Genomic DNA, 72089 nt, shown 5'->3' on the forward strand with positions numbered 1-72089 from the left:
ATTATCCCCAGATTATGCTTTTTCCCTTGACCCCCCTGAACCCCTTCCCCAATATTTAATTATAGACCCCCCTTGTGATGCCCAGCCCTCCCTTTTTTTTTAGTATCCCTCCCCCCTCCCTCCACGTCCCTTCCCTTATTCTCCTTTTCCTTTTCCCTTTTCCTCTCCCCCCCTTTTAATGAGGTGAGAGAGAATTATCTGAAAAACAAATATGACAATTATTTACTCTTTGAGCCTCTTCTGATGAGAGTAAGATTTACACAATAATTCTCCCCCTCTCTAAATTCCCTCATATATGGTGCATTTTCTATGCCTCTTCCTGGGATGTAGTTTCCCTCTTTTTATCACTCCCTTCCCCTTTTTCTGATACTACCCCCTTCCCTTTACAATAGCCCCACCTTTTTTTCTTTTATATCAGTAAAATCAAATTATCCATGTGTACTTTCTATATGCCCACCACAGAGATATAGTTCTCAAGGGTTCTGTGTACCTTTTTTCTGCTTCTCTTCAGTCTTGTGGATGTAGATCAAATTTTTTGTTTAAGTCTGGTTTTTTTTCTTAGAAACATATGGAATTCCTCTATTTCATTGAATGACTATCTTCTTCCATGGAAAAAGATGCTAAACTTAGCTGGGTAGTTTATTCTTGGTTGCAATCCTTGATCTTTTGCCTTTTGGAATATCAGGTTCCAGGCCCTTCTATCTTTTAATGTGGAGGCAGCCAGATCTTGTGTGACCCTTATTGTGGCACCTTGGTATTTAAATTGTTTTTTTCTAGCTGCTTGCAGGATTTTCTCCTTTGTGTGGTAATTCTGCAGCTTAGCCACAATATTCCGTGGTGTTCTTTTTTAGGGTCTATTTCAGAAGGAGTTTGATGAATTCTTTCCAAATCTACTTTTTCTTCTGTTTCTATTATCTCTGGACAGTTCTCTTTGATAATTTCCTGTAAAATAGAATCTAGGCTCTTTTTTTGGTCATAGTTTTCGGGAAGTCCAATGATCCGCAGATTATCTCTCCTAGATCTATTTTCCAGGTCTATAGATTTTCCCAGTAAGTATTTGACGTTGTTCTCCAACTTGTTTTGTTTGACTGATTCTTGGGTTCTCTGTGAATCATTCATTTCTATTTGTTCCATCCTGACTTTTAAGGAGTTATTTTCTTCTTTCACAGTTTTTAGTTCTTTTTGTAAATGCCCAATTTCATTTTTAAATAATTATTTTGCTCTATTGAATTTTTTTCCATTTCCCTAATTTTTTTTTTGAGAATTATTTTCTTTTTCCAATTCAGAAATCCTATTTTCTTGGGACTTTTTTATCTTCTCCAATTCAGAAATCCTACTTTCTTGTGATTTTTTTACCTTTTCTAATTCACTAATTTTGTTTCCCTGCATCTCCTGTGAATTCCTTATTTTTTCCAACTCCAATTTCAGGACGTTGTTATTCTCTATCATAGCTACCCTTTCCTTTCCCCATTTTTCTTCAAACTCTCTTAACTTTTTAATAGTCTCTTCATGGAGAGAGTTATGTGATGGGGGGCAGGAATCGTTCCCCTTTAGTTTGTTATCTGCTGACTCTCTGCTGTTAACTTCCTCGGGGTTGGATACCCACTCTTTCTCTGTGTAGAAGGAATCTCTGGTTTTTTTGGGCTTCTTGCTCATACTTAAAAAATCTTTTGGGGTCTGTCCCTGGGGTAGGAAATTATTTATTTATTTCTTTACCAACTTCCTCCCAGACCGGATGGATGCAGTGGCCCCTGCGCCTGAGCTAAGAGAGAGCTCTGGGAGAGAGTTCCCCACCCCCTCCTTGGAAGTGCCCCAGAGGTGACCAGCACTGCTGTGCCCTGAGGGTGCTGTGATTTAGTGGCTTCCCTGAGGTTGAGACTGAACAGTAAAGGCGGCTCAAAGCCTAGCCTATGCATCCCGGTGGGGCGTGGATGTCTGCAGCAGGTGACTTGAAAAGCCCCTGCACTCAAACTGGAAGTGTCTGCCAGAAACCGCGGTCCCTAGTTCAAAGGTTCCGCTTCTCTGGGACTTCCTTTCCACCTCCTCCAGCTGAGCCAGGCACTATGAGTTACCGCCCTGCCCACTCTTCAATCTCTTAACTACCCCGAGGTAAAAGCCTGGATTGCCTATGTCGGCCACACCCCTGGTGCCGAGATCTGCTGAGTCACCCCTGGGATCCGTGAAGATCCAATCTAGTTTTAAATTTTATAGTGGCTTATATTTCTCTTCTGAACTGCTGTTTTATAAGCAGAGAAGAGCTAACAGCCTGTGCCCGATTCTTTTATCTCGGTGGATTCTCTGATCCCAGAGCCCTCCCCAGCGCGACCGGCGCAGTGTGCCCCTACCCCACTGTCTGCGCTGGCCTCTCTTCTTCCTCCCCTGGGAGCTGACCTTTCCTGCTGAAACTCCAGATTCTCTTAAGCTGGTAAGTCGTGCTTCAAGTCCTTGTGGATTCTATCAGTCCAACGCTATTTCTGAGGCTGATTAAATCTAGTTGGTTGTGAGGGAAGAAAGAAGATACACAGTGGTGTGTATCTTCTCTGCCATCTTGGCTCCGTCCCTCTCTGGGATGTTAAATTTTGAAAAAAAAAATGTGATGAGTGCTTGTGGAGGAACTGAATCCATAAAACATTCAATAAATGACACAATTAACCAAGATAATATGAAGAATATTTATAGTTGGAACTTGAAGGTCAACACAAACGGAATGCATGTGAAGTGAAACAAATCTGTAAGCAATTTTATAGCAAGTTTTTTTTTTTTTTTTAAATCAATGATGACAAGGAAACCACTACAGATACACAATATATCTGAGATCATGAAGAACAAAATATATTATAAAAGTGTAGAAACATAAAAAAGAAGGATCAACTGAGAGGGAAAATGAAATTTCTAAGTTCACAGAATTGAAAGTACTTTGAAAAATTGTACAGTCCTTTTATATTCTTGAAAATGAGTATTAAAACCAATTTGTCAAACACTGCATTTAAACATGGGCATCTTGTGTGTATTGTGATAAGTTTGATTCCCTTATTGTTCTTTGGAAATAAATAGGAGACAATTGGAAGATTAGCCACTTAGTTTGCATATGCATATTGCCATGATAAAAAGTGTTCTCCTTTAATTGATAGCTATATTTGGAAATGATGGTATAGGAATTAAAGTACTACTCTTGTGTACCAGAGTATACCAATAAGTTCAGAGATCTGACAGAATTTAAAAATATAGAAATGAATGATCCACAAATCTCTGTTCATATCACAGTTTATCATCTTTATCTTTATAATCATAAGGGAAGATCTCCAAATTTAAGGTATATTTTCACTCTTGATTGTCCAAGGATGTAGTTTTCTCCTTAAAAAGCTCTTCTTGTGATTGAAAGCAATTTAATTTTCCTGTGACCACTTATTTATAATGCAACCATTTGTAATTCCTTGAACCTCTTTCAAGGCATTACATTTTACATTTACATTTACATTTTAGTCATTTTCTGTCTATTCTGGCTGAAATTTTCTTCATCATCATCAGAAGGATACATTTTTATGTACTTACAGAATTCACATAAAATCATCCTCACCAGAAGAAATATAATACCAAATTTGCTGTATTATATTGCCTTTTTTTTATCAAAGGAAAGAAAAAAAATTGTGCATGGAAGCATTGCGTAGTAGAAAGAGGGAAGATAGGAGATAGGAAAAACAGATTCAAAAGCAGCATCTAAGACATATGAACTGTATGTGTTCAAGAATCTTTCTGACAATATTTTATTAAATTACAAAGTAAGTTTATATGTGTATAAGTATTTTCATGTATATTGGTGTGCATATCAGTACATATATTTATATCGACTCCAACTCACTAATTATGTCATCTTTGGTATAAGATTACTGTTTTTAGTCTCAAAATTGTCATCTGTAAAATAAGTGGTTGAACTGCATGACATCTCCATTATTTTCTTTTTCAATAATATTAATTATTTTTAAAAGGTACTTAAGGAAATAGCTCTAGAAGTCATATTTGCATACATATTTCTGCATGTATTTGTCACAAAATTACAAAAAATCTGATAGATATATTTCATTTTCCATTTATTGTCATTTGCATTTTACCTAGAAATGTTCTTGGGATAGATACTTGGGATAAACTTATACTTTTTCCTGTGTACTCCTTTTTTCTTCTTTCACTGTTGCTCACCATTTTGTTAAGCAATGTTACTTATAATGATTATCATCTATCATTTTTTACAGCCATACATATACTTATGTATGAGTATATACAAATAACTATATAGGGTTTCTGAAGTATCTTAGTAAAGTTTAAAGTTATTAAAACTTAAAGTTGCACTATAACATCTGGAGTATTCTGTATATGTATATATATATATATATGCAATATACTAATACAACTACCTTAAATATATACTTAAATATACAGATAAAATTTATATGTGCTATGTTGTGAATTTGCCTTATAAAATATAATATGGAGAAAAAATTGGCACATGCTATATCATGCATTTAGCATCATTACATTCATGTAATATTTGGTAATTTAATGAAATAGTTCTTTACAGTGATAGAATGCATGTTTTATATTGCTAGTTTTAATGCCATATAGATGACAGTGTAGAATAATTACTCCAGAAATATGGAGTATGAATGTTTTTCATAATGTATATTATGTTTATCTACTTATACCCATGTAGCTTAAATAATATTGCATTGACTGAAAAATATTTCAAAGTCAGGATGAATGTGTCCTGCACTTTGTACTTCACTGTCTCTTTCTGTCTCTGTTCCTATTTCTCTCAAAAAAACCCCAAAAAAAAAAAACAAACAAAAAAAATAATAAAATAAAGTTTAGTAGGAACAGCTTCTGAGAAAACAGGGACTGAGGTACCTACAGAAGCTGTTGCCAGATTATGTCTCCACAAGAGTTACTTTCCCAGATAATGGCTGTAGAAATTAGGCTGAAAATAGATGTTGTCTAGACAGTGCAGTTACTCCTTAAGTTCTTGTCATTAGTTGTCCCACAGTGAAATTGGTCAGTAGTTGTGAATGTCAAGATGTTAAGGTGTCAAGAAAAGTGAGCCACTTCTCCAGAGCAATTTGTCACCTCCAGGATGAAAGCATGGTTAGTTTTCATTGTGTAGACTGTTATTTCCAAAGCTTTTGCATTCAGGGAGCTGGGTTATTTCCATAGGAATAGTTCAAGGGGTGGTCATACTGGTCTGGTCCGGTAATCTCTTTTCAGTGTTCCTTGCTGCTTTAGTTAAACTGGCTGGTCAGTTCTATAGGTTCATGGAGGGTGAGGGTTGAGCTGGGATGAGTTAATCATTTGGAGAGTTAGGAAGACTTTGGGGCTTACCTGCCTGATAGTGGAAGATGATCAATAGTTGGTGTTGGGCATGGTATTCCATTGGGCTTGGGCATTCCCTTAGCAAAGCACTGATTACTGAAAGTTTGTTAAATGAATAATTGCTATATATTTATGGCTAAAAGCCTAATGGGGACATTCTTCATCTATCATGAAAATCAATTTGTTGAGAGAAGAGAAATCTAACAATAGAAATATAGAAGACACTGAAACCGTGCTATCTCAAAGATTATTGATTTTCTTGAAATAGGCTTTTGATGAATGATAAATATATCATCTATTCAGAAATAATGACTAAAATTCCTGACACTGTGTGGAAATAATGTAGTATAATTCCGACTAACAATCATTGTCAACCTGTCAATTAACATTCCACCTTATTCTTTAAACTGAATGCATTAGGTTAAACTATTTAAAAGTGGGAGATAAAGCTTTTAAATGCTTATATGATCTTTGGCAAGCCAATTAATTTCTCCAGGCCTCAGTTACTTTTTTCTGAAATAAATGATTCCTAAAGTAGCTTTTAGCTATTTAGATATTTCTGTATCCTTGATCCTGCATGATAGCAAGATAATTTATTTCTTCCTCTGTTAAATAGAAATAGCTCTTATAGTCAGCTTAGCATAGTGGATAGAGTTTTAGAATTGGGGTCAGAATGACCTACGTTTAAATAACACTTCAGACACTTCAACTTGCTATGTGACCCTGCTAATTATGGAACCTCTCAGTGATTTTGCTATTTCAATGCTAAAATAAAGTGTTTAGATAAGATGTACTCTATGGTTCTGTGATCTCCCTATCTCCTCTAATATAGGGCACTTCCATGCTGCAAATAAGATCTGAAATTTTTGAGAAACAGAGCAATAGATCTGAATTCTTCTCTGAACTGGTTTTAACCCATTCTCCTAATTTTCATTTTTTTCTGAACAGTTCCCAGAGGTGTAAAGAATTCCCATTATAGCCAAGAATCAGTTTGCATACTTGACTGGGATTTAGGAAGATATGAATTCAAATCCTGCATTTAACATTTATTATCAGTGTGACACTGGGTAAGTTATCTAAACATTCGGCTTTTCTAAAATCCTAAAAAAAATCCTTTAAAATGGGACAATATTTAAACTGTTTACCTCATAGTATTAATTTGACAAGAGCATTTTGCAAACTTTAGTTACATATACATATGAATGACTACTATAGGACTGTGGCTATGAATTCTGTTTTGCAAAAGAACTACTTTTTTTTCTAAATTAATGGGTTCCATGAAATCTGACAGATTCTTGAATATTTTTAAACTCTTTGCACTCTGAGAGAAAACCTTTTTTAAAGAAAACCAATGGAATTTCTTTTCTTTTTTTTTTCTTCCTAAGCTTCCATTTCTGTCCAAGGACTTACATTTAAACTTTAGCTGCACACTCAGCTCAGTAATAATAATAAAAAGTAATTACTTTAAAATGTCATCCTTTGGCAGGACAATAGCCTTCCTAATGCTTTGTTGCCAGGATACTCTCCATCTGTGGTAATTGACTTAGGTGGCCAATGGAGATTTTTATAAAATGGTTGAGTCAGTAAACTCCAGATACTATTTAAAAATATTTTATCAATGCTTTTTGTCTTTCACATTATAATAATGTATTAATATATTTCAAAATCCCCTGCCTAGATTTGAATCCTCCTTTTATTCACAAAGAAAAATAATTAAGTAAAAACAAAAGCTATAGTGACCCTATCTAACAATGTACACAACATTCAGCTTCAGTAATTCCTCTCTTTTTTATGGAGGATAGTTATTTCATCATCTGTTTTTCAAGAACAAGACTATTTCAGTTTCTCAGAAATAAGTTTTTTTAAAGTATTCTTTTCATTAATTGTTAAAGTTATTGTTTATATTTTGCGAGTTCTATTTATTTCACTATGTTTCAGTTAATACAAAGAGTAGATTCTCAGAATTTTACATTTTGTGATTTATTATTTTGTGGTAATATTATATTTCATATAGAATAGTTTTCATGCTCATTACTCACCCCTCCCTTATGGATTACCTATAGTATTTTTAGATTTTCTATTATTAGTTTGTAATTCTAAAGAAAAATGAGTTTCTTCAAAATAACATTTGATAAAATCAGTATAGAAACTTGTAATATGACATTATATTTCCTGTTTCATTTGATTATTGTATTATACATAAATTAGTTAGCTGATTTACCCTGAACCTGAGAGATGATAGATGGCTTGCTTATGGTCTATGATTACATAAATGTCAATGACAAGACATGATCCCAGGTCTTTGAATTTTATATCTACTGCTCTTTCCATGACATCACAATGTGTTTCTAGGATATTTAAGGTAGCATTCTCCGAGTAATGCTTTGTATCATTTTCTAACAAATTGGGTTATAGTTTTTTTTTTCCTTCTTCTTTAAACATGACTTTCCATCAAGTTAAAAGAGACTGCCTACCACCTATCTTGATTCAGTAATTGGAAAATACATAGTGTGTCAAATTTTTTAATCAGATTAGAAAACATTACAGTCATGGGGCAGCAAGGCGGTGCACTTCAAAGAACACCAGCCCTGAAGACAGGAAGACCTGAGTTCAAATTTGGCCTCAGACACTTAACATTTCCTAGCTGTGTGACCTTAGTCAAGTTACTTAACTCCAATTGCCTCAAAAAAAATATTATATCTAATGAAACTATTTAGACTGACAAAACAGATCAACTACTATAGACATTACTCAGTCTGACCAATAATTCACAATTTGATTAACATGTTGTTTAAGGAAGTAAATGTTTCCCATCAAACAAGTCACACTAATTGGCATGTAGACAGAAACTCTATTGCATTGGAAGATACTTTCTTGGAAAGTATTTTTTTTCTTTTCTTCTCACCAAGATGTTAAAACTTTTATGGAATTCTACCTGCTGTGACTTTTTGTGTCCCACAATTAGATTCCCCAAGAGAAACTTAAAGCATCTGGTACTGAGACAGGAAATAAAGTGTTACCTTCCTAGCAAGTGTCTTCTTGATAATGAACAGTAATCTACAAGGCATTTCAAAAGCTTATATCTGGCATCACAAACACACATATAAGTGAAGTTCTGTAACATTTTGCAAGTATCTTGCTTGTTTAAACATACCATTGGGAAAAACAATCTGTTTTTCTAATGTCTTAAGCTCTTAAGAGAGTAACTTCTGGGCTTTGTATGCATGGTTTGTCTTATATTTTATTTCACTGGTGGGAAAGAGGGAATCTGTTCCTGTATTTTGTTATAAATGTAGTTTTAGAAGAACTGACAGATGACCTACTTTTTTACTAACTAAAAAAAAATTAAACTACTTTCAAGCTAAATGAGACAGATGTTGTTAAAGAGTAAGATTGTTAAAATTATGTTGTTTCTTTAAATGAATGAGAATACTTATTTTTGTGTTGTTTCTCTTTCCTTCGATTTATCTCTCTCTTTTTACAGTTGTTAAATAATAACCATTCATTTTTTTCTTTCCATTTATACAGCTAGTTTCTGAATGATTATGTGAGTCTAAAATTGGCAATCATTTCTTACACTTGATCACAGAAGTAAAGGGCAAACAATTCTGCCTCTATTTTTGGTGATTTCTTTCCTTTCCTAATATTAATAAATTGAGCAAGTTTCGTTTGAATTTTACTTCAAATTAATTTAGCTAGCATTAATTAATATTTCTATGTCTGGCACCATTCAGCATAATAAGGATAGAAATTAAAAAAAAAGAATCCCTGATTCAAGGAAATAAAAATATATAATATTTTATGATAATAGGATGTTTTCAGGATACTTATCCCTAAAATGTAAGCCTTAAGAAATGGTAAAATCAAGTAAAATTCATCAATCACCAACTAAGTGCATTTATTGGATAATATGCAATAAGTACTAAACAGAACACAAATACAAATATAGAACAGATCACGTCTTCAAGGAGCTTTCTGTCTAATACACTAAAGCTACTGACCAAAAACAAAACAGAACCCAATCAAAGCAAAATCTCCAAACTCACGTAACAAAATTCAAAAATCATTAATAATTAATGTAACAATTTTCCATTTAATTTGAGTTATATATGCACCAGATGTACATTCAAAATTATCCGATTTTAAAACATGGTAGAGACTGTGTTGTTTATCTAGGTAATCATATATATTTTTTAAAAGCTTCTAAATCTCTAAGATAGAATTAGATGGCTGAAAGTTCAAGATCAGGGACTCTGATTAATTGTGGCATGTGGACATGAGGAAAATGACCAAAAACTTTGTGGTTCATTTTGTTCCCTATATTTGGCAATAAAACAATAAATGTATATGGAAGAGGTGTGAATGGGGAAGTTCTCTTCATTTTTATTCTATGAATAAGAATGGTTTCAGTGGCAAAAAGAGCAACAATAATTTTCTTCCTTCCCTCTTTATTATAGATATATCTTTTAAACTTTGACATAATGTTTCATTATCATATTCTATATAGCATTTGTTCTATAGAGATGTTAGTAATATAAGGGTGATATTAGTGTCCTCTTGAATCTCACCAGAAAATTCCTGGAATTGCCTCTGGGAATTGTGAGATTTAGCTAAACCAGATTTTCATGAAGTTTGATTATGCCATGATGGCTATGAGTGAACCAGTAACATGATGTAAAACAATTTGTTGACTAATGAATTAGATAACCCAACCTGACATTTAATTCTAGCCTCTCAGAGAACATATGATCCTTACTACCTAAAAGTGTTCTTCCAAGATGCCAGCAGAGAGTTGATGCCCCTTTTACCACCCTGTGAAAACTTTTTTTTTCATTTCTTTTTTCCTCCTCATTGCCTTCATGGTTGTTTAGGTAAATCAAAGTCATCTAATGCATTTCTTCATTAGCTCAGTTCCCTTCTTTTGTTCAATCAACTTCAAAGTCTACTGAGATTCAGATTTCTGGAAAACCTTTTTAAATATCTGTTACCTAATTCTTTGTATTCCCTTCATGTACTCTGTGATTTAGCTATGCTTGTTATACTTATTCTTTCTCACATATGAAATTCAATTCCCTGTCCCTCTACCTTTTTATTAACTTAGCCTTATGTCTAAATGTTCACTGCCTCATCATCCCTGGATTACGTTCTTCAGTGGTCTTTCCCACTCTCCCCTAGCCTGGGAGTCTTCTCCTTCAGTGTTACATACATTATATTGACTCTTTCTCTGTGTCTTTGTATCTCCCTCTCTCCTCCTTCTCCTCTTCCTTCCCTTTCTCCCTCCCTCCCCCCTCCCTCTCTCTCACTTCTATCTTACTATTCTCTTTCATTCTCTCTCTCTCTCTCCCTCTCTCTCTCTCTCTCTCTCTCTCTCTCTCTCTCTCTCTCTCTCTCTCTCTCTCTCTCTCTCTCTCTTCCTCTGTCTTTATCCTCATATTTAAGAAATGGATATGTAATCTCTTGTATATATGTAAAGACAAACCATATCCATTCATCTTTCCAAATATCTGTCTATCTCTGCATGTTATGTGACCTACTTGAGGTCAGTAACTGTTTTTGTCTCTGTGTCATTAGTGTTTAGCAACTGCCTGGCACATAATAAGCACTTAATAAATGCTTGCTGACACACTGTATGACTGAATTTCTGTGACATTTCTAGATTCTATAATATATTTTGTAATCAATTTCTGTGTCAGATTGTATTTATATATGTATGATGTGTCAGATCATAAAATCATCAAGGACAGTATGCAACACTTTTTTCTTTCAACCAGATATTCAAGAAACATTTATTAAATACTTTGTTTAAGGCATCATGCCAGACACTCTTTGAACTCACGTTACCTGGTCTGGGACTTGGATTTTCCCAAGAGTAAACCAGTCCCCAAATACTCACAAAATCAATGTATATCTCATTTAGCATTTTGAGTCTGATTTCTTTCTGTTGAGAGGGAAATTGTTCCCCTGGAATCATGATTGGTCATTACATTGTTTAGAGTTCATAAGTCTTCCAAATATTCTTGTCTTTACAGCCATTATCTTGTCTTCTGCTCACTTCTCTCTAAGCATGGAGGCAGAAAAAAGACAAAATGCATATTTATTGATTGAAGAAATAAAATGTTTGAAAGCAATAGGTTTTAAATGGTTAAATTTTAACTCACACTTGAGAACGCATAAGAAACATTTGGGAATAACTATGGTATATCCAGAGGAGCAGAGATGATCAATTACATAACAGAGAGGACATTACAACCTTGGGTAACATAAATTTAAAGGCAGAAATGTCCTAATACATCTAGTCAAACTCTTTTATTTTATAGCTGAAGGTTCTGGAATTTCAGGTGACTTGCTGGACATAACCTGAGTAGTAAGGGGCAAAGTTAGAATTTGAACTCATTTCATATGACTCCAACTATGTACATTGTACTATAGTCCTTCAGACTATGGCAGGAACGGGATGGTTTGCTCCTATGAGAAATTTCCTTAACAAATTGCCATATTCAATTATTCTGACTTCTCATTATTTCTCCTAAGAGCAATTAAGTCTAGATCATGGTAGCTCAGTTCTACAGATGAAGATCCATGGTGTTAATAGTGGCCTTCTGGAAATCTGGTTTCTTATCTTTGCTATCATAGGTGTAGAAACATCAGACTCATGATGGAATCTATTACTGATCATCAAGGCAAAGAAATTTCCAGCATTAGATGGGGATTAGAATAAAATGGGTAGGAGAAAACGATGTGTCTAGTGAGACAAAAGCCTGTTGATAAAAAAGTGAGAAACCTTAAGACACAACACCTATTACAGTACATAGTGCATATTTATAAATACCTTATTTTTTTGCTTTGGAATATTCCATAAAGGACTAAAATATGCAATATAATTATAACCTAACAATGATTTATTTTTTTTTAGTTTTGTAAACAGAACTAATGAAGACATATTCCTTTTGACTTTTTAAATTGACATTATACACTTTGTTATTCACTTAATGTTAATAACCTAACATATTAATGCAACAATATACCAATATTTATGTTAATTAATATATATTATTAATGATTATTAATAATATTAATATAATATAATATATTTTAATGTATTATATTAACCTAATCCATGTTCTGAAAATAATATGGAACCCACACTTAAATCTCTGCAGAAAGTTAAAGAGTCTTCTGGGATTTGTGGGCATCTTCTCTGCTAGATTTTTAGTTAGAGTTTTAATTTTATCCTTAGTACTCTCTTCTTTAAAATGGGGGAAATATGAATATTTTACTCAGAAAATTGTTGTGGGATCATATAACTTACCATATAATTTTACAAACTTTAGAATGCTATGTGAATGTTACATATCCCTTCCTAAATAAGGGTCACTTGGTTGGTGACTGATTCCTTACCTGTACATCATCAGACATTTCAACAGCAACAACAACAAAAATCTCAGCTACATTGCTCACCTCCTTTCCAAGATACTCTTTAGTCTATTCTCCCTACACATTGGATGCTTTGTTTCTTTGTCATTCTCCTCCCACATTCTTTTTCTACCTCCACTTCTATGTTGTTTGCTACCCCCAAAGTTACTCATGGTCTCTTAGTTGTCAAATCTAAAGGATTTTTCTCAGGCCTCATTTTCCTTGATTTCACCGTAGATTTTTAACACCATTGTCCACTCTCTCCTTCTTCATACACATTTCTCTCTAGGATTTCAAGGTACCACTCACTACTAGTTTTCATCCTAGTTATCTGACTTTCTCTCTTTCTCTTACTGTTTTCTTGAATATTTCTGCAAGTCATGCCTTGTAATGATAAATGTTCTTTAGGATTTTGTCCTGGGTGATCTTCTTCCTTTATACTACTTTTCTTGGTGATATCATAAGTTACAATGCATTCAAATAGGGGCTATATCCTGATATTTCTCAAATATATTTTTCTATGCCAGTCTCTCTATTGACCTTCAAGTATGAATCTCTAACACATCTTAAACTCATAGATCCCAAGTAGCACTCATTATTTTCTCCCCTAAATCTTCTTTCTATTAACATAGAGGGTATTCATATCTGTGAATAAGGAAGGAATTTATGGCTTAAAAAGAACTAGAATAAATTATGAAAATATACAAACAAAATCAATGCAGACAAGATTAGAAGAGAAGCAGAAAATGGGGTTGGGGTGCTTTATATCCAAGAGTTCTGACAAAGGATTTATTTCTAAATACAAAGAGAACTGACTCAAATTCACAAGAGAAAACATAATGATAATTTTAAAAAATTTTTATTTTCCTGAGGCTGGGGTTAAGTGACTTGCCCAGGGTCACACAGCTAGGAAGTGTTAAGTGTCTGAGACCACATTTGAACTTGGGTCCTCCTGAATTCAAGGCTGGTGCTCTATCTACTGTGCCACCTAGCTACCCACATAATGATAAATTTTGGAGGGGATTTGGGAAAATTGTAATGCTAATGCATTGCTAGTAGAATTGTGAACTCATCCAACCATTCTGGAGAGCAATATGGAACTATGCCCAAAGGGCTTTCAAACTGTGCATACTCTTGAATTCAGCAGTATCTTTACTGAGCCTGTATCCCAAAGAGATCATAAAAAAGGAAAAAAGGACCTAGTTGTTCAAAAATATTTGTAAAAGCTCTTTTTGTAGTGGGAAAGAATTGGAAACTGAGTGGATACTCATCATTTCAGAAATGGCTGAATGTTGTGGTATATGAATGTTATGGAATATTATTTTTCTATAACAAAGAATCTGTAGGATAGTTTCAGAAAGTCCTAGAGAGATTTAAATGAACTGATGTTAAGTAAAGTGATTAGAACTTTTTGTTGAACATTGTACATAACAAGAGCAAGATTATGCAATTATCAATTCTGATTAACAAGGCTCTTTTAAATAATGAGATGATTCTGGCCAATTCCAATCGATTTTGGATGGAAAGAGCCATCTGCATCCAGAAAGAGGACTGTGGGACTGAGTATGAAAAACAACATAGTATTTTCACCATTTTTGTCATTTGCTTGCTTTTTTGTTTTCTTAGTTTTCCTCCTTTTTGATCTGATTTTTTCTTGTGCAGTATGATTTCCTTCATTTCTTCCTTACTCCCCTCCTTCACCTTCTCCTAAAACTAAGAATTTTGAGGACATATAAACTACTGAATAACAACATGAATAGAAACCATAAGGCCAATGTATAAATTAGCAACATTACTATAAAGACAAATGACTTTGAAAACAAATAAAATTTTTAATCAATAAAGTAACCAATCATGATTCCAGAGAATGTTCTTCGCCTCCTGCCAGAGAGATGATAGATTCAGGCAACGAATGAGATTCTTTTTGGACAAAATGGCAAAATTTATTTTTGTTTTTAAATACATATTTATTACAAGAACTTGTTTTCTTTTTCCTCCCATAATAAAGTGAGGGATAGGCAGGAAAGAAAATATTTTCTATGTTAAAAATAAAATTTCATTTAAAAAAAACATCTAAGGAAGAAAGATAATGCACATTTTAAAATCATGGATCTTGACAAGTACTCAAGTGATTTTTGCATAGAATTAATATTGAACATCCAGACATCTCAGTAGGAGGAAAATACAAGGTGCCTTCTGTTAGTTGTTAACATTGTTGTTTTATAAGCAGACTAGCAGAAGTTACACAATCACATTTATTTGATAATACCAGAGGGAAGAAATGCTTTAATAGGCCCAGGAAACATGGTATTGACTTTGAAAAACTCCATCCTACAAAATCCCCCCACCCATTTCTCCACCAAAACCTGGTTCTCTTTAACTAATCATCCATAGTAGAACATTTTTCGATTGTTTTACTATTAAGCAAAATTGGTTGTCTTTTATCTTGTGCTTTTAGAAAACATATGTTTTAGAGACATTAAATGAGGTCTGGAGTTTTGTGAGAATATAAATTATCAGAGTTCAGGGGAAAAAGGCGTTTCTAGTAAAAAAAAATTTTGCTGCCCTGTCTTCTCAAGTTGAATTTCTTTTTACAATTCTTACTAAATTCTTAAATTCTGTAGACTTTATTTTTAGTTCTCTATAGTGGATGTAAAATAAGGTGGTATTCGGATTAGAATCCCAGAATTTGCATTAAAAACAACATGTTTTGCACCTGCATGCTTCCCTAGAGGCATTTAAATGTAACGTTTTTGACAAGATAATTCTATCTTCCCTGTGGCTGACTTTGCAGTGGGTTCCAGGGGAAAATAAACATGAACTTATATTGGGATAGAAAAGAATGTCTTTAAATCTGCTGAATTTAGCTCATAAGACAGAAAACCCTAAATTAGCAAAGTCTGGCAAGGGGAGATATCAACCCAAATCATATTTTTCTTCTGCAGAGATTCCCAAAGGATGCTGAAGTCATCTACAATGTTAGAACTTCTCTGCTTGTGTGCACCTCTATGTAAGTGTATGACTTTGCTCATTTGTGCAAAGCAGTCTCTTCTAGGGAGAGAGCAAGATTGTGTTGCAATAGATGCCTAACTTTAGGATAGGAAGTAGGAAGGTATACAATAGTTGCTAGAGAGAGAATTTGGCAATTGGGAATGAAAAGTAACATTTCTTGCCTCCAGCAAACTGAGGAGCTAATTAGAGCTCAAACTTGAACTGCTGCAGTGTACCAGCCAGAGTTTAAAGACAGGTGCATTGACTTCCATTTCTACCTATAGACATTTTTGTGAAGAGGAAGATTTTGTTTTCCTCTTACCCATTTTTTTAGAATCAGAATTATTGGTACAGGCAGATATTTTTTTAGATAGACCCCCTTTTCCTCCATAAATATATTTTTACATTTTATACCAGAAAGTCATGTAGTTCAACATTGATATTTTACAGTATGGAAAAATGAGTTACCACTACCATGAAGAGGAATATGCAATTATGGCCTAAAATGTTCTTTATAGTTTCATCTTCACATTCTCCAAAAGGGAGCATATAGAGGAAGGTGGAGAGAGAAAGGAAGACACAGGGAAGAGTCTTTCGTAATGAAACCTCTATCTTCAAGATACATACAGCCTTGCAGCCACCTGATCTCCTAGCTGATAACTGCTATCCTTAAAATTACTTTGTATTATTTTAGATAATCTTTGAAATGCTGTACCTTTGCTGATCTCCAATAAATAAAATGTAAACTCACTGATATCAAGAAGTATTTTATTTTTGTCTTTGTATTTAAATAACTTTGTTGAATTGGATTAAACTGTCCTAGTTTATATAAATAGTAAACCTAGGTTCTTTCAACAAATCTAGCTAGTTTTCCAGTATTCCATGTTGCTTTCCAGAGAGAGCTGCAAACATGCTTCCTTTAATTCAATGTTATATCAGAAGAGGATCAGGATACAATTTGCACAATAGTACAAAGTTACTTATTTTTTTAATTGAAAATGCAGGTGACTCTATTGATCAGATAAATGCAAATTAAGACAACACTGAGATACCACTATATACCTGTCAGATTGGCTAAGATTAAAGGGAAAAATAATGATGAATGTTGGAGGGGATGGGGGAAAACTGGGATATTGCTGCATTGTTGGTGGAACTGTGAACTAATCCAACCATTCTGGAGAACAATCTGGAATTATGCCCCAAAAGTCATCAAACTGTGCATACCCTATGATCCAGCAGTGCTACTATTGGGCTTATATCCCAAATAAATACTAAAGAAGGGAAAGGGATCTGTATGTGCCAAAATGTTTGTGGCAGCCCTTTTGTAGTGGCTAGAAACTGGAAAATGAATCAATGTCCATTGATTAGAGAATGGTTGGGTAAAATGTAGTATATGAATGTTATGGAATATTATTGCTTTGTAAGAAATGACCAGCAGGATGAATACAGAAAAGCTTGGAAAGACTTACATGAACTGATGCTAAGTGAAAAGAGCAGAACCAGGAGATCATTATACACTTCAACAACAATGCTGTGTGAGGATGTATTCTGATGGAAGTGAATATCTTCGACAAAGAAGATCTAATTCAGTTCCAATTGATCAGTCATGGCCAGAATCAGCCACACCCAGAAAAGGAAAACTGGGAAATGAGTGTAAGCTGTTTGCACTTTTGTTTTTTCTTCCCAGGTTATTTTTCCCTTCTAAATCCAATTCTCCCTGTGCAACAAGAGAACTGATCAGTTCTGCACACATGTATTGTATCTAGGATATACTGTAACATAATTAACATGTATAAGACTGCTTGCCATCTAGGGGAGGGGGTGGAGGGAGAGAAGTGAAAAGTCAGAACAGAAGTGAGTGCAAGCAATAATGTTGTAAAATATTACCCAAGCATATGTTCTGTCAAAAAAAAAGTTAGAATAAAAAATATTTTTCCTAGTATAAAATATTTTCACTTGTAACTTGAAGTGTTAAAGTAAGAAATATATTATGAATATTTCTATGAAAAAAATGAAAATGCAGGTGACTTCTTTCCCATTCCAACTTAAAAAAAAGAAAAAACCCTAAAAAACACAAAACAAAACCCTGGTAACAAATTGTCTATGTCTAAAAATATGTCTTATTCTTCACCTTGAAATTATCACTTTTTCTATCAAGAGATAGGTGACATGGATCCTTATCAGTGGCAATGGTGTATTTTCTTTTCTTTCTTTTTTCTTTCTTTCTTTCTTTCTTTCTTTCTTTCTTTCTTTCTTTCTTTCTTTCTTTCTTTCTTTCTTTCTTTCTTTCTTTCTTTCTTTCTTTCTTTCTTTCTTTCTTTCTTTCTTTCTTTCTTTCTTTTTTTTTTTTTTTTGCTGAGGCAATTAGGGTTAAGTGACTTGCTCAGGGTTACACAGCTAGTAAGCATTAAGTGTCTGAGGCTGGATTTAAACTCTGGTCTTTCTGACTTCAGAGCTGGTGCTCTATCTACTGTGAAATCTAGCTGCCCCAACAATGATGTATTTTTAACATAACTTTGTAAAGTTATTTGCTCTTTTACTTAAGATTGACAGTCAGGAATGAAAGGAATTCAAGAGAAGACATTTTATCCTGTAACTTTTTTCTTCACATTTTCTTCTTCTCAGAAGTAAAAGTTAATTTGTCCATTGCCTTCTCAGACATTGGGATTCTAACCCTTTCAGAGTGATAGAATATAAATCTAAATTTCATAGGTAGAGAAAGCTTAATGCCATTTCCAAAAATTCCTTTTGTTGGTCTGGGAAATTGGGATTGTCCTAATCTTCTTAATAGAGTTTGCATTATTCTAGGAGTAAAAAACAGATTTTGTCCAGCTAAATATGTGCTTTGAAAATCTGGTATATTGTAATGTGTTCAAATTTTCTGTTATTTTGTGTATAATGATTCCTCTTCCTAGAAAAAAATGTCAATAAGATCCATATTTAAATAAACCATGTCTATTCTTTCACCTCTCTGGCTAGGAGATTTTTATATTTGAAAGATGCAATAATCATGGGAGTGAAAATAGTCCAGCTCTTTAGAGATCATCTAAATCCATGTTTTCATTGAACAGATGAAGAAATTGAGGTAAGGAGTGAGAAGATGTCACTTGTCTAAACGCAAACAAATCCTAAGTAGCAAACAGGGTTTTAAATGAAGTTTCCTCTCTCTTCATCTTGAGTGCTATTTCCACTATTTATAGATTACATTATATTAGATTTCACTAATCCTCATTCTTATTTACTAAAGGCTTTGTATTTCTAACTCTAAGCCCCAACTAGGATAGTTCAAAAGTATAAGCCCTTTTGGAAGTAATACTTGAACAACTCACAGTACAGATGAAGTCTGTGTATTTGATTCTATTTAAGACAATATTTGAGGGAGCATTCTGGACTCTTCTAATGAAATTCACCTCTGAAGCTTCTCATGAAAAGAATTCAAGAATCCAAATCAGCAAAAGTATGATCATTTTAAGCAAATATACATGTTTGTGTGAAGTTCACTTTATGCCGTCATATTATTGTAACCATGGGCCAATGGTCAGATGTGTCCATGAAAAATATTCACATGAGTGGTTATGAGTTATTCAGGGTCATAAAGGAGCAAATGCACGTGTATTCATTTTACAATATATCAATAATCTCCCAGTCAGAGATCTAGATAGATAGTCAGTGAAGTTGGGCATAAAGAGTTCTAGTACCCTATATGTAACTGTGTAAAAACAAATATACTACCATGCATGAAAACTGCTTGGAAGGCATATGATAAGAGATGAGGTGACAGAAATCTAATGGTTGATTTCATGTATTAGATTATTAGAAAATTGGGAATGACTCAGTTGTGAAGTTTGGTAATATGAGAAGACTAAGGTATTCTTTCTATTAATGATTCTTTTCTTGGTTTTCTGTTGAATAACATAGCTGAATTCACAGTGAACAACGCAGAGATTCTATGTTTCCTGTTTTGAGTTTCATTGGGAGGGGAGAATTCTAAATTCTTAAACAGAGGCATAGCTATTCACCAAATGGAACTCATCTATCATGGAAAGAACTCTGTGCATGAATACATCCAAAATGAAGTGTTTTCTGCTCCAGAGGACAGCAGCTGTGACAGAAGATTTTGCTTAGGATAGAATGCTTCCAATCCATGATACATATCAAAAATGATTATGGCTTCAGTCATTCATATATGACATATAGCAGAGACTACCAATTTGCAAACTGCCCAAATTGTCTTTACTATGGCAGTGAAGGCTACTGGGAAACCAAAGTTAAAATCACTAATATTGCTACTGCCACAACATCAAGCTCATAAACTGCTGGGATCAGAACAATCAGCAATATAATTCAGCAAGAGAGACAGAGATGAATCTGTAAGTTTCCTAGCAAAATCATGAACCAGAGCAAAAGACTGCCAGAAATACATCAATAGAATTTGGATACTACAATCAAGCAGAACCAAAATAATTTATAAATCTTCAGTGGTTATGTGTGTATGAAACAAAAGATGGTTTTTGCAAGTTGGGGTTTTGACACTGCTTCTTCCTTCCCCATCTAACAATCCATACATACAAATTCTCTGCATGGAATCACTAAATTTAGAAGATGAGCTATAGAACATCCAGATTTACAAAGATAAAATTTTTAAAATCTTTAAATGTATTCGTTTAATTTGCAGCAGAGTTCTAGAGAGCCTGAATAAGAACTTAATGAAAAACTTAGGAATATAGTACAGGGATGTCATCATCCACCCAAAAGTGGAGCATTATGATGTCCCAATTGGACAGAGGTTATTTCAACTTTATTTCAGGATGGACTCATCAAATCATAAGTTAAGAGAGAAAGACTTCAGTATGTTGACTTTAGTGATTATTTTATTGGAAATTTTCAATAATATCTTCATTAATAAAGGTCATCTATTCATCCATTAATGATCACACTCTTCCGACCCCTCCCTTTCTGTTGATCTATTTTTTTCTTTTTGAGTATTTCTCCCTGTTTGTCTATCTCTGTCTGTCTGTCTGTCTCTTACTCTTGCTCTTTTTCTCTCTATCACTTTGTTTTCTCTTTCTCTTTCTTCCTTCTTGCCCTTTTTTCTCTATTACTTCCACATGCATAATTTCTTGTCCTGTGAGACTGCTTCTTTTTTTTTCAATTTAAATAAAAAGTTATGATTTTATTTTGAATATTAATATACCAGAAAAAAATAGTTCTTTTATGTCATGAAATATGCACTTGGAAATGGTAACAATCCTAACATGGCTCTGGTTTATTCTATGAGGCTTACATGGATGACTGAGCAAAGAACAGACTTCTTAAAGAGACTGCTTCTTATACTACTCTTGTAAGACTTAGATACTAGACAGAAGGATTTCATATGTTTCATTTTTATTTAAAGGGTAGTAATACATCAGTGGTATGGACATAAAGAAAAATAGCAAATATTTCAATGAGAACTATAATTTTGGAAGTCAGAAAAGCAGTTCATTGATGAGCAGTTCTTTGTACAGTCATCCAAGGCAAGTAAGCATGGTGTAAAGAGGTATGAACCTATGATCTTAGCTCTAGAGTTGAAAGGGACTGTTAAGAGTATCTAGTACAATTCATCCCTTCTATAGATAAGGATTCCTTTTAGATCCCTACAAATAATGCCTTGACCAAATAATATGTAACACAGCTGATACTCAGATTCCTGATCTAATAGTTGGTTTGTTTTGATTTTGTTATTTTTTTCCTCATCAAGAATGATGCCTTCTACTGGTCCCTAAAATATTGTCAGCTATAACAGTTTTATAAGAGATGAAACTGTTTGTACAAAATTATTTAGAGTCAAATAAGCCTCCATGATATGGGGGGGATTCTCTGCTTTGGCTATGTGTTTCTGGTGTTCTGATTAAAAATATATCAACCAGGGAGGTTTTATGCTGTGCTCTTCTGCCATATTAGTGTGTGTATGTGTGTGTGTGTGTGTGTGTGTGTGTGTGTGTGTACAAATGTGATAATTCCTATCTTACTAATGTATAGAGGTAACTGTTCCACTAGATAAATGCACATAATGAAAAAGTCTTTATTAAGACTTTTAGACTTTATTAAGATTTATAGAAAGTGAAGTTTAAACTGAGACTGGAAGAAACCCAGCTTTCTCTCATGGTAAAGAAAGGGAGAAAGTGTACTCCCAGAACATGGACCAGCCAATGAAAAATGAAAGTGTGTATTTCCTATTTGTTTTGGTATTTATTGTCCATTTTATTTACTCTCTCTGGTCTTCAGTTTGCTTATATGCAACTTGAGAACTAAGGTTTCGTCTTGCTCTAAATCTGTAAATGTAAGCAGAGATTTTAAAAATTGGAAAAGTTACGAAAAAGTCAGGCTTTGGAGGGCTTTAAAATCCTAACAGAGAATGTTCCATTTTATCATAGAACTTCTAGAGTCAAATTAGTTGATGGGGAAAGTGACATGATGAGACCTGTACCTTGTAAAATCACTCTCGCATTTGAGTTGAGATGGACTAGAATAAGATGAGATGAATCAATGAGACCAACAAGAAGGCTATTGTACAATTCTGGACACAAGGGTCTGAAGCACAGAAGGGCTGTTAGTAACCTCTATCCTGTGTTCAGCTTCCTTATGTGAAAAATACAGGCATGAAAATTGATGCAAGAATTTTGGAAGGTGGTTGACCAAATTGTATCAACAAAGAGATCTTTCCTAATATCATTTGTTCTAGAGGACTAAGTCAGGTAATGAGTTTAGAGATTCTATAATTTCTGTTTATAAAAAGCTTTTAATTTGTAAAAGGGTATGTGTGTGGGGGAAAATGTTTTGTTTTTTTAATGGCTTCCTTTTGTATTAACAAAAATTATCTCAACTCATTCAAGGATCTATAAAGATGAAAAATTGCCAACTATGTTTTTAGAATTCTGGCACAGAAATAATAATAAGATGAAGCTAGTATTTTTTGCTGAGTCTGAAATTTTCTCCATATGCCAATGTCCTTCAGCAGGTGAATCCCAGAAGGCAAAGTATGACATGATGATGAGAGTATTAGCTTTGGGATTTGAAAATTTGAGTTCATATTCTGGCTGTGATTTGGAGTAGATCACTAAAGTTTTCTAAGTGTCATTTTTCTCATTTATTGGATTAAAAGGGCTCATTAGATGAGGTTCCCTGAGTTTATAAATGAAAACCCTATATCTTCATGAGGAACAGTGAACAAAGGGGTTATTTTAATTTAGGAATAGTTATTTAAAGTTTGCACTTCATTATCCATTAAGTTTCTTAAAATATGTAACTATATATGTATGTGAATAATCACATATTTAATTAATTTGTCCTGATCATCAATAGGCAATCATAACTTCTTATGTGAAACTAGATTTATTACAAGAGAAATGAGCATACATGTGGAAGCCAAAGAATTTATATTCCTTAAAATTGGCATTTTTATAAGAGTAAGACAAATGAAGGAAAACACAAATCTCTACATAAAAGCAAGTAACATGTGAAGGGGTAAATTCCTTTTGATAGTAAAAGGACAAAATTTTCCTGATGGGGAGAAACAAGTAAATTACACAAGTGGAATTATTTTTCCCTTGGCAATTGTTTGATCATGAATGTAAGATGGCCTGCTTATTTACCTCAGTCTTAATTACTGCACAATTTTCAATCTAGGGTAGACTTCCCTAGAACACACAGGGAGTCTACTTTGGATGCAGGTGACAAATTATGTCAGCTTAGAATGGGATGTCATTTTTGATACATTTAGAGCTTCCTGAAAATTCTGGGTCCAGTAGTTCTGGAATAATATGGGAATTCAAAAAGGCAAGTACATGACACCCATTAACATTCCTTCAGATAATTCTCAACTCAATACTATAATTTTGAAGCCAGCAAGTGCATCTCAAGTTTAAGGAGTCTTGTGGCGGGTATTAATAATCATTTGGATTCTCTATAAGGTCTAGTACAGATATAAGGTTGGCAGGAGGCACTTGAAAGATGTTTAACTTGTACAAAACCTACTTCACCTTAATTCATCACTTTCCCAGGGGAAATGTTTGATTTTTATTTAGTTTGTCTACATAATCCCCATGCTGAGGTTATTGGCACTTGATCAGTTTTGCATTTTTCAAAAGCATGTGATTGTACCAGGAGCTTGGTTTGTTTCATGGGTTCTGACACAAAATAGAAAAGCTGGTTGAATTTACCTTTCTGTGTATTCATTCTTGCAATTTTGCCAGCTTTTATACAATAGTATTTTAAGAAAAAATCCAGCAATAGTCTATGCCTTTTTAAAAGGATAAATACCTGTTGAATATGTGGAAGAATGAAAAGTCAAATGTTTATTTAAACCTCCTGCCAGTGAAACTATACTCTTCTAGATTGCTACCTCCTGACTTGAAACATTTCCCTAAGCTAACTATCATGCCGATAGCACAGTGATGGCTACTGAAAGCAACATGAGGATAGAAGAGTGTATCACAGGCATATCATGCAGAGTACTAGGCTACATGCAGCTCAAATCTGGCAGGCTGTAGGCACTTGGCAGGAAATAAATAATTCAGTCCAACAAGAATTTCTTTAAATACCTATATTATTGTAGGCATTATATTAGGAGCTACAGATTTAAAAACAAAAACAATATTGAACAAGCTCTAAAGAAGGGTATTTGGTTTTCTACTCATCCCTAGCATGAGAGCTTACTATATTTGGCAAGCCCACCTGATTATAGCATCTACTTTCTATGCTCATTTCTTTCCCTTCTTTCACTCCTTGTACACCTCTTATTATAGGAATATGAATCAAGTCAATGCTACCATTACCACTGAAAAGGATATAATGATGGATTGCCCATTGGCTAGGGAATGCCTTGCTGTTATCATGGAATCACAAGAGCTTAACACTGTATTTCTTTAATAAACTTTTCATTGACTCAGATTCAAAAAGTCTATATTCTATTGGAAAAATATCATATATATATATATATATAATATATGCATATATATATATATATATACACATACAGTATACACTGCATATAAAATAAAGCAACTCATTTATAATCATTTTGGTAAAATAAAAACAAACAAAAAACTAACTGGAACAGTTCTAGAAACCAAAGGCAAAATGTATTATGGTAATAAAATATGATAGACAGGGGAAAAGGGGGGAGCAAAAATAGACAAATAGAGACAGCAGCTTAACTTAACTCAATATTCTCATCCAAATAACTTTAAAGTAACATCTTAAATCAAAATTTGGTGTGACAGAGCCAACAAAAAAAACCAAGGTATGTCATGTGTCCAGTTAAAAAAAAAACTCAGGAAGTTGGTGGGAGACATCTTGGACATCAGAACTTCCATTAAGTATATGCAGAGCACAAGGAGGACATAAATAATATCCATATTATCTAAAGCATCAGCTTTGGCAATTCTGAACACAGAAACCATAAGGGATGAGACAACTGATTAGAAAGAGATTAAAGGGGATGCTTTGGTGGCACTGGGTAAAGCTTTTCCTGATTGTCCATATATTGTACTGGGTTGCAGTTCAAAGGTAGAAAGAAGTACTGTTTACAGGGGAACATGAGCCAGAGTCTCAATTCTAAGGCAAAGAAGAGTATTAGCACTTGTGACTGAAGGGGTCCAAGAGCTCTTCCTGGGTAAAGATGAGAATACTGATAGAGTGAGTAGTGCCCATACCTCTCTTAAGATCACAACACTCTAAATTAATAGTATCAAAATCTTGCAGATTTCTAGAAGTAGCTCTGAAAACTGTAGTACAAAAAATTCAGAAGTTGATTCAATGGTTCCCCATTGGAAGATGAGCAGAGTCTAATTTAAACATAAAGTTCGAAATCAAGAAACATATTGGGAAAATAAGAAAGCAACAAAAAATAATTTGACCATAATTTACTACATTATTTGCGAAGAATAAGATATAATTTAAAAGAAAGTAAAACATGAAAACATCTATAAACAAAGAATCTAAGAATGCTAATGGAACCTAAACTAATCCCCACAAGGATTGCCATAAGGAAGAAATAAGAGTGGTGAAGGAAAAACTTGGAAAAGAAATGATTGATGCAATAAAATTATGAGGAGAAAATTAATATCTTGGAAAAAAATACACAAAAAATAGTGAAGAAAATGACAGATAATAAACAGAATTTGCCTAAGAATAAAAGAAGCAATGAAAAAAATCACCCAAGAAAAGAACTTTTTAAAAAGAATTGTTCAAATGGAAGAGAGAAAGAGAGAGAGAGAGAGAGAGAGAGAGACAGAGAGACAGAGAGAGAGTCAGAGACAGAGACAGAGACAGAGACAGAAATAGAAACAGAGAGAGACAGAGAGAGGGGGGGATGGAGGAAGAAGGAGAGAGAGAGTAAGAATCTCATCAAAGAAGTATTGTCCAGGGACAGAACCAAGATGCTGGAGAGTACAAAGCCTTTGCTTGAGCTCTTCTTGGCTTCCCTCAAAATCAATATTAAATCAAGCCTCTGAATGGATTTTGCAGGGACAGAAATCAAAAATATTTGGACTGTGCAAATTTCCAGCAGAAAATATCTTGGAAGGATTTCAAGAAAGGTCTGTCTCAATCAGATGGGCAAGAAGGGGAGGCAGAGGAACCAGTACAGGAAGGCCGACAACAGAGAAACCATGCTTAAGAAATACAGTGGGAAGCCCTTAAGTCAAAATACAGCAGGATTGGCTAAAGTCAATTTATCAGTAGACTAGCTGTAAAACCACTATTACAAATATAGAAAGCAATATTGAGTCTCTGAACCTTGACATAAAAAGTTGGACTTGGCCAGACCCACCAAGTATAGTAGGAAATCCTGCAGGAGCAGGCCAATTGCAGCATGAAACCCCTGTCACCTTGTAGAGGAAGTTCAGGGCAAACTCCCCTGTTCCATAGGATCAGACTTCGACCTTTAAAAATGAATAAAAAAAGCAAAAATATCTATAACCATAGATAGCTATTATGAAGACGAGGAAAAACAGACTTCAAACCATGGGGACACTAGAGACAAAATGCCTCCATATGAAACCTCAAAGAGAAATATGAACTGGGCACCAACTCAAAATGCCTTTGAAAGAATTCTAAAAGGATCTTTTACGAGAGAAGAAAAATGGGGAAAAGAAATGAAAAATTTGCAGGAGAGTTTGAAAAAGAAAACACAGAAAGTGACTGAAGAAACCAACTTTAAAAAAAAATTAGTGAAATGAAAAAAATAGAACTGAAGAAAACCAATTCTTAAAAATAGATTTGGAGGAATGGTAAAAAGAAAACAACCCCATGAAAAATAGAATTGGTGAAATAAAAGAAAAATATCCAAAGATTTAAAAGCAAAATTGGCCAAATGTAAAAGAAGGTAAAATAGCTAACTGAAGAAAATAATTCACTAAAAGTGGAATTGGACATATATAAATGAGTGAAACCATTAAACATCAGTGAAACAAAATAAAAAAAAAAATTAAAAATATAAGAAAATGTAAAATACTTCATCCAAAAAATAAATAAATAAATAAACTGACCTAGAAAATAGATTCAGGAGAGACAATGTAAGAATTATTGAACTACCTGGAAACTATGATTAAAAAAAAAAAGAGCCTGGATAATATCTTTCAAGAAATCATCGAGGGGTAGAACCAGGATGGTGGAAAGGACACTGGTTTCTTTCTGACCTTCTCCTACTACCCTCACACTAATTATCAAATGCAGTCTCTGAATTAGCTCTAGACTGGCAGAATCCATGAATATAGGTAGTGTAACAAATTAGCAGCAGAAGACGGTTTTGAAGATCACTAGACAAGGTCTGTTTCAATCAAGTATGAAGGGAAATAGGCCAAGCACAAGCTTGAGAGAATATAAGAGGAGGTCACAGAAGTTGTGTCTGCTCACCACCATCTTTGCTATGTCACTAGAAGAAAGCTTTTTAAAACAAATTAGATATTTGAGGAGGGACAAAATAAGAAGGTAGAAGAAGAAAGAAAAGAAAATGAGATGGAGAGAATCACAAAGTGAGTCATCATAACTAAATGTGAATGGGATGTACTCACCCAAAAAATAGAAGCAATAGCATAATAGATTAGAACCCAGACGCCAATAAGATGACTTGCACAAGAATTGTATTTAATTCATGTGAGGCAGAGCTGAGCAAAGTTCTTGGCCTCACTCTGTCCTTCACAGTCATTAATGCCCAGTAGCAAGCCAAAGGTCAAGACTACTGGTGATTATCCAAGATGGGATGGATGACTTTGGCTTCATAAAAGAAGCTAAATTTGGCTTAAGTTTACCTTAGACAATGAGGTTATATTTTTAAAAATTACAATAAGTTTCTACAATAAAGGCCTTATTTCAGGGCAACTAGGTGCATAGTGGATAGAGTACCAGACTGGAAGTTCAAATGTGACTTTAGACACTTAACACTGCCTAGCTGTGTGACAGTCACTTAACCCCAGTTGCCTCAGTAAACAAACACAACAAAACAAAACAAAAAAAGAGAGAGAGAGAGAGAGAGAGAGAGAGAGAGAGAGAGAGAGAGAGAGAGAGAATTCAGTCAAGTTTGTAAATATATATATATATATATATATATATATATATATATATATATATATATATATATATATATATATATATATATATATAAATAATAAAGAAATAAAAACAGCTGTTTCCCAACTGATAGTCAAACTACAAGGGGCAGCTTTCAAGAGGAAAAAACAAAGCTATCTATAGTTATATGAAAAAGTATCATAAAACACTAATAATTAGAGAAAGGGTAATTAAGATAACTCTAAAGTATTCCTTAATACCTACTGAAAATGAGAAATTCTGGAGGGCATAAAGAAAAAATAGGAATAGTAATGTTGGTAGAATAGTGAACTCGCACAACCATTCTGGAGAATAATTTGAAACTATATACAAAGGACTATCAATCCAGGGCATACTTTTTTTGGTAGAATTCTGGTTTTTAATCAATTTTGCTATTCACTGGCATTTTATGAGAAATTTCATCATCATCATATGATTACCAGATGTCTATTTCTCTCCATCCTATTTTCTCTTCTATATGTACTTTTGTTCTTTCTTTCCATCCTATCCTTCCTTAGTAGTTTGTTTCTAACCCATTCATCTTCAAACTTTCTTCCTTCTTTCTCTTATACCTTTCTCGAAGTGTTTCTCCCATCCTGTCTAACCACCCCCTTTCTTTTCTTTCCTTTTTTTCTTTTACTTTCTTTTGTGTCAGATGAATTTCTATAGTCAACTGAATAAATAAATTATTAATTCTTTGAACCAAAATTGATGAAATTAAATTTCAGATAATGCTCGTTCTCCTTCCTTCTTTCCCTCTTGTAATAGGTCTTTTGTGACTGTTAACATGATCTTATTTATCCCATTTCCCTTCTTTCCTCTTCTCCCTTAAAATCTTTTTCTTTGATATTATCACACCAGAGTTAATTCATAAACATACTCTCTTGAATGCATATCTGTGTTTCTGTTCTTTTTGTGGTGGCAAAATTGAATATTGAAGGAATACTCCTTAATTGTGGAATGGCTGAACAAATAAATTGTAGTATGTGATTGAAAACTGCTATTGTCCTATAAGAGATATGGTTTCAATAAGCAAAACAAAACATGACAAGTTCTATATTAAATGATGCAACATGAAGTGATAAGCATGCAAACATTGTGCACAGCAATTTGGTAATGATGATTAATTCTTAAAAACTTGACTATTATGATCAATACAATGATAAAAGAAAATTCCAAAGGATTCATAATAATATAAAATCTACCCCCAAAAAGAAAACTGATGAATTCTGAATGCTAATAAAAATATAATTTTCTCACTTTATTTTACTTGCTATTTGGTGTTACAATATGGCTAAAATGTAAATATATTTTCCATGATTTCAGATATATAATGTTAATAATTTTCTTTGCTTCCTGGCACTGGATAAGTCAATGGGAAGAAAGGGAAGGAGAGAATGTGGGACTCAAAATTTAAGAAGATAAGACTGTCAATATAATGTTTTTTTCTTAATAAATAATGTTTATTGAAAAAAATAAGGAATTTATAGATATTTTGGATACTTCCTTAGATATGTGATTCCTTAAATATAAGGATTCTTTCTAATGCTGCATTTCAATCATTCTTTTTCATTCTGTCCAAGTCTTCTTCAAGCTTTCTCTAATGAGTAATAGCTAGCTTTTGCCTAGTTCTTCAATGTGCTTTACATTTCATATAACTTTAATTTGTTTAAGCTGTATTATTATTACCTCCATTTAAGAGATAAGGGATTTACCTAATGTGCTTCTAATAGATTTTTGCACAAGAAATTGCTATATATTACACTTAGTGCTATAAAGTTTGCAAAGCTGTTTACAAATACTACTATATTGTATCCTCGTAATGATCCTGGAAAGTTGATTATACTTATTATAATCTCCATTTTAAATATAAGGAAATTGAGGTACATAAAAGTCCAGAGACTTAGCTACATTTACACAATCAAAACAAGTATTTGAAGATAACTTTGTACTTGTCTTCTTATGTCCTTGCCATTTTGTCAAATATCAATCATTCTGTTCATTAAATATTATTTTGAACATATGAATCTCTTTTTCCACTTGGAAATGTCATTCAAGATATCTTAAAAACTTCATTTATTGTGAAATTCTCTCTATAATATGATCTAATTCATTACTATACCTCACTCCATTACTATTATTTTTTTATTTAGAATTTTTTTTCCACAGTATATATGCATGAGTAATTTTTTTATAATATTATCCCTTGTATTCATTTTTCCAAATTATCCCCCCTCCCTCCACTCCCTCCCCCCCGAAGACAGGCAATCCCATACATTTTACATGTGTTACAATATAACCTAGATACAATATATGTGTGTAAATACCATTTTCTTGTTGCACATTAAGTATTAGATTCCGAAGATATAAGTAACCTGAGTAGATAGACAGTAGTGCTAATAATTTACATTCACTTCCCAGTGTTCCTTCTCTGGGTGTAGTTATTTCTGTCCATCATTGATCAAATGGAAGTGAGTTTGATCTTCTTTATGTTGAAGATATCCACTTCCATCAGAATACATCTTCATACAACATTGAAGTGTACAGAAATCTTCTGGTTCTATTCACTTCACTCAACATCAGTTGATGTAAGTCTCTCCAAGCCTCTCTGTATTCCTCCTGCTGGTCATTTCTTACAGAGCAATAATATTCCATAACCTTCATATATCATAATTTACCCAACTATTCTCCAATGTTATATTAAGTTAAAAAGTTTTTGTACAAATCAAACTAATACAGATAAGTTTAGAAGGGAAGTGACAAACTGGGAAAATATTTTTAAATTTAAGGGCTCTGATAAAGGCCTCATTTCTAAAATATATAGAGAGAATTGACTCAAATCTATAATAGTTCAAGCCATTCTCCAATTGATAAGTGGTCAAAGGATATGAACAATTTTCAGATGAAAAAATTGAAACTATTTTTAACTACATGAAAAGGTGCTCCAAGTCACTATTGATCAGATAAATGCAAATTCCTGTCATTTTAGCTCTGACATACCACTCTCAGATTGGCTAAAATGACAGGAATAGATAATGAAAAATGTTGGAGGGAATGTGGGAAAATTGGGACACTAATACATTGTTGCTGGAACTGTGAATGGATCTAATCATTCTGTAGTGAAATTTGGAACTATGCTAAAAAGTTATCAAACTGTGTATACCCTTTGATCCAGCAGTGTTTCTACTGGACTTTTATCCCAAAGAGATCTTAAAATAGGGAAACTCACCCACATGTGCAAAAATGTTTTTGGCAGTCCTCTTTGTAGTGGCAAGAAACTGGAAATCGAGTGGATGCCCATCAATTGGAGAATGGCTGAATAAATTGTGGTATATAAATGCTATGGAATACTATTATTCTGTCAGAAAGAACTAGAGAGGTTTGGAGAGACCTACATGAACTGATGCTAAATAAAATGAGCAGAGCCGGGAGATCATGATACACAGCAATAACAAGTCTATACAATTATCAATTCTGGTGAATGTGGCTCTCTTCAATATTGAGATGATCTTGTCTAGTTCCAATGATCTTGGGAGGAAGAGAGATATCATCATCCAGAGAGAGGACCTTGGCACCTGAGTGTGGAACACCATTCACATTCTCTCCTTTGTTATTTGCTTGCATTTTGTTTTCTTTCTCAGTTTCTTCTTTTTTTTTCCTCCTTGATTTGACTTTTCTTGTGTAACAAGATAACTGTATAAATATGTATACATATATTGGATCTAACATGTATTTCAACATAAAAAAAAGAAAAGCCCCAATTTTCTTCAAAATTCAGTTCAGTTATTACCTTTGATTAGCTAGTTAATTTTTTCACTAGTAATAAAAATAAATTCTGTTACATGCTAAAAAGAAAAGGAACAATCATCAAAATTATTTTAGAGAGTCCTGGAGAGATTTACATGAACTGATGCTAAGTGAAATGAGCAGAACCAGGAGATCATTATACATGGCAACAACAATATTATATGATAATCAATTCTAATGTATGTGACTCTTTCCAACAATGAGATGATTGAGGTCAATTTCAATTAACTTGTGATGAAGAGAGCCATCTACACCCAGAGAGAAGACTGCAAGAGCTGATTGTACATTATAACAACATTTTCACCCTGTTAGTTGTTGTTTGTTTGCATTTTTTAAAATTTATTTTCTTTCCTTCTTGATCTGATTTTTATTGGGCAGAAAGATGATTGCACTAATGTTTACATATACTGGATTTAATATATATATTTTAATGTATATAACATATATTGGATATATTTCCTATCTAAGTAGATGAGGAGAAGGAGGGGAAATTTTGGAACACAAGGCAATGCAAGGATTAATGTTGAAAAATTATCTGGGCATATGTTTTGAAAATAAAGCTTTAATGATTTAAAAAAGGGAAAAAAAGAAATGAAGCTCTTATCAGAACCTTTGCATGTAAAAATTTTCCCAGTTTTTTGCTTTCCATCTAATCTCTTCTACATTCGTTTTGTTTGTAAAAAAAATTAATTTAATTTATTCAAAATTATTTATTTATTTCTGTCAGTAGTTTTTAACATTTTTGAATCATAGACCCATTTGACAATCTAGGGAAGTTTTGTCAGAACAATCTTTTGTTTGCTTTAAATAATTGAGGGTAATGCTAAATTTCAGATAAAGAATAGTGGAAATAAATAAATAATTAGAGAGAGAAAAAGAGAGAGAGAGAGAGAGATAAATAGATAAATAAATACATACATATATATTTTCTCAGACACACTCCATAATCCCTTGAAATATATTTACAAATCCTAAAATTTTGTGGATACCAGTTTAACAACTTTGGATTTTAGAGAACATCTTCCAGTTAAATCCTATGCTGAATATCTTCTATTACAATGCAAAGCTTTGCAAGCTCATAACCTCTCCTTTTATGCCTAATATGGTCTTAGTAATCACAGACACATTGAACAAAGTGTTATGCATTATTTCATCTATCAGGAGCACTTATATAATTTAGCAATTCATAAAACAACCTAGTTAAAGTAGGGTTTTGTTCTTTTCAATCTAACATTTTTGGATTGTTTAATGATCAACAAATCATAAACCTAGTGAGATTTTTTTCTACATATCTTAATCAATTATCACTGCAAAAATATGTTCTTGTGTAGGATATCTTATTTAGAAATTATTTTTTTCTAGCTCATAACTTGCAGAGTTACTTTTATGTGTGTAACTTATTCTGATGAAGTTTTATAATTCTGTATCTCTAGGTATGTAGATACATGTTGTTTTTCACTTGTATTTGGCTCTTTCTGACCCAATTTGGCTTTCCATTTCTTTCTCCAACTCATTTTATAGATGAGGAACTGAGACAAACAGTGAAGTTACTTGCCAGAATTCACAAGCTAGTAAATGTCTGAGGCTAGACTGAAACTTGGGAAGATGAGGCTCCCTGACTCCAGGACTACTTCTTTATCCACTATATCACCTAGCTGCTCCTTATAGATATAAAGGAAAGCAAAAATGTGAATTCAATAACTACCGTACTTGGTGCTCTCTTTCTCTTTTAGTTTTCATTTGAATGGACAGTTCAATACTTTCATAGGTATTATTTGCAAATATTTCTAAAATGAAATTCATCCAAGCATACTTGCTTCATTCTAGTTGTTTTTCTCTTCTTTGTTTTCACTCAACAATTTTGACTTCTTCATGTAGAAAGAACATCAGGAACCATGATGTAAGCATTCCTTGGTTGTGGCAGAATTACTAATGCTTTTGAGTCATTTTGTTTTCAGTCACTTTGTCCACTGGAGGCAATGGATCGATGTCAGTGCACCACTGTGATTATACTCTGACTTGGGCCTTGTGGTTCAGCGAGAATCTCAATTATAAGATTTTTACAGCACAAGATCTTGAACATTGCTCCAGACAAGAAATTTGTTTCAAAGATAATGAGATCTAGATCTAGAAATTATCTGGACAAATTAATAGATGGGGAATTGAAAGAAATTCAAAAAGCTATTAAGCTTAATTTGTGTAGCAGTTATTTGTAGAACTACAAATAAATGGTCCCAAACTAGAATAAAGAACTTTAATAAGTAAAGGATTTCTCCTACTATAACTATCATAGAATGGAACTCATAGAAGGCTATACATTCAACATAGTTTTACTGGACCTGAACCTGGTTAATCATCAAATCTGCAATTAGAAAGAACTGCACTGACATTTAATATCTTAATATTTAATAGATTCGTGATTCCATTGTTATTTTGCAACTCCTTCGGTGCAATGGATAGGCCTTTATTGTTCCCTATTCAGAGGTAGTTCTGATAAAGATGATTTCTATAGAATAATACTGTGTATAAAACAATTGGGTAACAATTATAACTATTCTGATGAAAAGTAATCACTTAAATAGAAAAATATCACTGAATGTTCTAACCATTCATTCATCTTTCTATGATACATCTGTATGGCATTTTGCTGCCTATTTCAGAAGGTTATATGTGGGAGGGTGTCAATATATTTAAATCTCTTCATAAATTAATAAGTGTTATATTAATATTTAGTAATGATTAAAATATTTTATATTCATTCTCTCATTTGATATTATAATCTATAAATTAGACAAACAAATGTTACTTTTTTTATAAGAGAGTACAATGAGATTTAGTACATTGACTCATCCAAAGTCAGAAATCTAATAATTGGGGCAGGTAGGTGGGGCAGTGGATAGAGCACCAGCCCTGAAGTCAGGAGGATCGGAGTTCAAATCTGGTCTCAGACACTTATCACTTCCTAGCTGTGTGACCCTGGGCAAGTCACTTAACTACAATTGCCTCAGCAAAAACAAAAACGAAAACGAAAACAAAACAATAAATACATAGAATAAAATAAATAGATAGAAATAAATAGAATAAATAGAATAAAAGTCTCATTTGATTTAAAAAAAAAGAAATCTAATAATTAGCCAACCAAGAATGAAAAGGGATTTTGTTCATTGTTCATTATGTTACATCACACAGCCTGCTATTAAGCTTCCTTCTTTTATCTCACAACATTTACTCCATGACACAATATTCAATTCCATTAGTGACTAGACTATTAAAATTAAAGCATATTAAGAGTTACTTAAGTTTACCAGATGACACTTAAGAATAATAATTCTACAAAGAATATAAGAATATCAAAAATGGTAGCAAATTCTAAGTATAACTAGTAAAAAAATGAATAAATTTGTGAACATGTAAACAGATTGTTCTAAATACATTTTATCACATGAATCAGTTTGTCACACAACTCAACCTAGGAAAACTTATGAGTGTACAAAGTGATTGTGATAGCCATAAGTCACTGCACATAGAATAGTTTATTATTCTTATCCAATAGCCTCCTGTTTCCACCTTAATAATACTATTTACATATGATTCCTACATTTTCATATGTTGGTTTCAAATCATTTGCCTGGAATATATTACTTTTCATCAATGAATAGCTATTTAGGCTTTATTTTTATATCTGACTTTGAGTTTTATACCACAGTTATTTCCCAATATACACTCTTGATAATAGAATATTCCCTTACAACAAACCAAACAATAGACAAAATATCTGACTCTGGTGGCATGTAGACCATTCAATATGTGTAGTAGTCCTGTTCTTCTCTACAAAGACAAAAGGAAAAGATGTTATACTATTTCTTCTATTGGAGAAAGATTGGTCATTGGACTTAATCTGTGTTTAAACATCTTTCTATTTTTATATAACTATAACATATTATCCATTAAATTCTCATATCTTGTTTTGTATCAGTTAATAAAAACCTTGTCATATTTCTCTGAATTCTTCAATTTGGTCTCTCATATGCAATGTCATCTATAAATTTGTACGAATCACTCAATATCAGAAAAACTTTACAGTAATTACTATGTAGACAAAAAGGGTTAAGATATGCTCTGAAAATACTTAGCATGGACTTGAGCACATAAGAACTTGTGAAAATAATAATGCAGGAACAATTTATGTAATATACCAAATTAATTAAACCAAAAGCAAAGGATATAGGCCCTTTTGGGAAGATGTGTTACAGTAAACTGGGGCTATCAGAAGAGACATTATGATGGAAAATGTGATGAATATTACTTGATAGAAGGATAGGGATTTTTACTTGATAGAAGGATAGGAATTTTTTATTTGGCAAGAAATAAAGAACGCCAAGCTAGGGAAATGGGATAAGCAGATATTTTAATATGGAGACATATGAAAAAATGACAGAATGTTAGCACTTCTAGGGCTCTTATAGATTATGTTGTTTAGTATATAAATTTACAACAAAGCAAAATAGAGTGGTTAAGTACTTTGACTAATGTTTCAAAGGGAGAGTCAGGGATGGGTTACAGTGGATAGGCTCCTGCTCCTAGAACCAGAAAAATATCAATTCAAATTTAGCATCAGAAACTTAGTAATTACATAACTTTGATTGTCTCACTTTCCTTATATATATATATATATATATATATATATATATATATATATATATATATATATATATATATATATATATATATATATATATATATATATATATATATATATATATATATATATATATATATATATATATATATATATATATATATATATAATCATAGCACTGGATAATATGCATAAAACACTGTTCACAGTCTTTCACAAGGGAAGTTTGGTAGTACAGGTGATAAATTGCCAGGTCTGGAGTAAGGAAAACTCTTTTTACTCAGTTAAAATCTGTCCTCAGATACTTAAGAGTTGCATATGCTAGGCAAGTTACTTAACTCTGTTCACTTCAGTTTCCTTATTTGTAAAATGAAACAGAGAAGAAAATGGCAAATTACAATGGTATCTTTGTGAATAAAACCCATAATTTGGTCATGAAGAGCCAGACATGACTATAAGAGAAGTGAACAATTTAACAACACAGTATTTGGCAAACAGAAAAAAAATTGAAAAGAAAACTGGTCGATCTCTTTCAATTTTGGGAAGGGAGTCTCTCAGTCATTTTTGGCAGATTATTGATAGAGTCCTCCTTAAAAGGCTAATCCTTCACCTAGGAGATGGCAAGCAATATGGCTTCAGAAAGGGCCCGATTGTTGATATAGTGTTTGCTACCTGATAATTCCAGGAGAAATGTCAAGAGCAGAACAAAAATCTGTATATAATATCAATGCATCTGATCAATTCTTTTGACATTGTGAATCCTGAGAGGTTATGGAAATTCGGGGAAAAATTCAGTTTACCCATAGCAGATGCCACTTCCATGATAGGTTTTGCTTAATGAATGATGCTCTCATACTTACAGTCATGAATGTATCAAGAACTCTAACATTTCTTAAAGGTCATTTGACCATAAGATCATAGATTTAGAGCCAGAAGGAATCTTGAGAACTCTTTAATCCAAACTTGTTAATTTTACTTATGAATAAATCACACATGGGTTGAATGTTTCACCCAAGGTCAACTAGATAGTCAGCAGCAGAATTTTGAACCCCTCTACTTGATTTTTAACTTCAACATGCTTTTTTTGTAACACACTATCATTAAAATAGTGAGAAGGTCAGTAGAGTCAAGAATATGTAGGGTCTTGAAAAACTTGAAAAGCTTTTTCTTCATTCTGTAAAGATTTTAGCAGGGATCAATATGCACACAGAACAACCTATCTCCATCAGCAGTGATCTCATTCATGAAATCAATCTCAATACTTTTCTTTTAAACATCATAAATTCCAAATATATTCAATCACTACTGTAGGGATGAATATTGCTAGAAGCAATAAGAAAGAAGGTGATTTTTAAGCCTCACTCAAGGTATTTTCTGAACTGCCTGCCCCAGCATGCCACAGATCATTACAAGTCTCTTACAGTACCCTAGTGTATGTTACAAATGAATTGATGTAATCTGTAAAAGTGTATGTTTCCATGGAAAGGTAAAGGGAGTTGTTTTTTTTTTATCAGAAAATACTGCCCAAAACATTTACAACTTATGAGGATCCATATTGACATGAATGGTCAAGATATCATTTTTATGCCTTGAACAGCATGACAGCAAGATGGCTATATTGGTTAAGGGAAAAAATTATTTAAATTCTGATTGAAGAACTACTTTATTACAAACTTAGAGAAAGAAAATGCTTTAAAAAAAGAAGAAAAGTAATATGAAATTTGAAAATCTGAAAATAAAAGGGGAGATTAATAAAATTAAAAATAAGAAAACTATTGAAAAATTAAAAGTTGGTTTTATGAAAAAAGCCAACAAAATAGATAAACATTTAGTTAACTGGATTAGAAAAAGGAAAGAAGAAAAATCAAATTGTTACTATCAAAAATGAAAAGACAAAACTTTCCACCAATAAAGAGGAAATTAGAACAATAATTAAGAGTTATTTTGCCAAAATGCGTGCCAATAAATTTGATAATCTAAATGAAATGGAGGACTATCTACAAAAATGTAGATTATTTAGGTTAACAGAAGAGGGGAAAATTATGTAAGCAGTCCCATTTTAGAAAAAGAAATAGAATAAGGTATTAATTAAATCCCTAAGAAAAAATCTTTAGTGATAAATGGATTTACATGCAAATTCTACCATTTAAAGAATAATTAATTTCAATACTACAAAAACTACTTGAAAAAATAGGGAAAGAATGAGTCCTACCAAATTCCTTTTATGACACAGATATGGTGCTGATAGCTAAACCAGGTAGGATGAAAACAGAGAAGAAAAATTATAGACCAATTTCCCTAATGAATATTGATGCAAAAGTCTTAAATAAAATATTAGCAATGAGATTACAGAAAGTCATCCCCAAGATAATAGACTATGACCAAGTAGGATTTATACCAAGAATGCAGGGTTTGTTCAAAATTAGGAAAATTATTAGCATAATTGACTATATCAATAACCAAACTATCAAAAATCATATAATTGTTTTAATAGATGCAGAAAAAACATTTAATAAAATCCAACGCCCATTCCTATTAAAAACACTAAAGAATATAGGAATAAAGGGTCTTTTCCTTAAAATGATTAGTAGCATCTAATTACAACCATCAGCAAGCATCATGTGTAATGGGGACAAACTAGAACCATTCCCAATAAGATTAGGAGTAAAACAAGGTTGCCCACTATCATCATTACTATTCAATATTTTATTATAAATTTTAGTTTTGACAATAAGAAAAGAAAAAGAGATTAAAGGAATCAGAATAGATAATGAACCAAATCATTTGCAGATGATATGATGATATATTTAGAGAATCCCAGACAATCAACTAAAAACCTATTAGAAACAACTCACAACTTTAGCAAAACTGAAGGATACAAAATAAATCCTCATTAATCATTAATATTTTTAAATATTGCCTACAAAGTCTAGCAGAAAGGAATTCAAAAATAATACAAAACAAAAATGCCAATAATACAAAATATTGGGAATCTATCTACCAGGAACAATATGAACACAGCTACAAAATGCTCTCCCCACAAATAAAGTCAGATCTTATTAGTTGGAAAAATAGCAAGTGCTGATGGATAGGCCAAGCAAATATAATAAAAATGACAATACAACCTAAATTAATCTACTTACTTAGTGCCATACCAATAGAACTCCAAAGAAATTATTTTACAGACCTAGAAAAAAATAATAGCAATATTCATCTTGAAGAACAATAGATCAAGAATTTCAAGGGAATTAATGAAAAAAAATGCCAGTGAAGGTGGCCTGCCTAGCTGTGCCAGACTTAAAACAGTAATCATCAAAATTACTGTGGCCAAGAAATAGAGTAATTGATCAGTGGAATAGGTTAGGAGCACAGGGAAAAATAGTCAATAACTATAGCAATCTTGTGTTTCACACACCCAAAGACTACAGCTTTTGGGATAAGAAATTAACTATTTGACAAAAACTGCAGGAAAAATTGGAAACTAGTAGGCAAGAAACTAGGCATTAACCTCCATCTAACACCACATACCAAGATAAGATCAAAATGGGTTCATGATTTAGACATAGTGATATTATAAGCAAATTAGAAGGACATAAGATAGATCTCAGATCTGTGGAGAAGGAAGGAATTTTTGTCAGAAGAAGAAGTGGAACTTACAATTGAATATCTGATAGATAATTTTGATTATATTAAGTAAAAGGAATTTATACAAACAAACCTAATGCAGACAAGATCAGAAGGGAAGTAATAAATTGAAAAACATTTTTAAATTTAAAGATTCTGATAAAGGCCTTATTTCTAAAATATATAGGGAATTTACTCAAATTTTATAAGAATTCATTCCATTCTCCAAATGATAAATGGTCAAAGGCTATGATATGAAGAGACAATTTTTAATGAAGAAAGTAAAACCATTTCTAGTCATGTGAAAAGGAGCTCTAAATCACTATTGATCAGAGAAATGAAAATTAAGACAAATTTGAGATACCACTACATACCTATCAGATTGGTTAAGATAACAGGACAAGATAATGATGAAAGTTGGAGGGGATGTGGGAAAACTGGGACACTAATACATTGTTTGTGGAACTGTGAATAGATCCAGCCATTCTGGAGAGCAATGTGGAACTATGCTCAAAATGTTAATCAAACTGTGCATAACCTCTGATCCAGTAGTGTTTCTTTTGGGCCTATCCCAAAGAGATTTTAAAGGAAGGAAAGGGACCCACATGTGCAAAAATGTTTGTGGTAGCCCTTTTCATAGTGGCAAGAAACTGGAAATTGAGTGGATGCCCATCGGTTGGAGAATGGCTAAATAAATTATAGCATATGAATGTTACAGAATAATATTATTCTGTAAGAAACCCCCAGCAGGATGATTTTAGAAAGGCTTGGAGAGAATTACATGAAGTAATGCTAAGTGAAATGAGCAGAAACAGGAGAACATTGTACACAGCAACATTAATATTATATGACAATCAATTCTGATGAACATGACTCTTTCCAATAGTTATATGACTGATGTCAGTTCTAATGATCTTGTGACACAGAGAGCCATTTATATCCAGAGAGAAGACAATGGGAACTGAATGTGGATCACAACATGACTAAAAGATAATTTTAAACTAATATTATCAAAGAAAAAAGATAAATTCTTATTAAAGGAAATTGAAAAAAAAATTTACATAAACATTACCAAAATAACTAACATGAATAGAAGAAGCTAACTGGGAAGAAAAATAATCTTGTTGTTCCTGTGTCATGTCGGACTACCAAGATTCCATTTTGGGGTTTTCTTGGTAAAAACACTAGTGTGAATAAACCAGAAAAACATTTTACAGTCAAAAGTTCTGATAAAGGCCTCATTTCCAAAATATATAGAAAACTGACTCTAATTTATAAGAAATCAAGCAATTCTCCAGTTGATAAACGGTCAAAGGATATGAACAGACAATACTCAGACAAAGAAAGTGAAACTATTTCTAACCTTATGAAAAGATGCTCCAAGTCATTATTAATCAGAGAAATGCAAATTAAGACAACTCTGAGATACCACTACCCACCTGTAAGATTGGCTAGAATGACAGGGAAAGATAATGAGCAATGTTGGAGGGGATGCGGGAAAACAGGGACACTGATACATTGTTGGTGGAATTGTGAATACATCCAGCCATTCTGGGGAGCAATTTGGAACTATGCTAAAAAGTTATCAAACTATGGATACCCTTTGATCCAGCAGTGTTACTAGTAACTGGGCTTATATCCCAAAGATATTTTAAAGAAGGGAACTAGACCTGTATGTGCAAGAATGTTTGTGGCAGCCCTCTTTGTACTGGCCAGAAACTGGAAATTGAGTGGATGCCCATCAATTGGAGAATGGCTAAATAAATTGTGGTATATGAATATTATGGAATATCATTGTTCTGTAAGAAATGACCAACAGGATGATTTCAGAAAGGCTTGGAGAGACTTACATGAACTGATGCTGAGTAAAATGAGCAGGATCAGGAGATCATTTTATACTTCAACAACAATACTATATGATGATCAATTCTAATGGACATGGCCATCTTCAACAATGAGATGAACTAAATCAGTTCCAATAGAGCAGTAATGAATTGAACCAGCTACACCAAGCAAAAAAACTCTGTAAGATGACTATGAACCACTACATAGAATTCCCAATCCCCCTAATTTTGTCCACCTGAATTTTTGATTTCCTTCACAGGATAATTGTACACTATTTCAAAGTCCGATTCTTTTTGTACAGCAAAATAACTGTTTGGACATGTATATATATATTGTAATCAATTTGTACTTTAATGTATTTAACATGTATTGGTCAACCTGCTATCTAGAGGAGAGGGTGGAGGGAAGGAGGGGAAAAATTGGAACAAATGGTTTGGTAATTGTCAATACTGTAAAATTACCTATGCATATATCTGGTAAATAAAAAGCTATAATAAATAAAAAAATACTAGTGTGCTTTTCTGTAAAGGGCTAGAACTGTGCAGATGCACTTAATGCAAGATAACCAAGAACTTGGAAAAACCCTCATGGTTTGAGACCAAATAAAATTTGGCAAATGGATGTGATCCATTATAAATCTTTTGGTTGTCTGTCTTTTATCCACATTGTGGTAGACACCTTTTCAGGATTCACTTTTGCACTACCAGCAGCAAAAGAGACAGCCTGAGTGGTCATTGAATTCCTTATACAAACATTTGTAATTATGGCTGTGCCACAAGCAATAAAAACAGACAATAGACCTGCATATACTTCTAAACATTTTGCACACTTTTGTGCACAGTATAAGATTTTACATACCACTGGCATACCCTTTAATACTCAAGGACAGACAATAGTAGAGAGGAGAAAGAGAGACCTCGAGACACTCCTTCAAAAACAAAAGAAAGGGGGAGCCACAGGTAACTCTAGAGAACTTCTAAGTCTAGCCCTTTGTACTATTAACTTCTTAATGTTTGACAAAGATTCACTGGCTCCGGCAGATTCACTGAAAGGGCAGTGTCCAGTACAAGCAGCTCCACTGTTTTTAGATAATCACCAGGTCATGTGGAGAGACCCAGAAAGTGGTGAATGTAAGGGGCCAGATAAGTTAACTGCTTGGGGGAGAGAGTTTGCTTGTATCTCTATAGATGGAGAAGGAATCAGATGGATGTCACAGAGCCAGATTTGCCTTGACCATCGGAGAGAGATGGAACAGACCCTTGAAATGAAGGAGAAGACCCAAGAAACATCGGGTAGTTCCATTGCTGACTATGCCCACCACTGAAAGAGCATGGCAGTTATGGCATTTGACTCATGGACATCAAAAATTGTTGGACTTCAAAACCCTAAGGAATCATTGGACTCTCTGAGACATGATAAGACTGTTGTAGGACTTGAAAACCTCAGGAATCATTGGATTCTCTGAGACATAAAACTGTTGTAGGTCTTCAAAACCTGTAGGAATCATTGGATTCCCTAACATATAAAAAGACTATTGCAGGACTTCAAAAACTTGTGGAGATCATTGGATTCCCTGACACGTGAAGCAATGGACAATAGATTTGTTTTGGACTATCTATTGGTTGCTGAAAAAGGCGTATGTATGACTGATGTTTATATCCCCTCCTTCTAGGACTTCTGGAAATCTTTTACAAGACCATGTTGATTTATATTGTTTGTTATATCACTACTTGCATCTACAATTCATGTTTGTTACATCACATCAAGCCTGCACTGACTGTGGGGAGAGTTATCATTAAGAGCCTCTGTGTTATTGCTATGTGCTTATGTAATACCTCCCATGCTGATGGGTTTGTGCATACCTGTCTCTAATAAGACCCTTCAGTCCAGAAACTCACTAGCAATCCCCACTTCCCTTTAGTGCTTTTTATCTCCTTTCCTGAGATGTCAGGGAGGGCATGATTATCTCCTTTTTAGGGCTTTCATCTCCCTTCCTGAGAAGTCAGGCCGGATTTGATCCCCTCCTTTTTGGGGTTCTCACCTCCCTGAGAAGTTAGGGATGGAGTGACCACCTGTGTTTGAAAACAAAAGAAAGCAGGAGATGTAAAGGGCTAGAAGTGAGCAGATGCACTTAATGGAGGATAACCAAGCACCTGAGGCTAATTATCAATTGGACAATTCTCTATTAACATATGCTTGGAGGATGACCCTACTCAACTCTGTGCTGGCTTGAATTGTGGCTGTGGACAGGGAAGGGGAAGGGAAATCAGAGCGTGGAATAAGACAAGCAGGATCATTTATTTGACAGTGGAGAGAGAGAAAGGAGGTGTGGAGATTCCTATATCTAATCCCCTGACTGTGACCCCAAAAGACCAAGAATAAAGACTTTTGCTTATCCTGACTCCGGCTGATTCTAAGATATCCAGGGTACTAGTGCAGTCACTATACTTCTATATCCCTCTTCAGCTCATTTTATGGAACAGGGTCAAATGATTTGCATGGGGTCACACAGCTGTCTGAGGTTTGCTTGGAATTCATGAGTTTGTCTTCCTAATTCTCAGCCTGATATTTTATCTACTGTGCTATCTAGCTGCCCCCCAAAAAAACTACCTCACTAACATAAATATATATAATAAGTCAATGATATCCAAGAAATATAGGAAGTTAGCAAAAACATATGACCAAAACTAATTTCCTTAATAGATCAATTGTGAAAGTATATAAAAAAGCTCTCATTGTTAAAAATAGGAATTACAAAGCATTGTCAATCATATAAAAATTGCCTAAGTTATTAATAAAAAAGAATGCAAATATAATTCAGCTTCTATCTCATAATCAATGAATAAACCTTTATTGAGCACCTGCTAGGTTTCAGGCATACTCAGTAAAGATAACAATAGATGAGATGTGTCAACTTGGCAATAGTTTTGGAAAGAGAGACACCATGATGCACAATTGGTGGAACTATGAAACATTTTGGAAATTGATTCCATTTGGAATCATGCTAAAGTCAACACTAAAATATTTATGGCATGTGACAGAAATTCTGTTGCTAGGCATATAGCTTTGAGAAAGTCAACAATTTTAAAAAGTTCAATTCATAACAAAATGTTTATAGTTATGCTGTTTGTACTAGAATGTTACTAAAACAAAATATCCTTGTATTGGAAAATAGCTCATTGATTTGTGATAGTCATTTCTGTTATTATAATGGACAAACTCTGTAAGTGAAAAATAATTATACATGCAAGATATTCAAGGAATACTCAAATACCATGATAAATAATGGTTGCTACCATGACTTTGAACTTCTGTTCAATCTGTGCTCCAGTTTCCATGGGTCCTAGGCTGTTAATTTGATGGCAAATACCTGGGGAGAAAGACTAAGACTATTCCCATTGAATATTCTTTTTTCTTTTGTTTTCAGACCAGTGACATCACAAGGCAAACTTTTCATTTGTGCATGAAGTGAGTTTAAGTGACTCTGAGCTGTGCAAAGTCAGCAAGCTCTCTCTCTTCTAGAGTAACCAAAGTCCAATGTCAAGAGATAAGTCAAGGTGCTTGGAGGTGGCCTGGGAAATAGTGAATAATGTTAGATGCATGATCAAACACTAATTTCTCCACAATGTCTGCTTCAGTTGCCTTCATAGTCTGGAACAAATTGTCTCATCCACCCATTCCAGCTTGGTAAGTTTTCACATGTTTGGAGTGGACATTTCCCTAAATCACTAACAGATCTGAGGTCAGTTGGTTACCCTCATCCTTGCTTAATCCATCTGCTGAGATGGTTTTGACAGGGTGTTTTTGCTGTGCATACTACAATTTCTTATAACCACAAGTCAGAAATGAGTGAAAGGTGTACACCAAAGGTGAATGAGCTACCCTGAAAAAGGACATAATACACTCTTACACCAAAGGTGCTAATCCTTTGTTAACACTCAATATTAAGGTTAGTAGGCAGAAATGGTAGGATATTTTAGTGTTAAGTCCAACACTTACATATTCTATTACACCAGAAGGTATATGGTAGTTTCCTTCATTCAAGCTATACTTTATAATTCACTAATATATCAGTTGAATTAGAGCAAATTCACATTTTCAAAACAAGTATGAAAGCACAACTGACTACCTGATGAACAGGAAGAATTCTGAAAAGCAAAAGGAGAAATCTCTAATTATACAAATTAAAAATAAATTATATTATGCATTTTCTTTCCACTTGTATTTAATTCATTCCTACAAGTTTTCTTAAGTTTCTTAAATATAATAAAAATTGTATATGTAGTACTAGAAAAGTAATATTCACAATGACTTCAAAATACATTGAGATAATAATAATGATTAAGTCTAAATGAAATGCTATAGAATTATAATAAATAAGACTAAAATTTAGCTTTAAAGATAGCAGAATGTGTTTCATTCTGTTATTTGCAGAAGTGTGTACATGTATGTGTAGCCAGGAGTATGTATGGAAATCTGCATACAAGGTTACACTTGAAATAAACTGGTTATTTTACTGAATTTTTTCTTCATCTTTTTCATTCTTTGCTATAATAGAGAACTTTCTGGGATAGAAAGATAAATAATCTTTTGAGAAATGAAGGTAATAAAAATTAATGCAGACAAGATCAGAATGGAAGTAATAAATTGAAAGAAACAAACATTTTAATAGTGCAAACTATTACTGAGCATTTTAATAGTGCAAATCCCAGCATCTGAGTGAGATTTGGTGTGATCAAGGTACAATGAGATAGAAATACATAATGATTCAATTACTAGTATTGGAGTTAGTAGGAAAGTGGATTCAAATTCTTCTTCTTCTTCTTTTTTTTTTTTTTTTTTTTTTTTTTGAGGCTGGGGTTAGGTGACTTGCCCAGGGTCACACAGCTAGGAAGTGATAAGTGTCTGAGACCAGATTTGAACTCGGGTCCTCCTGAATTCAAGGCTGGTGCTCTATCCACTGCACCACCTAGCTGCCTTTTTTTTTTTTTTTCAAATTCTTCCTTTGATATCAAGTCATTTAGCTTCTTTGTGACTAAGGAAGCTTCCTGGGACTTTCTGGGACTTCCTGGGACTGTATAAAGTTTGGGACTTTTAAAATACATTTATAGCTCTTTTCAAGTTTTAAAGCTCCAAATCAGTCAGTAAGTATTCATAAAATGTCAACTATGATTATAATTTTCATACCCTATAATCATTTTCACACAATTCCACCTGTTTCTGGAATGTTTTTCTTACCTACTTTTAGTCATAAACAAGGAGATGATTAGAGAAAATAATATTTTCTAACTCTTCTACACTGTCATCCACAATCTTCTATATTTACATGCATGATAATGATCATGACCTCTTAGAAAATAGGACTCATGTGTTGTTTATATCTGTGTTTCTTTTTATGCCAACTCTTGCTCTGCACACAGTAAATTCCCCAAAATATTTGTTAAATAAAATTTAATTGAATTACAGACAATCCACAGTTTTTAAGAAATGTTTGAAGCTATTTAGACATTACTTTTATTTCCCAGATATTTTCCCTATTGTACAGTAGAACCCTTATGATAAATAAATTGAGTTAAAACAATGTATGCATTATTCCATACCAATAGTCTATCATATCTCTGCTATTGGTTGGGAGATTTGTTTCACTCTAAGTCTTTTATAGTTGGATCACTAAATTGATCAGAGATCTGAAATATATGTATGATGGTTTGCTTCATTATTGTAATCATATGAATTGTTTATTTTTTTGCTTACTTCTTTCAACATCAATTCCTTAAAGCCTTTTTAAGTATTTCTGAATTCTTTTCCCATCATTTCTTGTAACACATCATTTTATTCAATCCACAGTTTCTTCTGTCATTATATGTATATGTGTGTATATATATATACCCACACCTACACCTCCATATATATGTATATATATTATATATAAATACATATGTTTATACATGAATTAATGTATGTAATCTATTCTTCTGTCTTTATCCTTATTTGGGGTATATAACTAATACTTTTACTGGATAAAAGTGAATTCAGAGTTTAGTGACATTTTAGTATATTTTCATACTATTGAACTAATTCAGAAAGCTCTAATAATACTATATCAGTGTATCTGGTTTTCATTTATTCCCTTAAATGAGGTTATTATTTTGTCTACAGCATTACTTGAGCTGATTCCAAGATAAAGAGTGCTATGAAACAGAAATGAAGAAGGCAAAGATCCCCCCATCTCAAATATTTTATGCAATTTTGTAACGTTCTAAGCACTATGTGCTCGTTTGTATTAGTGTTTTACTTGACCCATTGTAGGCACTTAATGCACCTTGATCATGTGATTGATTATGACTATTTGTGCCTTGGTATAATTTCTCTGAAGAAAAATTGAGTTCCATGAGGGTAGATAACAGCTCTTATCTGTCTATTGCAGTGCCTACCATAAAATTAATACTTGAACAAGAATTTTAAGTGTCAATATGAAATTATAATATATTAGAGATTTAAAAGAATGGCAGAGCTCTGATTTTTCAATAACTACTTACGGAGAAGAAAAAAAAAACAAAAAACTGAGGATTGCTTAAGTATGTGCCTAAAGTTTAGTCAGTGAATTAGTGGCATAGTTTAGAATTAAAAACAGATTCATGGAATATTGGAGATACAAGTTATTTCAAAAGTAATCTAATCCAACCCAATTTAATTGTAATCCATAATTGTTTTTTGATCTTTTACCATTGTCAGGGACAAAATTAAGAGCAAAAAAAAATTTGTGCAAGATATTGTGGGGGGATATAAAAATAATAACACAATATTGTACAATTGCATAATTTCTGCCTCTTACAGAGTTTACAGTTCAAAATTAGTGGTAAAAATACAAACAAAGAAATGTAAAATCAGATTGACGTTGAAAGTGCTCTGTAGGTCAAAAAAAGGAAAGATCAATTCTTACTGAGAAAATCAGAGAAAAATTGAAGACAAAGGTAATATTTGAACAATAAAATAAAGTCCAGGAAAAGACAAAATAGAGAGTCATGGTAGAGAACATTCTAGATAAATGCAAAGGCATGAATGTAAGAGACCCATAAGATGTCCAAGGAATGGCAAAGCTGTGTGTGTGTGTGTGTGTGTGTGTGTGTGTGTGTGTGTGTGTGTGTGTGTATTATAGTAATGGTAGTAGTAGTAGTAGCAGTAGCAGTAGCAGTAGTAGTAGTAGTAGTAGTGGTAATAGTAATAGTAGTAGTAGTAGTAGTAGTAGTAGTAGTAGTAGTAGTAGTAGTAGTAGTTAGTAGTAGTGGTGGTGGTGGTGGTGATAGTAGTAGTAGTAGTAGCTATGGTAGTAGTAGTAGTAGAGTAATAACACATGAGGCTGGAAAAGTAGGATGTATATAGATCATGCAAGGCATTAAATGTTAAGGAAAGATTTAGGACCTTATTTGGTTCCACGGAGGAGCTTTTGGAAATGTTTAATTCATAGATGAGACAATATAACTGTGCTTCAACAATACTGACCAGAGAGCATTATGAAGAATGGAGAAGAAAAGAAAACATCAAGAGATAGAAAGTTAATTAAGATAGCAGATAAGGGCTAGACTTAATATTTTACTTATGTAGAAAAATTCGGCTCCTTTGAAAATTATAGTTTTATAAATTTGTGTAGATTTCTGAGAGATTAGTTAAGTAACTTACTCCAGATCACATAGATAGTGTGAGAGGTAGTAGGACTTATGAAAACCAGATCACTCTCCAGTGCCTTGCCCTTACCCTGATAGATTACAAGATGTATAATTGTGTAGGAAAGGGCAATTGGAGGCCTTTATTGGGATGGTAGTAAATTTAAATATAAAAAATGAGAACAATATAAGAATCATGAAAAGAGTTTTATGAAATAATGTGAATGGTGTCAACTGAGAGGGAGAAAGAAGACTAAATCATTCTGAGGTTTTGAGTTTGGTCAATGGAAAATATAGAAAAAAATACTCCAATTATACATAGTAAGTGTTCCTTTCTTAAGCACGTAATATTTGAATAAATTGTAAAGATTTAATGAATGCCTATATATAGACTTGCAGCTTTGAATCTATGTGATATTTCTTGTTGATAAATTACATTTTTATCAAATAATAGTGATTCTGCCCATCACTTAAAGGGCCATATTTAGTGAGTTAGACAGTGAGAAGACTGGTAGTTTACTATTTTTATGACACTCAGTTTGGGACTGACTTTATGGGTAAGTGAAATAGAGACTATGCTATATAGTATGCTTTAAAAAGTGATGAGATAACTCACTGACCAATACAAATATCTTGCAAATATATTAATAGAGGACCAGAGTATACAACTATAAATATGGGAAGAAATCACATGGGAAAGTGTTAAATTACATAGAAGAAATACATTCATTTTTATAATGAAATACTAATCTTAGAATGTTTGGTATGAGGGAAAAAGAAATTAATTAACAGCAACATGGTTAAAATAATTATCAGATCCTTTCCTAGGTTTGGATATAGTTAGAAGAGAAGAAAGTAGTTGTCTAAAACTGGCAGAAGAAACATAATGATAATTAAGGCAGGACAACGTCTCCTTCATCAGGGAAGAAATAACTCAGTTATTACCTAAATAACAAGAATTCTGCAGTATTAAGTGAGTTTCCTTTCCCAAATAAGTAACAGTTTTCTACTTTCACATCTATACATCACAGAGTGACTTTCTTATATTATTGATACTACTATACCTCTCACAAAAGGGGACAAAAAGATACAAGAAAGATGTTAAAGAGAAACCATGGGAACTTTGATCACTTATAATCTACCCTGTGAATCTCTCTGCTTTTTGAAGGGAATGAAAAATCATGTTCAAAAAGTACTAAACACTGTATAGTTTCTAAAAATAAAAATGTGTATAGGCTATTTATAAATATTAACAATCATTTTATAATTATTCATTTGATTTATACTTGAAATATTTTAAATTAATATGTAAAACATTTAATATCTACAATGATTTTTCTTCACATTTTCTTATTTAATCATCAAGGTCATAGTACAATTATTGTTATCACTATTATTATTATTATTATTACATTTATTTTACCATGAAGAAACTGAATAAGATGAGGGAACTGGTGTGTCCTTCATCATATAGCCAGTAAGTGATAGAACCAGGATCCAAATGTAATCTAGTGATCTTACCCAATGCACTCACAGCTAAGAAAATAAAGTTCAATGTGACAGTCAGCTTGAATGAATCTCTATCTTTGCCTTAGACTATCTTAGCATACATATGAAATGAGTTGCTTTGATAACACCAAATATTTTAAAGTTATCAACACAAAGCTATTTAGCACAGGTGTTTCTGTAACAAGAGCAAATTCTATAATGAGAGGCAAAAGTAAAATTCATAGTATTCATTTGGTGGTTCTAAAAAACCCACTTCCACATACAGCAAGTACTTTCTTGATTTCATGTTAATATCTAATAACAGGTGTGTGGAATTTTTAAAAAATATAACCTATTAAGAATTAGCCATGCATATACTGAATCAATAACAGGGAACTTGGGCAATGACTTCAAAATGCCTCTAAATATCCCTTTTTTATATAGAATGGCTTAATCTGCTAAATTGTGTTCAACTCATCCATCATATCTATAGTGTTTACTATATGCAAAACACTATGCTAGAAGCTTTGTATATAAGGACAAAATGAAACAGTCCATGTCCTTAAGAGGCTTATATTTTATTGATTTCTTATTTTTGATGATTATGGATATTTATTGAAAATATAATTTGCATGTGGCCCAGTGAATGAAAAACTAATTAAAATATACAAAAACAGCACAATTACATGAGAGAGCATTAATATATGGGGGATAAGGAGAGATCTTTTTGTACCTAAACTGATCTTTATAGGAATCTAGGAATTCTATGAAATAGAAATCAGTAGGGAGTGTGTTATAGGAATGTATAACTGTCTGGGGGAATAGGGCTGTGGAATAAAAGTAGCAGATAGAATATCATGTTCTATGAATTTTGGGTGGCTTGGTTTGACTGACAAAGTATTTGAAGAGGTCATATAGAATAAGTCTGAGAAAGCCAAAGGAAATGCAAAATTAAGGGTCTGTACTTTATTTTGGAGGAACTAACTACTGGAGAATTTTAAATAGTTGAAGCATGAGCATCAGTGAGATAAGGGAGCAAAACTGGAGCAAAGAAAACAGTGTAAAACTAAGCTGGATAAAGATAATGTGAAGGCTGTGAAGAGAGGAATGTGAAGATACAACATGCAAAAGTAAAGCAGAAATATGTAACTAGCAATTACAGTGAGGAGACCAAATAGGTTTTGAAAAATTGAGCAGAGGAAGAAGTAGATGGGATAAGGAGGGAGATTATGTTAAGAAAGAGGATCTTGGAAATACAGAAATTAGAAGTAAAGGTGACGTGATGATTATTATATATGAATGAGGTAGAATGAAGATACTGTTCATGAGAATTGAAAGGTTGATAAATTAAGAGGTTTAGATGTTTGAGGAGACATTTACATGTGCATATATTAATTGTTTTTAAATAGCTTTTTTATTTTCAAAATATATGCAATATAGTTTTCAACATTCATCTTGCAAAACCATATGATCCATTTTTTTTTTCTCCTCCTTTCCCCCATTCCCCCAGTCAGAAAGTAACCAAATATTTTTAAACAGGTGATCAACAAACTTAATGTTCAAATACAAGACTCAAGAAAAACACAAAAAGGTAAATAGAAGGAAAAATATATTTTTTAAAAGTTAAAATGTTTGCCTCCCTACATAGAAAAAGGACATATAACTCTGGAAAAGTTTATATTTGTCAGAGCAATTGAAATGAATATACTTAGAGAGTGTATTTATAAGATAAGTTTAATGTGAATATATTTAACAGAAATTAGAGATTGGAAAGGGATTGTACTGGGAGAAAAAGAAAGAGAAAGGAAAATGGGACAAATTACATCACATGAAGAATGAAAATGATCTGTTATAGTTGAGAGAAGAAGGAAGGGAAATGAACATAATTTGAACCTTAATCTCATAAAAATTCATTCAGAAAGGGAAACATACTTATTTAGTTTGGCATAAAAACTTGTTTCATCATATAGGGAAACAGAAGGAGAAAGAGGAAAGAAAAGTGAGATAATAGAAGGGACAGCTGAAATAGAAGAAAAAAGAGATAAGAAAGAAGGTGAAGATAAAATATGGTAGAGTAAATAAAGGGAGGCACTGGTTAGAAGCAAAATACTGGTAAATTTTGTGGTAGCAAAGAATTGGAAAAATGATTTCATGCTTATCAATTGGGGAATGGCTGAACAAGTTGTGGTATATGAAGGCAATGGTATGTTATTGTTCTATAAAAAATGATGAACAAGCTAATTTTAGAAAGCCTGGAAAAATTTACATGAACTGATACTGAGCAAAACAAGCAGAATAAGGAATGCATTGCACATAGTAACAGCAAGAGTATGCGATGACCAACTATGAAAAACATAACTATTCTCAATGGTTCAGTGATTCAAAGCAATTCCAATAATTTTGGACAGAAAATGACATCTGCATCCAGAAAAAGATGTAAGGAGACTGAATGTAAATCAACACATGCAATGTTCACTTCTCTCTCCCTCTCCCTCTCCCTCTCTTTCTCCCTCTCCTCTCTCTGTCCCTTCTCCCTCTTCTTCTCCCTCTCCCTCCTCCTCTCCCTCCATTCCTCCCTCCCTTCCTCCCTCTCTCTCCCTCTCTCTCTCTCTCTCTCTCTCTCTCTCTCTCTCTCTCTCTCTCTCTCTCTCTCTCTCTCTCATGTTTTTTTTTACCTTTCATGGATTTTTCCCCCTTTGTCCTGATATTTTCTCCTCCCACATGGACTCTTAAAAAAAGGTGTGTTCAGGGGGCAGAGCCAAGATGGCGGAGAAGATACAGGTGAATTTGTAAGCTCCCTTCTTCCCTCAATACCAACTAGTCAAATCAGCCTCAAAAATAATGCTGGATTGATAAAAAAACCGCAAGGATTAGAAGCACAACTTACCAGCTGAAGAGAATCAGGAATTTCAACAGAAAAGGTCACATCTGAGGGGAGGCAAAAAAGATCAGCACAGACAGTGTTAGGTACTAGCCCATGTTGCCAAACAGGCTAGGGAGAATTCTGGGATCAGAGAAGCCACTGAGATAGAGGAATCTGGCATAGGCTGATAGCTCTTCTCTGCTTATAAAACAGCAGATCAGAAGAGAAATCAAAGCCATTTTTAAAATATAAAGCCAGATCCTAGAAACTACCCCAATCTGGAAGTGACCTAAACACCAATCTCGGCAAGGCTGTGCATCTGCCTTCTGCTATCTGGGGACTTCTCCTTGGGGTGGCTTCAGCTGCTAATATCCACAAACCCCAAGGGAGGCTTTGGCTGGGGTTTGTGATGCTTTCACTGTTCAGCCTTAAACCTCAGGGCACTCACTAGCCCACACTGTAGAGTTTCCTCATTGGGCATTCCTGGCAGCACAGCTGTGCTAACTACCTCTGAGGCATTTACAAGGAGGAAGGAGGGGAAACTCTCTCCCAGAAATTCTCTCTTAGCCTAATCACAGGATTGCTGCATCTATCCAGTCAGGGAGGAAGCTGATAAATTTCTTACCCCAAGGGCAGACCCCCCCACAGAGTGTTAACAATGAGTAAGAAGCTGAAGAGAAACAATTGACTCCTTCTATATAGAGAAAGAGCAGGTATCCAACACCAAGGAGGCTAACAGCAGAGAGTCTCCAGATAAAACCGTAAAGAGGAATGATACCTGCCCCCCATCATATAACTCTCTCCTAGAAGAAAACTATTAAAAAAGTTTAAGAGAGTTTTGAAGAAAAAATTGGGGAAAGGAAAAGAGAAAGCTATGATAGAGAAATAACAATGTCCTGAAAATGTGAGTTGGAAAAAAAATAAAGAATTCACAAGAGGTGCAGAGAAACAAAATTTGTGAATTAGAAAAGGTTTAAAAATCACAGGAAAGTAGGATTTATGAATTGGAAAAGATAAAAAATTCCCAAGAAAGTAGGATTTGTGATTTGGGGAAAAAATAACTTACTAAAAAAAATTAGTGAAATGGAAAAAAAAAATTCAACAGAGCAAAATAATTGACTTAAAAACTCAATTGGACATATACAAAAAGAACTAAAAAATGTGCATGAAGAAAATAACTCATTAAAAATCAGGACTGAACAAATAGAAATGAATGATTCATTGAGAAACCAAGAATCAGTCAAACAAAACAAACAGAAAAAAAATGAAAAGCTAGAGAATAAACGTCAAATATTTTACTGGGAAAAATCTATAGACCCTAGAAAAACAGAACTAGAAGAGATAATTTGAGGATCATTGGACTTCCCGAAAATTATGATAAAAAAAAGACCATAGATTCTATTGTATAGGAAATCATCAAAGAAAACTGTCCAGAGACAATAGAAACAGAAAGGAAAATAGGGAGTGAAAGAATTCATCTGAAAAGAATTCATCTAATACCTTCTGAAAAAGACCCTAAAAAAAGAAACTCCACAGAAACATACTGGCTAAGCTGCAGAACTACCAAACAAAGGAAAAAATATTGCAAGCAGCTGGGAAAAAAACAATTCAAATATCAAGGTACCACAATAAGGGTCACTCAAGATCTGGCTGCCTCCACATTAAAGGATCAAAGGGCCTGGAATCTGATATTCCGAAAGGCAAAAGAATAAGGATTGCAGCCAAGAATAAACTACCCAGCTAAGTTTAGCATTTTCTTCTATGGAAGAAGATAGTCATTTAATGAAACAGAGGAATTCCATTTGTTTCTAAGAAAAAACCAGACTTAAACAAAAAAAAAATTGATCTACATCCACAAGACTCAAGAAAAGCAGCAAAAGGTAAAAAAGAAACTGTTGAGAAACTGTAAACTCTGTTGTGGATATAAAAAAAGGGAAGTTATAAAGGGAAGGGGATAGTATCAGAAAAAGGGAAAGGAGAGATAAAAAGAGGGCAACTACATCCCAGGAAGAGGCATAGAAAATCTACCACATCTGAGGGAATTTAGAGAGGGGGAGAAAACATTGTGTGAATCTTACTCTCATCAGAGTAGGCTCAAAGAGTAAATAACTGACATATTGTTTTTCAGAGTATTCTCTCTCACCTCATTATAAGGGGGGAGAGGAAAAGGGAAAAGGAAAAGGGGAATAAAGGGAAGGTACAAGAAAAGGGAAGGGACTTAAAAGGAGGGGGTGGGATACTAAAAAGAGAGGGCTGTGCTTCACAAGTGGGGTCCATAAATTAAATACTGGGTGAGGGGTTCAGGGGAGACAAGAGAAAAAATAAGCCAGGGGATAATATGATGGCAGGAAATATAGAATTAGTAATTTTAACTGTAAATGTGAATGGATGAACTCTCCCATTAAATGGAGGAAGATAGCAGAATGGATCAAAGTCAGAAACCCTACAATATGTTGTTTTTACAGGAAAAACACACTTAAAGCAGGGAGATACATACACAGTAAAGGTAAAAGGTTGGAGCAGAATCTATTATGCTTCAGGGGAAGCCAAAAAAGCAGGGGTAACCATCCTTATCTCAGATCAAGCAAAAGCAGAAATTGATCTAATTAAAAGAGATGAGGAAGAAAACTATATCCTGCTAAAAGGTAGCATAGACAATGAAGCTATAAACAATACTAAACATATATGTACCAAGTGGTATAGCATCTAACTTTCCTAAAGGAAAAAGTTAATAGATTTTGCAAAAAGAAAATAGACAGCAAAAACTATAATAGTGGGAAATCTCAACCTCTTACTCTCAGACTTAGATAAATCAAACCACAAAAAATAAAATAAGAAAGAAATTAAAGAGGTAAATAGAATATTTAAAAAAAAAATTGGATATGATAGACCTTTGGAGAAAAACTGAAATGGTGATAGAAAGGAGTATACTTTCTTCTCAGCAGTTCATGGAATCTATACAAAAATTGACCATATATTGGGACATAAAGATCTCAAAATTAAATGCAGGAAGGCAGAAATAGTAAATGCCTTCTTCTCAGATCACAATGAAATAAAGATACATTCAACAAGAAATTAGGGGTAAATAGACCAAAAAGTAATTGGAAACTTGTAACATGCACTTCTGGCAGTTACTATTACCAGTCTGTCCAAAGCCCAACAGAGTACCTTTGACCACTGACCTTTGCAGTGTCAACTCTACCCGGCTCATCTCCTCTTGAGGCCTTCAAAGGTCTCTGGCCATGATTTCTTGAATCTATAGTTTAATAACCGGTAGTGCACTCAAAGCCATCCACATATAATCTTAAAAAGCCTTTATTATACCTGCTCACATAATGCCCTGACTTGATGCTCTGACTTGATAACTTCTTACCTCTCAAGGCTCCATCAGCTTGGCTCAGCTACCCCAGGCTAGGGAGCCAGGTTAAAGAGAGCGACTGCTGTCTGCAGTGGTCTTATAAAAAGCCTGTGAGGTCACACACACAGCCAAACATTGAGAGAGCTGTCATCCATTAAGAAGCTATCTCAATATGGCCAAGATCCCACCCACAGGGCAGTCCTATATCCACAGAGAATACTTCTAGACCATTCAAATCTCCTGTTGCGCTGTGCCCATCCATTTAAAGGGCCCTTACAATTCCTTTCTCTTGTTTTGCGGGAACTGCATCCTTACAATTCCCTTCTCTTGTTTTTCGGGAACCACAGAAACTAAATAATCTCATCTTAAAGAATGACTGGGTGAAACAGCAAATTATAGAAATGATTAATAATTTCTCCCAAGATAATGACAATGATGAGGCATCATACCAAAATTTGTGGGATGCAGCTAAAGCAGTAATAAGGGAAAATTTTATATCTTTAGAGGCTTACTTGAATAAAATAGAGATAGAGAGAATTAATGAATTGGACCTGCAACTTAAAAAGCTAGAAAAAGGCCAAATTAACAACCCCCAACCAAAAACTAAACATGAAATTCTAAAATTAAAAGGAGAAATCAATAATATTAAAAGTAAAAAAAAAAGTATTGAATTAATAAATAAAACTTAAGAGTTGGTTTTATGAAAAAGCCAATAAAATAGATAAACCTTTTATAAAACTTTTTTACATTATTTTATATTAATTTTATAATTATAATTTTTTGACATTACATATGCATGAGTAATTTTTTGTAACATTATCCCTTGTATTAATTTTTCCAAATTTTCCCCTCCCTCCCTCTGCTCCCTCCTCTAGATAACAGGAATTCCCATACATATTAAATGTGTTACAGTATAACCTAGGTATAATATGTGTGTGTAAATCCAATTTTCTTGTTGCATGTTAAGAATAGGATTCCAAAGGTATAAATAACCTGGGTAGAAAGATAATAGTGCTAATAATTTACATTCAATTCCCAGTGTTCTTCCTCTAGGTGTAGCTGTTTCTGTCCATCATTGATCAACTGGAACTGAGTTGGATCTGATCAGAAAAAGGAAAGAGAAAAATCAAATTGTTAGTCTTAAAAATGAAAAGGTGCATCTTTCCACCAATGAAGAGGAAATTAGAGAAATAATAAAGAGTTATTTTTCCCAACTTTTTGAAAACATAGCGGATGAAGGAGTCCTACCAAACTCCTTTTATGACACAGACATGGTACTGATACCTAAACCAGGTAGGTTGAAAACTGAGAAAGAAAACTATAGACCAATCTCCTTAATTAATATTGATGCTAAAATCTTAAATAAGATATTAGCAAAAAGACTTAAGAAAATCATCCCCAGGATAATACACTATGATCTAGTAGGATATATACCAGGAATGGAGGGGTGGTTTAATATTAGGAAAACCATTAGTATAATTAACCATTTTAATAATCAAATTAATAAAAACCATATGATCATCTCAATAGATGCAGCAAAAGCACTTGATAAAGTACAACATCCATTCCTATTAAAAATGCTTGAGAGTATAGGAATAAATGGACTATTCCTTAAAATAGTCAGTTGCATATATTTAAGACCATCAGTAAGCATAATATGTAATGGAGATAAACTGGAACCTTTCCAGTAAGATCAGGAGTGAAACAAGGTTGCCCACTGTCACCATTACTATTCAATATTGTATTAGAAATGCTAGCCTCGGCAATAAGAGTTGAGAAAGAGATTAAAGGAATAAGAGTAGGTAATGAGGAAACCAAACTGTCACTCTTTTGCAGATGATATTATGGTATACTTAGAGAACCCCAGACTTTCTAATAAAAAGTTATTAGAAATAATTCACAACTTTAGCAAAATTGCTGGATACAAAATAAATCCACATAAATACTTAGCATTTTTATACATCACCAACAAAATGCAACAGCAAAAGATACAAAGAGAAATTCCATATAAAATAACCATGGATAGCATAAAATATTTGGGAATCTATCTGCCAAGTGAAAGTCAGGAATTATATGAGCAAAATTACAAAACACTTGCCACAAAAATAAAGCCAGATTTAAATAATTGGAAAGACATTCAGTGCTTGTGGATAGGCCAAGCAAATATAATAAAGAGTACAGTACTCCCAAAACTAATGTATTTATATAGTGCTATACCAGTTAGACTCCCAAGAAACTATTTTAATGACCTAGAAAAAAATAACAACAAAATTCATATGGAAGAATAAAAGGTCAAGAATTTCAAGGGAATTAATGAAAAAAAAAGTCAGATGAAGGTGGTCTAGGTGTACCTGATCTAAAGCTATATTATAAAGCAGCAGTCACCAAAACCATTTGGTATTGGCTAAGAAATAGTCCGGTAGATCAGTGGAACAGATTAGGTACACAGGACAAAATAGGGTACAACTATAGCAATCTAATGTTTGACAAACCCAAAGATACCAACATTTGGGATAAGAATTCATTATTTGAAAAAAAAAAACTGTTGGGAAAACTGGAAATTAGTATGGCAGAAATTAGATATGGACCCACACTTAACACCATATACCAAGATCAAAATGGGTTCATGATTTAGGCATATAGAATGAGATCGTAAATAGATTAGACAGATACCACTACATAGCTGTCAGATTGGCTAAGATGACATGAAAAGATAATAATGAATGTTGGAGGGGATGTGGGAAAAGTGGGACAATGATGCATTGTTGGTGGACTTGTGAAAGAATCCAGCCATTCTGGAGAGCAATTTGGAACCATGCCCAAAATGTTATCAAACTGTGCTTACCCTTTAATGCAGCAGTGTTACTACTGGACTTATAATCCCAAAGAAATACTAAAGATGGAAAAGGGACCTGTATGTGCCAAAGTGTTTGTGGGCAGCTCTTTTTGTAGTGTCTAAAAACTAGAAAATAATGGATGTCCATCAATTGGAGAATGGTTGGGTAAATTATGGTATATTAATGTTATGCTCTATTATTGGTCTGTAAGAAATGACTAACAGGAGGAATAAAGAGAGGCTTGGAGAGACTTACATCAACTGATGCTGAGTGAAATGAACAGTACCAGAAGATCGCTGTACACTTCAACAACAATACTGTATGAAGATATATTGTGATGGAAGTGGATATCTTCAACATAAAGAAGATTCAACTCACTCCCAGTTGATCAATGATGGACAGAAACAGCTACACCCAGAGAAGTAACACTGGGAATTGAAGGTAAACTGTTTGCACTATATCTTTCTACCCAGGTTACTTATACCTTCAGAATCGAATTCTTAAAATGCAACAAGAAAATTGGATTTACACACATATATTGTATCTACGTTATACTGTAACACATTTAATATGTATGGAATTGCCTGTCATCTAGGGGAGGGAGTAGAGGGAGAGAGGGTTAAATTTGGAAAAATTAATACAAGGGATAATGTTATAAAAAAATTACTCATGCATATGTACTGTCAAAAATTTTATAATTATAATATAAAAAAATTCAAATAAGCTAATGATATTTTTAAGTCTTTAGAAAAAATTGTTTTGTTTGCTCTGTTGTATTTTTGCTTTAAATTCTGTTTAATTATCATTTTATTTTCTAAATTTTCACTTTTGTGATTATTTGGAGATGATTAAATTGATAATTTTGTAGCAATTTTTAAAGCTGCATGCATAAAAAAAGTGTGTCTAAAATAAATAGTTAATTAAAACAAATAAATAAATAAATAAATAAATAAATGAATAGATAGATAAATAGATAAATAAATAAATAAAAATACTGGTAAAGAGGGAAAGGTTGAAAGAAGAGAGAAAAGTATAATCTGAGGAAAATAGGATGGCAGAAAATAGAGTTATTAATCTTAACTGTGAATGTGAAACAGATTAACTCTTCCATAAAATGGAAGCAGCTGGCAGAGTGGATTAAAAGCCAGAATCCTACAATATATTGTTTTCAAGAAACACATTCAAAGCAGACTGATACATATAAAGGTAAAAGGCTTGAGCAGAATCTACTATACTTCAGCTGAAGTAAAAACAAAATCTGGGCTTGTTATCCTAATCTCAGATTAAGCAAAAGCAAAAATAGATCTAATCAAAAGAGACAAGGAAGGAAACTATATCTTGCCAAAGGTTAGCATAGATAATGAAGTATGTGAGTGTGTGGGTGGGTATACACACATCAAGTGGTATAGCATCCAAATTCTTAGAGGAGAAGTTAAGTGAGATGCATGAAGTAATTGAATAACTCTCCATGTGGGGGATCTCAATCTCCCTCTATGAAAACTAGATAAATCCAACCATAAAATAAACAATAAAAAATTTAAGGAGGTGAATAGAATTTTAGAAAAAGTGAGATACAATAGACCTTTGGTGAAAATTGAATGAGGATACAGATTATACCTTTTTCTCAGTGTTATATGGCACCCACATGAAAACTGACCATGAATTAGGACATAAAATCCTCACAATCAAGTGCAGAAAGGCAGAAAAAGTAAATGCATCCTTTTTGAATCATAATGCAATAAAAATTATGTTTAATAAAAGACCATGGGAAAGTGAACATAAAATTAATTGGAAACTAAATAATCTAATTCTGAAGGATGAGTGGCCCAAGCAATACATCAGAAACAATTTATAACTTCATGTAAGAGAATGACAATAATGAGACAGCAGACCAAAATTTATGTGATGCAGTCAAATCAGTTGTCAGGAAAAAATTTATATCTCTAGATGCTTACATGGATGAAATAGAGTAATAATTCAATTATTTGGGCATGCAAAATGAAAAGGGTGAACTTATCAGCATTGAAGAGAAAATGAAAGCAGTAATTAGAAAATATTTCATCCAATTATATCAGAATAAATCTGATAATCTAATTGAAATCTAAATGAAATTACCAAAAATGTAGATTTTCTAGATTAACACGAGGAAATAAAATACTAAAATAAATCAATTTCAGAAAAAATAAATTAATGAACTCCCTAAGAAAAAATTCCAGGGACAGATGAACTTATAAGTGAATTCTTCCAAAAATTGGAAGAATATTTAATCCCAATACTATATAAACTATTTGGAAAAATAGGGAAAGAAGGAAAACTATCAAATTATTTTTGTAACATAGATTTGCTGCTGGTACCTAAATAAGGAAAAGTCAAAACAGAGATTTCCCTAATTAATATTGATGCAAAAATTTTAAATAAAACATTAACAAAGAGATTTCAGTAACTTATCACCAGGATAGTACATTATGACAAAATGGAATTTATAGCAGGAATTCAGGACTAATTCCATATTAGGAAAATATCAAGATAATTAGCCTTATCAATAATCAAACTAACAGGAGTCATATGATTATCTCAATGGATACAGGAAATGCATATGACCAAAAAATGGAGTTTTCCTTAAAATTGTAAGTAGCATATATCTAAAATCATCAGTAAGCATTATATGTAATGGGGGAAAACCCACCAGCAAGAGATATAAAGAGATATTCCATTTAGAATAACTGTAACTAATATAAAATATTTGGTAGGTCTACCTGCCAAGACAAAGCCAGAAACTATATGAACACAATTATAAAACATTTCTCACACAAATAAAATTAGGTCTTAATAATTAGAGGATTATCAAGAACTCATGTGCAGGCTGAATAAATTGACAATTCTGCATAAATTAATCCACTTATTCCATGTATCTCCAATCTAACTGCAAAGAAATTACTTCATATAACTAGAAAAAATAATAACAGTATTCATCTGGAAGGATAAAAGGTCAAGAATTTCAAAAAATATCTGTACCAGCAAAACAACTGTTTGGACATGTATACATATATTGTATTTAATTTATTTATACTTTAACATATTTGACATATATTTGTCAACCTGACATCTTGGCGGGGTGTAAGGAGGGGAAAATTTAGAACAAAAGGTTTGGCAGTTGTCAATGTTGTAAAATTACCCATGCATATATCTGGTAAATAAAAACTATTTATATATATATATATATATATATATATATATATATATATATATATATATATATATATATATATATGTATATAGCTGTACCATACAAATAATTATTATAAAGAGCTTGGAGTCATCAAAAACATTTGGCTAAGAAATAAAGTACTGGCAAAGATCAGGTTTACAAGTCACAATAGTCAATAATTATCATAATCTAGTGTTTGCTAAACCCAAATAGTCCAGCTTCTTGAATAAGAACTCACTATTTGACAAAAACTGGAAAAATATTTGGCAGAATTTAAACATCTAACAGCTTATTTGAACATAATTGGTCTTGACATTTCTTTCCATAGTGTCATATGAGCTCCTTATCTTCCTTAATTCAACATAATAAAATCAGGTGCACAGAGTCATCTGTAAGGAATTCACAGATTCAAACCTATCTTCCACTTAAGAGGAATAGTTTTATTATAATGACATAAAGTAAGCAAAAGAGGAAGACATGATAAGGTAGGCTAATTTCCCTAGTAGAATTCATCAGTCCAATTTTTTAAAATTATTTCTCCTGGATCTACTTTCCTGGTGAATTGTTTTCCAATTAAATATTTCACATTATCTTCATTAATTCATTCTTTTGTTTTTGTTTTGTTTTGTTTTGATTTCTCATGAAGTTATTAGCTTCCAGTTTTTCAATTCTAAATTTTAAGTGATTATTTTCTTCAGTGAGTTTTTTGCCTCTTTTTTCCATTTGACCAATTTTGCTTTTTAAGGAGTCTTTTCCATCAGTCAATTTTTGTCCTTTTCCATTTGGCCAATTCTTCTTTCTCCTCACTGACTTTTTGTACCACTTTTATCAGACCTAGTCTGTTGTTTAAGATGTCATTTTCTTCATGATTATTTCAGTATTATTTACCAAACTATTGACTCTTTTTTCATGATTTTTTTTATTTCACTCTCATTTCTTTTTCCAATTTTTCCTCTACTTCTCTGATTTGATTTTTAAAATCCTTTTAAAACTTTTCTATAGTTTTTTTTTCCCTTGGATATATTGTATGTAGGGACTTTGAATTTGTTTTCTTCTACTGAATATGTTTTGATCTTTGTTGGTACCACAGTAACTTTCTATGATCGAAATTTTTGTTTCCTTATTTTCCCAAACTTTCTTTTCTTTTAACTTTTTGTTAAAGTAGGACTCTGCTTCCAGAATGGAAGATACACTACCCTAAGCTTCAGGAGAGCTGTTTTCAGAAACACTTTTAAAGACCTGTAAATTTTCAATTCTTCCAAAATGGTATTATCTAAGGAGAGGTGTGTTTACTCCATTTCTGGCCTGTGCTCTAGTCTGCGAGTGACCACAAGCAGTCTTTTCTTCCATAGAACTTTGAGGCAAAGTTTTTGCTCTTCTGTAGCTGCAAGCTCCGATATTCTAGTGTTCCTCCTCACCTAGGGACTGCCATTTAGGACTTCGATCCATATTTAATTATAGGGAAAGCAAGAATCCTGTCTCAGTGATAGCAAAGACTGCTGCAATCTCCTGATTAGTTGCTTAAATTCCTTACCATCTGTGAGCCAGAAGAACCAGAAGCAATCATTGCCACTGATGATTCATTAACTCCTAAGTCCTGTTTTTCTGGAGCTAAATCTGTGATAACTTGACCTTTATTGTATCACTGTGCTCCCTTCTCATCCAGATGTGATTGATCTTTTCTCCTGACCTTCTAAATTGCCTTTGGCTAGAAAATTATTTCACCCCTACTTATGTGGATTCTGCTGATATAGAAATTTTATATTGCTTTATTTAAAGGTGTTTTGAAGAGTTTTTGGGAAAACTCATGGAAGTCTTAACCTTTTTCCGTCATCTTGGCTCTACCTCATGGCATATTCTTAATAACCAAAGTAACTAATAATAACGGAGACAGCTAAACTCTTCTTTAATCCCAGAGCACTCTTTTTATCTTCAAATATTTATTAGAATTTGTGTTCATAATATAATCCGTAAGATTATTTGCATCATTCAATAAATAGACAAAAGGGTGGAAGCTGGAAGCCCTAATTTATGCATCTGTAAAATAAGAGATTGTACTACATAGATATTTAAATTGCTCCTAGTTCAATGTATTATCTATACAAAATGAAAGAATCTAAGATTTAGAAGGAATTGTAATTGACAAAAAACATTAGAAATAACAAATGTTTATTAAATGCCAGTATGTGCCAGGTAATGTGTTAAGTACTAGGTATTAACAAAAAAATAATTAAAAAAAAAAACTAACAATCTCATGAGTAGTAATATAGGTAAAATAGAATAAGGTAAAACAACAACAAAAAAAGATATGCTGACCATATAGTCCAATCTTCATCTGTAAAAGTCAACTTCCATATAATTTCTAATGTAAAGAAGTGATCATTCAGTTTTTAGCAGAACCATAGTGATAGGGAATCAACTGCTCTCCAAAGTAATCCATCTTGGCTTTGGATAGATTGAAGTAATAGGCAGTTTGTTTTGTTTTTCTTTACTTAAAATATAGGATAATTTAGGCAAACTTTTTTACTTAAGTAGAATTTTCTCATTCTTATTTCTGAAGTTAAATATGTCATCTAATAATCATTCTTCCAATTAGATAACTCTTCAAATAGTTTCACTAAATTATCATGTAAGCCTTCTTGTCTTGAGATTAAATTTTCCAGTTTATCCTACTTAATCTTCATGAAATATAAACAAGGCTTTTCTTTATTCTTGTAGCTCTCCTCTACATGATTCAAGTCACAGATCTTCTGTGATTTATTTAACTTAGACTACATCTCAAATACTCTGTTCAATTCTGGGCATTTTACCAAAAAAAAAAAAGATAAACTTAAGAACCTTAAGAAAAAGACAACCAGCTTGGAAGAGAACTTTGAATTTATCTTATATTGATGTCCAGTACAAAGAATTTAGAATATTTAAGCCTGTCAAAGGAAGATTCTATTTCATCATATTTAAAGACTTATCCCTTTCTTTTCTGAGAATAGAATTTATATTGATGTTTAGAAGTTGTAAAAGGAAAGATTTGTCTTGATATAATGGAAATACAATAACCAAAACTTACCAACATTAGTGTTATCCAAAAGTAAAATGGGTTGCCTTTTGTTACTTTATTGCCTCAAATTAGAAATTTTCAAGCAGAGCATGAGTGATCAATTTTTTGCATGCTACAGAAAATTATAGTATGTGCTCTGTGGCTACCAAGATACTTTCAAAATCTAGACTCAGGTGATTCTAAAGGCAATCTAGGACCTTCCACTACCCCAGTTACTTACTATTTCTAAATGCCCTATAACTGTGTATGTAACCCCAAATGTATGCAATACCAAATTGTGCCCACACAGCCAAAGTTTAACTTCCAGCTCCATCACTAACTAATTTCCCCCTATACAGGAACAATTATTTGAAACTTTATTCCTTAAAAGAACATGATGAGAGTCTCAAAGTATCTCAGATGGTCTAAAAATTGCTTTTTTTTTGTTTCCTTTATAAGAAAAAGCACAAAATGAAACTTAGGGCACTATAACTGCTAATATCATTATTTTAAAAAAATTAATTGTTAATCATCATTCTCAAAATGCCTACAGTATCTGAAGAAATACTGGGAGTGTAGATATAGTCTCTATATTGTGAACTTTTAGTTGATTAGGCAAATATCATGCTTCCTTTGTGCCTGTCAGACCACAGGAGTTTCTGGATACTAATGTGCCTGCGAAATGCAGCATATGCTGTGTTCCAGAAGTTGAACCACCACTGTCACATTAAGTTCTTAAGGGGAAGAAATGAAAATTGCATGTTAAACTGTCTTGTACTTGTCCTCAAGTGCTCTTAGAAAGAAAAAAAAAAGAAGAAAATTAAGTGATAGAGTGAATGACTCCAAACCAGTCTTTTTTTAGAGAGTATAGAGCTAAGATTTTGGAATGTATTAGAAAAAGGATTGACAATCCAGAGCATGTAGGGAGGAATTGAATCTGTGTAATGAAAGCATAAGTCAGAGGAGCTAGAGATATTTAGTTTGGAGAATATTCTTTTTGTGGATTGATAATAAAAGCTACTTTCAAGAAATTAAAATGGAGAGGAAGAAGAGAGGCCAGCACAGACAGCTGGGTGCTAGCATACTGCGCCAATCGAGCTGGGAAGGGCTCTGGGATCAGAGAAGCCACTGAGATAAAGGAATCTGGCACAGGCTGTTAGCTCTTCTATGCTTATAATATAGCAGTTCAGAAGGGAAATCTAAACACTTTAAAAATTCAGATAGATTAGATTTTCCCCGATCCTGGGGGTGACTCAGCAGATCTCGGCACCAGGGGGTGTGGCCTCAGCCCCCACCTAAGACTAGTTAAGAGATTGACAAGTGGGTGGATACAGCCCAAGGCAACACACACTGCCTAGATTAGCTGGAGGGGGTGGAACTCAGGTGTGGAACTCGGTTCCGGAAGTCCCAGAGAAGCAGAACCTTTGAACTAGGGGCCACGGTTTCTGGCAGACACTTCCAGTTTGAGCGCAGGGGCTTTTCACGTCACCTGCTGCAGACATCCATGCCACACCAGGAAGCATAGGCTGGGCCTTGTGCCTTCTTTACTTCAATCTCAAACGTCAGGGAAGCCAACGCCCTAAAGGCACAGCAGTGCTAGTAAACTCTGAGGCACTTCCAGGGAGGGGGTGGGGAACTCTCTCCCAGAGTTCTCTCTTAGCTCAGGCCCAAGAGCCGCTGCATCCATCCAGTCTGGGAGGAAGCTGGTAAAGAAATAAATAAATAATTTCCTACCCCAGGGACAGACCCCCAAAAGATTTTTTAAATATGAACAAAAAAGCCAGGAAAAGTATAGATTCCTTCTACACAGAGAAAGAGCGGGTATCCAACCCCGAGGAAGTTAACAACAAAGATTCAGCAGATAACAACCTAAAGGGGAATGATTCCTGCCCCCCATCACATAACTTTCTCCTAGAAGAGCCTATTAAAAAGTTAAGAGACTTTGAAGAAAAATGGGGAAAGGAAAGGGCAGCTATGATAGAGAATAACAACGTCCTGAAATTGGAGTTGGAAAAAATTAAAGAATTCACAGGAGATGCAGGGAAACAAAATTTGTGAATTAGAAAAGGTTAAAAAATCACAGGAAAGTAGGATTTCTGAATTGGAAAAGATAAAAAAAACTCAAGAAAATAGAATTTCTGAATTGGAAAAAGAAAATAATTCTCAAAAAAAAAAATTAGGGAAATGGAAAAAAATTCAATAGAGCAAAATAATTCACTTAAAAACGAAATTGGGCATTTACAAAAAGAACTAAAAACTGTGAAAGAAGAAAATAACTCCTTAAAAGTCAGGATGGAACAAATAGAAATGAATGATTCACAGAGAACCCAAGAATCAGTCAAACAAAACAAAAAAAAAATGAGAAGCTGGAGAACAACGTCAAATACTTACTGGGAAAATCTATAGACCTGGAAAATAGATCTAGGAGAGATAATCTGCGGATCATTGGACTTCCCGAAAACTATGACCAAAAAAAGAGCCTAGATTCTATTTTACAGGAAATTATCAAAGAGAACTGTCCAGAGATAATAGAAACAGAAGGGAAAGTAGATGTGGAAAGAATTCATCGAACTCCTTCTGAAATAGACCCTAAAAAAAGAACACCACGGAATATAGTGGCTAAGCTGCAGAATTACCACACAAAGGAGAAAATCCTGCAAGCAGCTAGAAAAAAACAATTTAAATACCAAGGTGCCACAATAAGGGTCACTCAAGATCTGGCTGCCTCCACATTAAAAGATAGAAGGGCCTGGAACCTGATATTCCATAAGGCAAAGGATCAAGGACTGCAACCAAGAATGAACTACCCAGCTAAGTTTAGCATCTTTTTCCAGGGAAGAAGATGGTCATTCAATGAAATAGAGGAATTCTATATGTTTCTAAGAAAAAAAACAGACTTAAACAAAAAATTTGATCTACATCCACAAGACTGAAGAGACACAGAAAAAGGTAAACAGAAGCCTTGAGAACTGTAACTCTGTTGTGGGTATATAAAAAGTACTCAAGGATAATTTGATTTGCTGATATAAAAGAAAAAAGGGGGGTGTAGTAAAGGGAAGGAGGTCGTTTCAGAAAAAGGGGAAGGAATGATAAAAAGAGAGAAACTACATCCCAGGAAGAGGCATAGAAAATACACCATATCTGAGGGAATTTAGTAAGGGAGAGAATCATTGTGTGAATCTTACTCTCATCAGGAGAGGCTCAAAGAGTAAATAATTAACATATTTGTTTTTCAGAGAATTTTCTCTCACCTCATTAAAAGGGGGGAGAGAAAAAGGAAAAAAGGAAAAGGAGAATAAGTGAAGGGACTTGGAGGGAGGGGGGAGGGATACTAAAAAAAAGGGAGGGTTGCGCGTCACAAGGGGGGGTCTGTAAATTAAATATTGGGGAGGGGGATCAGGGGGGTCAAGGGAAAAAGCATAATCTGGGGATAATATGATGGCAGGAAATACAGAATTAGTAATTTTAACTGTAAATGTGAATGGGATGAACGATCCCATCAAACGGAGACGGATAGCAGATTGGATCAAAAATCAGAACCCTACAATATGTTGTCTGCAGGAAACACACTTAAAGCAGGGAGATACATACAGAGTAAAGGTAAAAGGTTGGAGCAGAATCTATTATGCTTCAGGTAAAGCCAAAAAAGCAGGGGTAGCTATCCTTATCTCAGATCAAGCAAAAGCAGAAGTTGATCTAATTAAAAGAGATAAGGAAGGAAAGTATATCCTGCTGAAAGGTAGCATAAATAATGAAGCCATATCGATACTAAACATATATGCACCAAGTGGTATAGCATCTAACTTTCTAAAGGAAAAGTTAAGAGAGTTACAAGAAGAAATAGACAGTAAAACTATAATAGTGGGAGATCTCAACCTTGCACTCTCAGATTTAGACAAATCAAACCACAAACAAACAAGAAAGAAATTTAAAAAGTAAATAGAACATTAGAAAAACTAGGTATGATAGACATTTGGAGAAAATTGAATGGCAATAGAAAGGAATATACTTTCTTCTCAGCAGTTCATGAATCCTATACAAAAATTGACCATATATTAGGACATAAAGATCTCAAAATTAAATGTAGGAAGGCAGAAATAATAAATGCCTTCTCAGATCACAATGCAATAAAAGCTACATTCAGTAAAAAGTTAGGGATAAATAGACCAAAAAGTAATTGGAAACTGAATAATCTCATCTTAAAGAATGACTGGGTGAAAGAGCAAATTATAGAAACAATTAATAATTTCACCCAAGATAATGACAATGATGAGACATCATACCAAAATCTGTGGGATGCAGCTAAAGCAGTAATAAGGGGAAATTTTATATCTTTAGAGGCTTATTTGAAGAAAATAGAGAAAGAGAAGATTAACGAATTGGGCTTGCAACTTAAAAGGCTAGAAAAAGACCAAATTAAAAACCCCCAACCAAAAATTAAACTTGAAATACAAAAATTAAAAAGAGAAATCAATAATATTTAAAGTAAAAAAAAAAAACTATTGAATTAATAAATAAAACCAAGAGTTGGTTTTATGAAAAAGCCAATAAAATAGATAAACCTTTGTTAAATCTGATCAAAAAAAAAGAAAGAGGAAAATAAAATTGTTAGTCTTACAAATGAAAAGGGGGATCTTTCCACCAATGAAGAGGAAATTAGAGAAATAATAAGAAGTTACTTTGCCCAACTTTATGCCAATAAATTTGATAACTTAAGTGAAATGGATGACTTCCTCCAAAAATATAGGCTCCCTAGATTAACAGAGGAGGAAATAAATTGCTTAAATAGTCCCATTTCAGAAAAAGAAATAGAACAAGCTATTAATCAACTCCCCAGGAAAAAATCCCCAGGACCAGATGGATTCACATGTGAATTCTACCAAACATTTAAAGAACAATTAGCCCCAATGTTATATAAATTATTTGAAAAAATAGGGGATGAAGGAGTCTTACCAAACTCCTTTTATGACACAGACATGGTACTGATACCTAAACCAGGTAGAGCAAAAACTGAGAAAGAAAATTATAGACCAATTTCCTTAATGAATATTGATGCTAAAATCTTAAATAAGATATTAGCAAAAAGACTTCAGAAAATCATCTCCAGGATAATACACTATGATCAAGTAGGATTTATTCCAGGAATGCAGGGCTTGTTTAATATTAGGAAAACTATTAATATAATTGACCATATTAATAATAATCAAATTAATAAGAACCATACGATCATCTCAATAGATGCAGAAAAAGCATTTGACAAAATCCAACATCCATTCCTACTAAAAACTCTTGAGAGTATAGGAATAAATGGACTATTCCTTAGAATAATCAGGAGCATATATTTAAGACTGTAAGTAAGCATAATATGC

The sequence above is a fragment of the Sminthopsis crassicaudata genome, chromosome 1, assembly GCF_048593235.1.
Source record: "Sminthopsis crassicaudata isolate SCR6 chromosome 1, ASM4859323v1, whole genome shotgun sequence".
NCBI classification, from domain to species: Eukaryota; Metazoa; Chordata; class Mammalia; order Dasyuromorphia; family Dasyuridae; genus Sminthopsis; species Sminthopsis crassicaudata.